The sequence below is a fragment of the Engystomops pustulosus genome, chromosome 4 (genome assembly GCF_040894005.1).
Source record: "Engystomops pustulosus chromosome 4, aEngPut4.maternal, whole genome shotgun sequence".
In the NCBI taxonomy this organism is placed as follows: domain Eukaryota; kingdom Metazoa; phylum Chordata; class Amphibia; order Anura; family Leptodactylidae; genus Engystomops; species Engystomops pustulosus.
The window spans coordinates 155,685,872-155,744,499 of record NC_092414.1 but is presented as its reverse complement, the minus strand read 5'-3'; the positions used below and the strand labels follow the sequence as shown (position 1 = coordinate 155,744,499).

General features: G+C 40.7%; 2 protein-coding genes across 4 annotated transcripts; both read left to right on the top strand.

Annotated features, from left to right (window-relative positions):
• The first annotated feature begins 3,653 nt into the window (after positions 1 to 3,653).
• LOC140127469 (tropomodulin-3-like) lies at positions 3,654 to 31,350 on the top strand. Of its 3 annotated transcripts, none has more exons than XM_072148214.1 (10): positions 3,654 to 3,806; positions 10,234 to 10,432; positions 13,498 to 13,654; positions 22,996 to 23,118; positions 24,458 to 24,526; positions 26,205 to 26,335; positions 26,481 to 26,588; positions 27,181 to 27,324; positions 28,029 to 28,173; positions 29,568 to 31,350. In XM_072148214.1, the coding sequence occupies exons 2-10, from the start codon at positions 10,307 to 10,309 to the stop codon at positions 29,597 to 29,599; spliced, it is 1,035 nt and encodes a 344-aa protein (XP_072004315.1). In that variant the 5' UTR covers positions 3,654 to 3,806; positions 10,234 to 10,306; the 3' UTR covers positions 29,600 to 31,350. The 3 variants fall into 3 exon arrangements, with proteins under 3 accessions (XP_072004315.1, XP_072004317.1, XP_072004316.1); XM_072148216.1 differs by lacking the exon at positions 29,568 to 31,350 and adding an exon at positions 28,652 to 29,513; XM_072148215.1 differs by lacking the exon at positions 3,654 to 3,806 and adding an exon at positions 8,906 to 9,059.
• A 4,076-nt stretch (positions 31,351 to 35,426) lies between these two features.
• LEO1 (LEO1 homolog, Paf1/RNA polymerase II complex component) lies at positions 35,427 to 45,066 on the top strand. The gene is made up of 12 exons (XM_072148213.1): positions 35,427 to 35,630; positions 36,838 to 37,941; positions 38,027 to 38,134; positions 38,337 to 38,434; positions 39,263 to 39,411; positions 40,537 to 40,621; positions 41,006 to 41,100; positions 41,182 to 41,316; positions 41,780 to 41,915; positions 42,052 to 42,235; positions 42,558 to 42,658; positions 44,222 to 45,066. Exons 1-12 carry the CDS (start codon positions 35,567 to 35,569, stop codon positions 44,327 to 44,329), a joined length of 2,367 nt encoding a protein of 788 aa, XP_072004314.1. The 5' UTR covers positions 35,427 to 35,566; the 3' UTR covers positions 44,330 to 45,066.
• The last annotated feature ends 13,562 nt before the right edge of the window (positions 45,067 to 58,628 follow it).

Below are 58,628 nucleotides of genomic sequence, written 5' to 3'. Positions count from 1 at the left end.
GCCTACCTCCCATAGCCAAGAGTCACAGTGCTTGCCCTCAGTAGCCAAGAGACACAGGAGGGGAATCTATCATACGCTGTATGAAAGACGATAGAGGCCACACACCCCCTGTTACATGATACTTGATGTATCCGGCAGGCCACTTGGCAAAACTACACCATATTTTTAAAAAGTACAAAGCTACTGTAACGTCCGTGCCTGAACGTCGCTCTATCCGCAATTGGCGGAAAAGAGGCGTTTATTTGTGTATGAACTGTGGCTTAATTCTTGTGTTTGGATTAACTGAGCCACACCCTGCTCCTTGCATTTCTGTCCTGCCGAGCAAGGGTTACTAGCCTGATGGACAGTTCCTCCAGTGTGCTACTGGGGGCGTGTCCGGGATCGGCTTTATATACCTGCCCATTCCCATCTTACCGGGCTGGTTATTTTTTAGTCTGACCTGTGTTTATACCAGTTTGTTCTTGACCTGTTTCTGCTTGTCTGCCTGTATCTGTACCTGACCTGTATATTACCTGCTTGATCTTGACCTGACCTGTGTATATCCCGCCTTTACCTGTAACTGGATCTGACCTGTGATTATCTGCCTGAAGACCTGTATATATCTGTCCCTGCCTCAGTCCTGTGTTTGTATTCTGTGTACCAGTGTGAACACTGGTCTATACCTGTATTCCGGTTACCTGTTCAGTCCTGTGTTGGTTTCTGTGCGCCAGTGTGAACACTGGTCTATACCTGTATTCCGGTTACCTGTCCGCTCCACCATCCAGCAGCTGCCAGACGAAGTAAGTGTCCCCTGTCATCTTGTAGGGTCACTCAGGGACTGTCAGTTAGGTTCCTGATAGCGGGTTCGCCCTTATCAGGGTGGTTTATCTGCTTTAAGCAGGGCCTTAGCCCGCAGGGACGTTGCAGGGTGAGTTCGCCACCGCTTACCTAGTCTGACAGCTAGCGCCAAGCCTGGTTGTGGTTGCGCGTTTGCTGGACGGGTGCTGACAGCTACATTGCAGAAACGCTCTGTGCCTCCCAATCCGCTGGCCCACATGACATGCAGAAGGGGGTAGGAGTATTCCCATCTGGGCATTTACATTTACTTTAATTCATTTGCCTTATGTAAACATTTCTTCAATTGGATGTTATTAACAAAAATGTTCCTGTGTGAAGATAATTTCACATAAATGTAGCCATGTTGTCTCTTGGAAATGAGATGGCTTCCTCGGATACGACCACCTCACATTTTGGCAGCAGTGGCCAGACATGTGCTATTGAGTCCTGCCTGACCTCCTGGATTCAGCGATCATTACAACAGGAAGGCTGTGTAATCCCTCCAGCAGAAGTGGCCGTATCCAAGGAATCAATCTTGTTTCTAAATGACTTCATTTATGAGAAATGATCTGCACACAGGTAAAAAAATTTTAATAACATATAATTGAATAAATGTTTTATATACAGCAGATTAATGAAACAGAATGTGAATACCCCTTTAATAATTGCTTATTCTTGAAGTGCGCAAGAATTTTGAATTATTTCACTGCTTCTACGCCAGAAAAATTGCATAGAAGCAGTGATAATTCCCCCCCACAGTGCCGGTCCCCAATAGTCTCCCCCTACGTTTCTGGAAGCTGCTGTTGGAATTCATCATGACTCGTTTGGCAGTGGCTTCCACTCCAGTATGGTGCCTGCTTCCCCCTAGCAACAAGGAGCATTGCTGTTCCCTGGGAACTGTGCGTGGCCATAGAAAATGCGCAGTTCACGGAGTCACCAGCATAGAAGGGTCGGCTCCCACCCGCATCTTATATGCACTGCGTTCACAGACAAATAAACAGATACTTATTAACATAGCAGCCCCATGGATACATAATTTCTCAATATAATCAAGTACATTAAGGCACATTTAAAATTATTTAAAATGTATGTATTGTAAGGAAAAAAAAATTGGTGACACATTCTCTTTAACCTCGTGTAGTGCTTGCTTTTTCCCTGCCAGATTAGTAGCCCTTTACAATGAGCACTCTCCAGACACAAATCCTACCAGGACAATGCTAATGGTCATTGTGGAAAAAGGAATTTCAGTAAGTTAATATTTATCTCCCTTCCCCCTCAGAGGTGCACATTTAGAATGTAGGCAGTGTTGTGGCATCTTGTACAATGGAGTAATATGCCCCCCCGGCAGTCAGGAGACCATGATAATGGAGACATAGAAACAAAATCCAAACAAAATATTTAGCATTTTTCCAACATAAAAGTGAAGAGTTGAGCAAAGAGCTACTGAAACACAAGTGGCTTATACAATTGCACAGCTATTTTAGCCATACGTTGTAAGGATACGACAGAAGGATTGCGATGTGGCCTTAAAACGTGTTGCACAGACGTATCCCACTGTATGCCTATGCAGTGGGATACATTGCCGCCCCCCCCCCCCCTCTCCGTCCAGGGATCCTCTCCCCGCAATGCGTGAGTGTACATCGGCAGCATCCAATTGCTGAACGGGCATAGTGTATACACCGGGTCTTTCCCCAATATATATGTGTAGTGTATCCAAAAAATGTGCCGTGAACCCAGCCTTATATAGCACAATAATAATACTTTATATGCTTTGGACTGTATGGAGACACCCTCATTGATTTGGTCAAAGTGTATAGTTACACCGTGCTCCAAATATAAAGTGATGTTTGAAAGACAATGGAGAGGAATGGTGTTCCCCAGTGAAATAGAGTCCTTAGAGGTACAAATAATAACATAGGGTCTAGAAATACCACAATACCTTCGGCTACTTAATGACATATAGAAAGTGGGTAGTAACAAGCATATACATATGTATACAATTAGACATTTCACATATATATTGTCAAGGTACAACGAGTTTCGGGGATGTACTACCCCCTTCGTCAGGTCCAATAAATAGTTCAGTCTAATTTCTTAACAATGGGCTACTGCGCATTACTCTTATTAGGGATCGCTCATGCATCTGGTTTGTGAGCAATCTGCAGAGTCATCTGGCAGCAGTACGGATTTGATGCAGTGTCAGTAGCCACTCCTGCTACAGCAGTTGCAGGCTGTAGTGAACCCATGCACTGCCGATGTGACGTTCCTGCCAGCCTCTTTATACAAACGGAACGGTGGTAATGGGGCGCCACGACATCCAAATAAGAACTTCGAGAGAATGTAGTGTGTGCTGTTTCTTATTATCATATCTCTAAGGGCGTACATCAAAAGTTTTCTGAACAACAGCGTTAAAGCTAACTTTATTAACTTACCTATGGTGGAGTTAAATTAAATCTACCATCACAATTAAGTATGATAAACCAGGGGCACTTATTCATAGATCTAGGCACTGTGACTGTTGGAATCTTATTATATTTGTTACCCATAGCCATTTTCCTTCTTAAATCAACTGTTAAAATTATGCTAATGAGTCAGACTGGTTCCTAGAGGTGTTACCGGAGCCCTTCTTGTATATGAACAGAGGCAGTCCTAGCGCATGTTGCTCGGTGTATACTGAAGCACTGACATATGAGTGACACAATTCCTGTGTATACACCTAATGGCCAGGCAGCTTGTCATCACATGCAGAGCCCAGGTCCTGCCTTCACCTTTGTTATGACTACATCACACACCTACAGTCCCGATCTACATCTGTGCCAGCATTCCAGAGCGCTGACTCCACACTACAACTCCCAGGCTCCCTTGCGCCCTGGTTTCAGGGAGTGTCTGCGCCTGCGCTGTGGCGGCTGCAGAAGCAGCTTCAGTGAGTGTGTGTCGGTGTGTGGGTGCTGGCGGCTTCCTGGCAGCGGTGCTGGGCACGGAGCACTGGGGTAAGGTGATGCTTGTGCTGCTCTACATATGGCGGCTGTTATGTACTGCAGGTACCGCATTGCACAGGGCGGCGCACTGCACCGGGGGAGACAGAGGAAACTTGTAACCAACTCATGGAGTTATCAGGAAGTCTGCGGAGGAGACACTGCCCTGCTTTTACCTGCACTGCACAGGGCTCCGGGGCTGCTGTCATCCTATAGGAGTGTGCGGGGGGGACACATGTCAGGCCACAGGTGCACTATGTGTCCATGGAGGTCAGGTAGGTACATGCTATAGGATTGGGCTGCGGTGATTTATAGTATTGCTCTATGCATCTCACAAGCATGATATAGTGCAGTGATGGCTAACCTATGGCACTGGTGCCAGAGGTGGCACTCAGAGCCCTTTCTCTGGGCACTCAGGCCATCTCCAGAGATGACTCCAGGTATCTTCCTGCAGTCCCAGACAGCCCAGGACTTGCTGTGCACAGAGCTATTTTAAAGTGACAGCTGTACCTGGGACTATTTCCTGCTTTATTTGTGTCCTCAGGGGCTGGTATCAATGAAAACTGTGACAGAGAAGGGAGTAAATTACAAATTAAATTCCTGTGTTGGCACTTTGCGATAAATAAGCGGGCTTTTGTTGTAGTTTGGGCACTCGGTCTCTAATAGGTTCGCCATCACTGATATAGTGTAATCACCACCCGCAGCCAGGGGACATGTGCCACCCGTCACTCCTCCATAGGTGACATGTGCCACCCGTCACTCCTCCATAGGTGACATGTGCCACCCGTCACTCCTCCATAGGTGACATGTGCCACCCGTCACTCCTCCATAGGTGACATGTGCCACCCGTCACTCCTCCATAGGTGACATGTGCCACCCTTCACTCCTCCATAGGTGACATGTGCCACCCGTCACTCCTCCATAGGTGACATGTGCCACCCGTCACTCCTCCGAGTTTTACCTTCACTTCTAAAATTCTCCTGTAGCCAGTGAGCAAATTCTAGACTATTGCCCTAACCACCCGGCCACCGCAGAAAGTAGTAGGTTATTGCAGGTCATTGTAAGCAGTGATGGTCCCATAGTAACCAGGCAGAAATGTGCCGCCATCTATCTTGAAGCATTGTACAGGGTAATAGCTAAAGTTAACATCACTTTGTGTACTTTTTATGGGCGTTGAGTTTATTAGATGGCTCTTAAGAAGTGCACAATAAAATGAAGTCGTTTTGCTAAAATTAAAATGCATTGGGGATGTGGTGATGGGTGTTGATTATATGTTGCATTTGTGCTTACTAGCCATGGGTTACACGTATACACGAGATAAGACGTGAGACTAATAACATGATTAGAAACAACAGCTTACATTCTACTGGACTGCAGTGATGGCCACAATGAAACCTTAGAAGGACAGGGTGGGAACCGGACGGCTTTTTCATCTTAGTTTTAGTTTCCACAAAATTGTATTGAAGGAGAGCAGAATGGTGCCTTACAATAGATCACAGCAAAACGCATACCCCTCGCAGGGGGAATTCAGAGTTTGGTATGATACTTAGCCAGCTACTGTATCAATCAAAAGAAGAGAGAAAGCAGAAGGGGGGGGGGGTAGGAAACCTGGAAATGGGATTTGTACAAGATAAGCATAGGGCTGTCTGACCCGGCATAGCCAATCCCAGGAATTGTGGCCCCTAGCAACCACCCAGGGGGACTCGTTGTCCGGGTTAGGCAGCCGAACCTGACCATCGGGTCCGCTCATATTTGTAGTATACTTGCCCTTTGAAATGGACATATAAGGCTCCCCCTTTCCTTATGTACCCTGCCTCATATACATCTATAGGACTGCATATTGCTTGGTTGGTTATCAGAATGTTTATAGCTGTGGACTACAGAAATCCCCTTTACTACCAGGTGTATATATGAGAGGCTGATCTTGTGTATGTTGATAATGCATATACATTTTATGGTCGGTGTAAATTGTGAGACGCCAACCTAGTTGTAGTAAAAAAATGCATCTTGGTTCAGCTTTTATCCCATGATTTAATGACTGTTTATGGTTAATGACACAAGACATGAAGGGATGACTAATCCTTGTAATTCCTCATTTTGTCTTATAATCTGGCTTGTGGAGGAGTGTAGAATAGAATATGCACCGGTAGGACCAGGCAGGAATGATCCGATGGCTGGATGTATTTGTTACTATAGTGTGGATGTGTGTATAGTAGCAATGTGCCGGTCTGCAGTGTACTGATATGCGAGTCACTGAGGAATTTCTCTGCATTTATTCCTTTCAGATCTTAATTAACAAGTGACCTCACCCGACTGTTTTGGAATTTTTCAGTCTCTTTGATAAAAGATTTTCTCAGTGCTGTTTGTTGATATTGGTCTGTGCCGTTGGTTGGGGTATGCAGCTGCAGACGCACCCTCAGATTCATCTCCTGGTTCTTCTATATCGGGGTATAATCCTTTATATTGGGGGGAGACACAAATCCAAGGAGGCAAATAAATCTAAATGTAGACATTTATAAATATATGGGAAAATGCATAGTCTCACTGACCTTCATGAATTCCTTCCGACTTCCTGGAGAAACCGGTTTACCTTGTATTCACCATGTGTAGGGATACATTTGTATACAATGTCTTCTCAGTTGTTGTCATTGTATGGTAGTCTTATTTTACACAAGTGTATTGTTAGCTTATGACATAAAATAATATGTGGCCTAGAAAGACTATAAAAATGGAAAGGTCTTTGTTTGAGGTAAACTGGAAATGCAAGAAAGTAAATTCTTAGATCCTGCATTTATCGTGAACCTTGTTATTGAGTGGATTTTGGGCTTTCTTGACTTCTAATAAAGGGCATTTGTCTTTTAAATTAATCTGGGCAGTATCCATTAATTAATGAATGTTGTATATATCTTTGTATGTCCATCATGAATCCAGTAATAACACCAGTCTACATATGCTTATAGGTATTGTGCAGTATACTGTATGAACTCATTACTCCTAAGAATCAGTCTGATCTCCAACAACTTCTACAGGAGATTTCATCAGTCTGAGTCATAATCTGCCTCTGTATGTATAGCATATGATGGTCAGCAGATGTGTCGGCCTCATATTTTTCATCCTGAGGTCATAGGGCTCCAGTGCTTGTTCCTGGAATGAATTGAAAACACTTTCCATTGAACAGCTGGAAATATTTCTGAACAGACAGAGGAAGACTGGAATGTGATTAATATCAGTTTGTGGACTCCCCTTCTGTTTCCATCTTCTATCACACTGGTAATTTACAGGGCTAGAAGCAGACTGCATTATAGGGGATACACACTACTGGAGAGTCCTGATACATATTTAGCTTCTCATTTACTTTTATAAACTCTTTTAGATTTGTGCATTAGAGGGACAAAATTTCATGTAAATATCTGTAAAAGAGTGTTTTCTAACTCCTCACCCCCTGTATGTATACCATATGGAGCGTTATAGATGATTTAGAGGTTTAAGGACTTGACTTTCAAGCTTTGCATTGTGGTGAACATATTGGCCCACATTTATCAAAACTAGTGCAGTTTGCCTGTGGAGTGTGCAGGGGTGCTCAAGGTCTCCATTAATCTTTTCTTGAGCATTTTTGTTAATGCTACAGAATGGGGGGGGGGGGGGGGGGGCTCGTCAGTAATAAACGTGGTGCAAACTGTGACTAAGCAGTAACACCCTCCTATAGGTGAACATTCTGTCTTGTTGGACACAAAACTGGTGCAAACACTTTACATGTACAAGCAGTTTGCACGTTCTTTTCAGAGCAAATTTAGACGGTAAAATGGCGCAAACACTTTCTAATAAATGCGGGCCAGTGTGTACGATGCGTCAATATTCACTATATCAGTACGTGACAGAATTGCAAAGTGGTTCAGCTATTTTGTACCCAAAGGGAATTTCTGTACATTCAAGCCTGGCATATAGCCTCGGGATACTATAGTGAATTAAGCCTTTCAAAGTGCAGTGAGGGATTTGAAAGGGGAGAAAAAGTTGCAATTTCCTTGCTGTGCTAGGAATTTAGACTTTTTAATGCCTTGTAGCCAATAAATACTGGCTATGGGATGTCAGTAGGTTGTAAAGCAGAGGCTACTTGAAACAATGCTCTGGCTTCACTGCATGCGCAGCACCTACTAGGAACGAGGCGAGTATAAAAGGGTTTTTACTGTTAAATATGACAGCTTCAAAGGTTCTCTTTAAAGAAAATTTAATTCCTTAGAAATGAGGGATGGTACGTTAACTTTTTATTTTCTCATTCTACTCCCAGTTTTGGCATCAAATATTGCATACAAAAGTTTGACTTTGTACAGCTAACATAGAAGTGTACTCGAGCTTCTCATAACCACAGTGGGACAAGTGTATGGAGCAAGATTTTATTTATTCTTTTTGTTAGCACTGTACATGCCACACCTGTTACTCTTAGAATCAATGACTTGGATCCACAATAACATTACACCCAGATAACGCTATGAACAGCTTTACAAGTGCAGACAAGCAGACCCCTGTCCCATTTCAATACATATATTGACTATTTCGCCATTTATTTATTTTTTTTCCAGTGAAGATGAACTGGGACACAATGCGAGTTAGCAAACCGCCTTTCCCATTTCATGTCTGAATGGCACAGATTGCATTACAACTATAAGCTTTGAAAAACAAGAATTTAGCTTAGTCTAAGTTTAAAGTCTTTGAAGTAATACATCAGTATTACTGAATAGATACCTGTTGGCATATGTCTGTATCCAAAATAGGAAACAAAGGTAAATTCCTTTTCAATATAATGTCCTATATAAGTTCTGGCCTCTCTGAGGCATTTTGTATACATTGATATGCCACCGCTATGCGCTCCCCAGCACAATTCCAGCCTTTGGCTCTAGTACTTGTTGTTGTAGCTGCAGGAAGGGCTTTTCTTACTTGATATTGTGCTGATGCTATGTAATGTTCAGGCTTTCAGTGGGCAGGAAACGCTCCCTCACCCTCCTGGCTTCAGTTATTTATCAGACCTCATAACCTTGACTTATTTTAATACTGAACAGTGTTGTTAAGTCTGTAGAAAGAAACTTGGCAGTGATCAGGGTCCATATTTGCAGCCTCCTCCTGCCGAAGACTTGGTATATCTTGTGGTCTTGCAATACAGCGGTTTCATGGAAACGATACAACTATGGATCTGCACGTAGTGTGCAAATTACTGTACAGTATTGTAGTCTGGGTAATGCCGGGAGTCTACACATGAGGTTGGCACTTCCTGGGGTAAGTGCTAGACATACAATCATCACCTCAAAGTTCTCTAAATCTTGTAGATTTGTATATTTTTGTAATTTTTTTTTTGTTACTTTTCATGTAATGTTCTCATTTATGTAGTTAAAGGACATATACCTCCAGGATGATAGATTGTAAACCAGGCACACTTTATTTTATGCAAATGAGCCAAAGGGGTGTTGGGCTTCATTGGTGTTAATGGGCCCTTGAGCTCCTCAGGCTCATTTGCATACATTTTGAAGCCTCATTTTTTGATAAAACTAGAGTATAAAAAGCTTGAAGGATAGTGGATCCTTCCAAATGGGGCACACACCAGAATGTCAATGTGCTTGGTTTACAATCCTTCATCCTATTGGTAAATGTCCTTTAATTGTATCTAATTTCCATATTGCATAAAACTACATCCTGTTATATTCAAAGTACAAGGTAAATTCCTCAGCAGAAAGTAGAATGTACTGTAAGAGTCTAATCAAGCTGCCATTAGGCTTTGTTTCTTCCTGTCTACTTCCTACAGATAAGCAGAACAAGTTTCTTATATTGATAAACAATCTTCCGTCATTGTATGACATCCGTAGATAAATAATAAGAAATGTCTTTAACGTTTTACGTTTCATAGACCCAAGGGTTGAACTTCCATTGCTGAACTTTACCTGGTAAATGTGGTTTACTGCATTAAAGTTTGGTTGATTCTCTTGAAAAAGAAAAGTGACAATATAAATATTTAAAGTACAGGCAGTCCCTGGGTTACGTACAAGTTAGGTTCTGTAGGTTTGTTTTTAAGTGGGAACTGTATACTTTATAATTGTAGCTCTAGGCAAAATTTTTGGGGTCTGTATGACTATTGGATTTTAAAAATGTTGGGTTGTCAGAAGAACTAGGATTAACATTACACCTTAATTACAGACACCTGTGATTACTGTTACAGCTGATTATTGTAGCCTAGGGCTAAGGTACAGTAAATTACCAAAATACTGAGGTCCGTTTGTAACTAGGGGTTGTCTGTAAATGGGTTGTTCTTAAGTAGGGGGCCGTCTGTATTCTTGCTAATATATGATGCTTAGACCTCAAGATAAAGCGGATGTGATGGGCTGCTTTCCCTATACACTTAGAGCACCTCTGTGCAAGTTAAAACAATGAACTCATATTTAATTTTTGTATTTTCTAGAGTTACAGCAATAATTGTACAAGAAGTACGATAGCGGTCGGGTGTTGTAGACACCCAACAAATAGCTGAAACAATGACTACTGCATTTCGGAAAGACTTTGACAAGTACAGGGATATGGATGATGATGAACTCCTTGGAAACCTCTCGGAAGCTGATCTTAAACAACTGGAGAATGTCCTGGAAGAGCTTGATCCAGAGGTAAGTGGATGACCTATGCACAGATCTGCATTTAGCATGTATACCATATCACATTCAGAAACCAAGGCACATGCGGGAGAAGGATTGTGTCTGTAATAAAGGGTTGTATGTGTGTGGACCTAGTCCAAGCAGAGGACATCCGTCTTTTCTTCTGAATTACCATTATTCATTTCTCTTGTATCCACAAAATAACAAGGAATAAAACTTTTCTTATTCTTTCTGCTCATAATAGGTGAGCACATTCTCCAGCCTCCGCAAGCACAGTTGTGAAAATATTTTCCTCACCTCTCCCTTTTGTCCAGGCTTCATATTTATGTAGAGGTTGAGGCTTGTTACATTTACAGGCCGCTCATAAAGTTATACATAGCATGTGTTAATATTCAGTTTTGGCTCTTGTACTTTTTCTCACAGTAGTTTACTAATATACAAGAATGTAGTATCCAGTTTAATAAATTCAGCCGTCCCCCTACAAGGACACACAAGGTTGGGTCTATCTTGTCCGTTTCTTTGAGATGTTTGGTTCTGTCTCGAACGCTCCTGCATGTGAAACAGCATCAGTTTGGCTTCTGTTCTGCATTTCCTGTAGAACATTGTAATCTTTCCCAAGGGCTTGTTCTTAAATCTTTTCTGCCAAAGTGGTGGAGAGTCAAGCACCAAATTGACATGAAGAATATTTTAATAAGGGAAGCTCCACTATGGGGGTTATTCATTGTACTAGTTTTGCATTTATAAACTTTGCTTTGCATATACTATACATATGTGTGTGATGTATAGTCCTATGGAATATCCAGTATATGTCACATAATGATATGAATCACTTATTTTAAAGGGGGTTCTAGTTTTATTGTTGATTACAATCTGATAGCTGGGGATCTGACGTTGGGGGCCCTATCAATTGGGGGCCCTGTTTCCATAAATCGATAGAGGCATGCTCGGCATTCATCCTGGCACTCCATATAATACCAAGATGGCATTGAAAAATGTTGAACACTGTCATTCAGAGTCTATGCAAGAGCCTGCAGATAGCAAAGCATTGTGCTCAGAAATTTGTGACGCCCCAACATCAACAGGACATATGCTTGTTCTGCCGCTCTATTGATTAGTGAGAATGGGACCCCCTTTCTCTCAATTGGTGTATGTCCTAACACTCAGGCCCTCCCCAATCAGATTGTTATCCCTTAGTGTATGAGAGAATAATAAGCAACCTTCAAAGAAAATCTACTATTTGTTTTTATGCATTATGAACCAAACATACCTTGAGAATGCTGTAGCTACACTGATGCAGAAACATATCTTGTTTAATCCCTGAGTGGTTTTGCTGAAAAACAATGAAACAATTATGATAATGAGGCTCTGTCGCTCCTGTGGCCGCTCTGTTGCTTATTCTCACTGCTCCAGTCTTGTCCTGACCAGTCTAAGCCGAGAATACGTCATCACTGTGTTGTCCCTGACAGGCAGAAGTAATCAGTCTCTGCACCCTCCCCCAGCTACTGTGTATGAGTCCTCCAGCTCAGGTTGATTAGTCTTGCCTGGACAGTTCAGGCAGCTCCAGTGTATGTGGAAGTAATGTGTTTATTGTTCTGTTCTGAGTCGTTGAGGTTTCTGAATCTCTCCAGGCTTGTAGTCCCTTTATCGTCGCCTCTGCCTCTTTCGGATCTTCAAAAGTACGAGTGGACACATCCGGTTGTGTAACTTTTACACTGGTAGCGACGGATATATGAGCTGAAATCTCCATTTACATTTGAACAGTTCCGTGCATAGTCCACTAAATGCTCGCCTTTTTCTGGTCAATTCCGCTGAGTAATCAGTAAATAATAATATCTTGCTCCCCTCTATTCTGCTGCTCTTTTCTTCTCCTGTACACCCTCAGGATCTGTTCCTTTTCCGCATAGCTTAGATACTTCGCAATAGCCTGTCTGGGGCGCTCACCAACCCCTGATGACTGCGTAGATGGGGAGCGCACTGGTCTCGGTGGTGTCCATCTATGTCCAGCAGCCTTGGCAATGTGTCAGAGAACACCTTATGCAGCTCCAGTCCCATTATGGTCTCGGGCAGCCCCACTAGTCACAAGTTACTGCGTCTTGACCTATTTTCCAGGTCATCTAGTTTTTCAGGGATTTTTCTATTATCCACTGCTAGCAATTCTACTCTGGCCGTGTTATCCACCATAGAGGATATATGCTGCTCCGCTTCCTCTATTCTGTTTGCATTGGTTTTGATATCATTTTGCAAGGTTCTCAGGGACTCTGCTATGGACGATGATACCGCCTCTTGCAGTGTGTGGCCCATTCTGCACACCACTTCTTTAGCCAGACGCTTCTAATTAATATGTGGCTGCTGGCTGGAAGTAGTGCTGGCGTCCAACTCTTCTCCGTCCTCCTCTGTTTGATCTCCCCGCGGCTCTGCTGCTCGGCGTAGCGGTGCCATCTTGGCCATGCGGATCTTCCCTGCTTCTCTGGTCCCGCTTTGTTTGTGGCGTTGCTATGCACCAGCCGCCTGTTATATATCATCGAGCTGCGCACCAGACATAGTAAGCCCAATTTTCCTGCCATTTTATGGCGTGGGGGCGGCGGGGTGGCGGCTCATGGGCTCTGTGCTCCGGAGCTCGCTGTCCCCTGACTTCACATGCAGGAGCCGGACCTGGAAGTCCCATAATGTGTTTATGTATGGCACCCAGCTATGCCAAGGTCCTGAATTTTATAATTGTTTTTTGAGCAAAACCACTTGGTTCAGGGATTAAGCAAGATGTTTTTCTGCATCAGTGTAGCTACAGCATTCTCAAGGTATGTTTGGTTAACAATGCATGAAAACAAATGGTAGGTTTCCTTTAAAGCACAGGAGGTCCAAAGATTGGTAATGGAAAGTTCTTAGTTTGAAGCTGATTTTTAAAGAATTGGAAGTTCTTATCCAATATGCTGTGACAAAATACCATTATTCTTTATTATGAGGTATGCTAACAGAAATACCACTCGCCATCCTGCAGCTGTCCCCGTGTTTGTCATCTCTGCATTGTTTATTGCCTGTAAATAGACTCTGGCATTACTCTTTGTATTTCCATATCACAGAATGCTCTGCTGCCGGCCGGATTCCGTCAGAAGGATCAAACAGTAAAGAAAGCCACAGGAGCTTTTGACAGGGAGAGTCTGCTCGAGTTCTTGGAAAAGGAAGCTCTGGCACAAAAAGACAGGGAAGACTATGTACCATTTACTGGAGAGAAAAAAGGTAAACCTGGGAGAGTTTTTATAGTCTAGTTTGCATCAAATTTAACAAATATAACATGATTACAAAATTTTACCAACTTTGTAATTTGTTTTTTCAATATACAAATATACATTGTAAATAATTTTATTGCTGTCAGGCGTTGTGTACAAAATATCACTAAATATATACAGTCACCTCTTCGCTCTCATTGCTTTTGTGGTGTGATTGGGAATTTCCACTCCTAAAAAAAAACTTACTTCATATTATGTCCACCTAAATCCTTCAAGTATTTGTCCTTTTCTGTCCAAACTCTTAGTGCATTACTGTTTATAGGCTGTTTATATTCTTCACTCTCTGGTTACTGTCTATATTTATTCATTTTATAGGACCTAATGCACACCACAGTTAATTTTTTTTCATATTGGACAATAGAGGCATGATAAACCAGGAACACTTACCGATGGGTCCAGACACTATGACTGTGGTAATCTTCTTATATTTGTTATCCATGGCCTCCTTCCTTCTCAAAACAACTTTAAAATTATGCTTATTGTGGGGTTGTTTTCAAGGCTCCTCGGTGCTGTAGCTTCACAAGCTGTTACAAGGAGCAGAGGAGGTCTCCACTTCCCTGCACTTCCTGGTGCTGCTAGATTATACAGGCAGAGGTAGAGAGTAGGGGGCTGTATGAGACATATTCTGCTGAATGTAACAGCCTGTGAATCTGTATCCTCCCAGAGCCTTTATTAGCATAATTTTACAAAATAGATTTTTGAAGGAAGGAGGCCGTGGATAGCAGATATAAGAAGATTGCCACAGTCATAGTGACCTATCAGTAAGTGACCCTGGTTTATCATGGTTCATTTTGATGGTAGATTTTCTTTAATATAGACCCATGTTTTATTTGTGAGGAAACCATCATTCCCTTCTAGGCAAATATTCAGTATTTAACCCACATATTATGCTACAGCTGTTAGTGTGCTCATAATACCTGATGCCATATCTGTTTCCTATTGTACACAAAGCAGATATCAGAAGCTATAACTAGGCCAGTCTGTTTCTGTAACTGATTAACTGTGGATGGCATGAGTCAGACTTGCGAATATCAGAGGTACCATAAACCTTTCCTTTACAGCTCCTTACATGGAATCCTTCAGAAGGGATGCCCTTACCTGTACAGATTACCTTTCCTGATACGTCACTGCAGCCAGCTATACAAGGGCAGAAAGTGACGTGATGGCTGGTGTCGCAGATCTGTAAAACATTAACTTCTAGTGTGGAAGATAAGAGACATGGGTCATGTATGTGATGCCATGTATGGCCTACTGGATCACAGAGGTCATCAGGCTTTTTTTTTTATTGCAGACTCCGATTATTGTCAACAATAGAATCTAAAAGAATTTTCTGCCTATGCCCTATAGTACAACATATTTTACGTTAATTCACCTACCTACATCATAATCCATGAGATAAACCAATACAAAGTGATGTTGCAGTCTTCCTAGCCAAGATTCCAGGTTTAGTTGCATAGTTGGACATGTCAGTGGAGATGTCTAGGAAACTTGGATAGTAATCTAGCTGCATACTCTCATAGAAATCTGCTCTAGTGTTATATTGTGCACTCTTTATCCAGAGTTCCCTTTTATGCAAAGCATAATGTAAAGTTTTACAAGGTAGAGATGAGTGTTTTATTAGAGTATTTATTGTGTAGATGTAACCTTTGCTCAGCGTTCTTCCCCACTGTTTTGTTATGTATGGAGAGAAAAGCTTTCTGTGTTACGTTTGTTAAAGGTAATGTGTCGCAATCTTCATTTTGACTCTATAACCCCTGATAACAGAATATATCCCTTTTCTGATCCCTTACTTTTTGTTGGTAGATTGTCTTCTATTTCCTTTCCATGGAGACTGCCATCTTGCCTGAGCTCCAGGAAAGCATTTAGTGATTTATCGGTTATATTTATGGTTATAAATAGGCCATTTTCTTGTGTCATTTAACATCTCGGATCTACCTATTAAGGTAGATCCGGTGGCTGGTGCAACTAATGAATGGCGTTTGAGCACTTTTTAGGGCTAATGTTTCAGTGGCAGATAAGTTTGTAAATGTTTAATTGCCCTAATATGCAAATTAGTGAAAGAGGCTACTGGGGCGTGGAGAATCCGGAGCTGAAGCTAACCAGAGCGGCTGCTCCACGCCCCAGTAGCCTGTTTCGATCATCCTACTATGACATCTTCAGCATACAGCTACCAGGAGCCAAAGCTGGAGTTCTGCACATGCTCAGTAGCTCCGGCTCTGGGCCGAGTATGCGCAGCCACCATAAATAGTCTATGCAGAGCACAGACAAGTGCACGAAGCTACCAGGAGCTGCGCTCTGAAGATGTCATAGTAGGAGCGCTTTTTAGAACTAATCAATAATGAGTGCCCTCTAGAAATCTTTTATCATCCTAATATGTAAATATGTGAAGGAGGCTACTGGGGCGTGGAGTAGCCGCGCCGTGTAGCTTCAACGCTGGCTAATCCACGCTCCAGTAGCCTCTTTCACATATTTGCATATTAGGGTTATAAAAGATTTCTAGAGGGCACTCATGGATTAGCCCTAAAAATGGCTCCAATGCCGTTCATTAATTGAACCTGCCATCGGATCTACCTAAATGGGTAGATCCGATATGGTAAGTTTCCTTTAAGGACATTGGTTCATGGATAAAATACTCTCTTATTCAATTAAATGTCTCCAGTATAGCTGTTTATATAAAAATATGATTGTCCTGTTCATTTAATTTTGAGCCATGGTGATTCATGTCTGAGATCTTCCCCCGTGTGCTGTCTGATCTTGTCTTTACCTGTAGAAATAATAGATGCTGATAAATAGATAGACTAGTTGTTCTTGCTTGTTAGATTCCTGCTAATACATGAAGAGAGTATTGTGTATGTAATATCACATTTATTCTGTGTTTCTTCTCCAGTGTCTCTGCTTTGCGTTCTTTTAACATGTATAACCCCAGAGGAACTAAACCAGTGGCCTCTTGTCCAGCACTGATCTTCTCGGATCCTTCTACCTCCATGGCCCCTTCAGACTACTGCCATACGGTTTTCTTGTTGGCCCACTTGCCTGAAATTGTCAGGCGTGTATCTACTTATGTGGCTGTTATACTATACGAGATGTATTGTGCATTGGCTCAGCCTGTTTAGCTGCGGGCAGCAGTGTAGTAGTGTATAATACAGCTGTTCACTACAGATCTGCTCATTCTAGCAAGACTACACAAACCGCAGAGCCAAGTGTTCCCTGCCAGAAATGCATACCCCCTTCATGATTCGGAGCTTGGTGCTTTCGTGCACTTTGATGTGGTTAGAAATACAATGCTTCCCAACAGGTCTATTCTGCTGCTGGAACTGCATTCAACCACACAATGAATGGAATATTTTTCCTGATGTTTTATGGACAAATTGCGTGGCAGAATAATGAAATGTAATCTTTTCATATTACTGCAGATGGGAGACAGTGGTTGTAAAGATGTAGGGTGCATTCACATATGGCATCGCACATGTTTTCATGTTACTGTGCGTTTGGCTGGTACAAAGCAGCCAAACGCATTGTAACATGAAGACTCGTGCGTCAGAACGCCACGTGTGGATGCAACCTGTGGAACTAAAACGCCACAAAAATATTTACTGGGGCGGTCCACTTTCAAGAAATAATTTAATATTGTTTGTGTAATAAAAAGTTGCACAATTTTCCAATATGCTTACTGTATCAATTCCTCAGTTTTCTAGATCTCTGCTTGCTGTCATTCTATAGGAGGCTTCATTGTTTACTTTCAGTGGTCATGTGATGTCACACAGGTGCACAGCTTGTTATAACTGGCAGCTCTGATTACTCTGTGATATAACGAGCCGTGCATCTGCGTGTCCATTGCATGACCAACGACTAATGTTTATCCTGATTTGCTGAAAGTGGACAAATTATGTGTAAGGTTCAGCAACAGCTGAAAAGAGATTTCTGTAATGAAATAGCTGTTAACATTTTGTGTTTACAAAACGCAAACTATTAACGTATGTAATAACACATATGTTAGCACCATGGTAACAAATGCATATGTTAATAAAATGTTACATTAAGACCTTAAGAAATCTAATTCATATGAAGGATATGGTGCTGTTTTTACTTTAAAAATTTCAGTCAAATTTTAATATAAAATATTCCCATAAGTGACACAGGGGGCAGTATAGTGAAATAACTATTGTTTACTGCTCCCCTGTATTGTTTCTCCTGCTCTCTTCTTATGTGTCACCTGGTTCGTCACGCCATTGTCATCTTCCATTAATTCTGATGGTGTTAGGAGAAACGATTATAAGATGTGCAGGGCACATCTGTAGTTCCAGACTGCTTTCAATCACCCCAGTTATATATGTATATAGGGTAGATGGAGGATAATTATAGACACTGTTATACAAGAATGTGGGTTCACTGAAACACCATCCATACTATTATTGGATATGAAGATGGCAATAGTAGTCTGTGTTTGGAGTGGAGTAGAAGGGTACACACACTGTTCCCTATGTGAGTGATGCAAGACACAATCTGAGGGCAAAGCCGTGCTCCATGCAGGCACTGTATGAGGGATCTGTACTCTGATGTAATGTTTGATGAGTAATATGAGGTTTGTGGGAGTGTATGTATGATTGTGTACATCCTGATAATACGGGTTGGTTTCTTCCTGAATGATATCATCCTAGCTACTGCAGTAATACATTGTTTGGCTTGGTGGAATACAATAACATGCAGGTCTGTGTCTGTCCTGCAGATTCTTGGAAGGTGGCCAACCACTTATTTCTACCAAGCCCAGTAGTGTATGTGGAAGGTATTTCAAGGGAAATTTCAAAGACCTCCGTGAGAGAAGGGTACCCGATCATGCTGGGAGATTGCTATACAGATTGAGCTATGTTTATGTGTTAACAGGAATGTCTTATGTATACAATGTTAGTTGACAAAAATCTGACATTATTTGTGTAAAAAAAATGTTCGAATAAGTGTTGTAGTCATTTTTTAAAACTGTGGTTGATCTGTGATTTTGGTTTTAACAGAGCAACCACACCATTGGTGCAGGGATCCCTTACATTCGTTTTACAGAACAAGTCGTTGATATCAGATGACATCTCGCACTTCCACCTTTTAGTTGGTATCAGAAGCTGCAGCGCAGGAACTGCTTTGTGTGTAATCTGCTGCTCTAGTAATCTACATTGTCTTTTAGGCCACTTTTACACTTGGCATTTGAATTGTGTTTTGAAACACAATTTAAACGCATAGGGGATGGGGGCTTGGCTCAAATGCATATGCGTTTCATGGGCCAAGCACCACCCCTTGTGTTTGAGTTGCATTTCAAAGCGCAGTTCAAAGGCCACATGTGATTGTGTCCTAAAAGACAAAAGTAGATTACCAACCAGCAGAGAATCCATGTTTAGACCAATTAATAATAATCTTTATTCATAGTAATAATCTTTATAAAGCGCCATCATATTCCGTAGCACTTTACAACATTGGTACAACATACAAGCATCGCCTTGGTACATTTGTGGTGGTGCTTAGCTAAAATATTCCAAAGTCTGGGATTGCACAGCTACCCTAACTTGACTAAAAGATAATCAAGAAATATTATTCCATAATGAATTATATAAATTTTCCTCCTTAAATAGACTTGAGAGTTGAGATTAAAGCACCTGTTAATATGTTGCCATCAAATACTGTCCTGACGTGGCAAATATCACACATGCTTGTAAATGCCATTCTGGACATTCTGTATTTCATTATCACCTAGATCTGTAAACCAAAGCAATAAATCTTTTTTTTTTTTTTTCCGGCCATTTGGCTGGGGCTTAATGTAAATGAGGAGTATGGAGGAAGGTGGATGCCAATCTTCCCTCTTGCATCTAGTACCAGATTTAAATTGGGGGGGAAAAGGGCAGAAGGCAGCAAATGTTCTGCCTTTAGGAAGCCTAGTGATTTAAAACCTATTACAAATCTTAGGAAGTAATCCGCTTTGTATTATGTGTTGGAGGATGAAACTATAGATGGCAGTAGAAGATACAATGATTGTTGGACAGTTCCCCATTGTTCTGCCTTCCATTCCGCTTTCCTTGGTTGTTACTATTAGATTGTCCTCTTAGTAATTGGCCATAGACTTGTCGGGCAAGTAGCTCCTTTACATTGTACTGTGGACAGAAGTGAACAAACCTGTTTACACCTGCTAGGAAACATTTAAACCATTGTTCAATTGGAGTCCTTCCCCGAGTCATATCTCGGATAGACACCTATTCTATATTTTTCCCAAGCCTTTCACAGGGCAATACAGGCAGGATTTGGGGTTATGCATTGTTCTTCAGATTCTTTGTCTCTCTTGCCCCTTTATGAGCCCTCTATACACTTGCAGATTTGATATTTGCATTCCTAGAACTTGGTCTGACTAATGATAACTGGCAGGAGCTCCGTGCTTTGTGTACCAACAATGAACCCTCATGGTGGGGGTAAAGCTTCAACTGGGAATATTTTATTTGCCCGTTACAATGATGTCTGTCTTATTATGTGACCTTGGAGTAGATGGCCTTGTTTTTGTCCAACCTGTTTTTTTCTGCTTGTTAAATCATTTTCAGTAAAGTTCATTTTTTAAGGGTGGGAAAGAATAGGGCTAGAGTCTATGGCAGAAGGTCCAGAGAAGAGATGGTCCCAGAAATGTTGAAGATAAAAGTGGATTGAGAGGATGTAAGTGTGGAGCCAGTAATCAGCAGCTTATGGACAGGACATGCACTTAGTAATAATGGCCGTAGATCTGCATTTGATCAATGTTTGCTTCCTGTGTGCTCAGACATGGTCTCTGCAGAGCTGCTTATATCACACTATTGTTCAGCTTCCTTTCGAATTTGCGTATCACTAACCACGGACATTTGGGGTTTTCATGTGTAAACTTGGAAAAGATTTCCATTCTTTTAAATGTACTAACAGAGAAGGTTGGTTAGGGTGGGTGTTGCAGGCCTTTTATACATGAGACAAGTGCTATATAAATACCACTTCACTCACCACACTATGGTGGTGTAGGTGTATGTGTCACAGTAACAACTGACCTAATAAACCACTACCAGTAAGTTGTCAAGAAGAGTAACACCTAATTGACAGTCCTGCATCCAGGGACATCACTTACCTGCTCTCCATAAGGTGCGGAGAGCTTGAATTCCGTTCTAAAATCTCCGCCTCCTTGACTTTATAAACCCATTTTGTCAGGATTCAGGAGCAGCGGACCCACTGAACCACCGCGGATGATGAAGTAAGGTGACACCTGGGAGCCTAAGTGGCAAGCGCCCTAAAGCGAGCTGGACTTGCTGCGGTGTGGTACCACCAGGTCACTCCACAGGCAGGACTTTGTCTGTGGTGGTGGCCAAGGCAAGTTGCCGAATCGTGAGGCAGAGACTGAGTCGGGGACAGGCAGGTCAGGACAGGCAGCACGGGATCGGAGTTGGGGACGTAGCGGAAGGTCAGGACAGGCAGCACAGGAGCGAAGTCGGGTACGGAATCGAGGTCACAAGGGGAAATTAGTCTAAACGCAGAGGGAAAGGAACACAGCTTTCTCAGTGGCATGCCGGCACAAAGATCTGGCGGGTCATAAGAGAAGAGGCTGGTTATTTATTAGATTTCCAGGTGGCCAGTGCCTATTAGCGGCGAGATGGCCTTTTAAATCTCTAGAAGCCGTCACGCAACCTAGGAGGCGGGGGGACACACAGGCCTGATTGTGGGCAGGTGAGAGAGCCTGCCACAACGCTGAGGTGGCACGGGCAGGAACACAGGTGTGCCTGCGAACCGAGAGGAGGGTCACAGGAGCACCCGTGACACATTTTACATCTCACTTCAAAGCCAATTTTCTGGATGATGCCACCACAGTGGGCCATGAAAGAAACTTGATTTGGAAGTTGTTAGGCAGCTTTGATAAAACTCTGGTAGCGGATTATCAGGTTAATTTTGTACTGACAGGTTTCCTTTAAAGGGGTATTCCCATGAAGACAAGAGTCTTAAATATACTCAGGATAACAAAACACATTCTCTAATTCACTGTTGTTAACAAAAATACAGCATTTCACAAACCTAATTCCAACCTACCTGAGTCCTGGTGTATACACTTTTGGTTGCAGGGGAAGCTGGCATATAGCAAAGCTTATAGTGTATTTTATAGGTGTGTCATTGTGTGTTATATCCATCTCATGGATCTCTTCATCTCTAATCTGTCTCATCTGTCTTTTTCTGTAATACTAGTACAAGTTCTTAAGGTTCAGAAGGTAAATGAAAGTGTATATAAACCTGTACCCTGATAATCTAACCACATTGTCAGCACACAGCATCTCACAACACTAGATGGACCAGGAAGTGTCTGAGTTATAGGAGCTAAAACATCAATAAAATTTGTGAAATTGTAAATACGGGGTGTAAACATTACTAGGGGTTATCATTTGAGAAGGTTCATTCATTGGAAAACCCCTTTTAATGACACAATAGGTCAGATAGAACCACAATTAGGGTGTCCTCCTGCACAGCATGTTGTATAAAACTCAGTATTCCACCTTCGGAGCTGCTTTCACAGCAGTAAACAAGGCTTCAAACAGGGCTTAAATGCCTACCTAGAGCATAAAAACCATTGATTCTTATGTCATTGTATAGCATTCTGTTCTTTCACATCCCTTTTTGTTTTTTAGTCAAATTTGTTATAGGTGTTAAATTGGAATGGCTAGTGTGGAAGATGCGACTCTTGTGACTCTAAAATTTTTGTGACAAGGCTCAGTTCACACCTGTATCTGAGCTTTATGTTACACTCTCCATTTTAGTAAAATGGAAAGTTTTTTTTTTTTATGGACCTTTTATGGACTTGTTAAATTTTGTTTGTTGAAGAAATTTTAAATTATTTAATATATGGCCCCAAAAGAATATAACATACCAAGAGACTCCTCCAGTGAAGATATAAGGTTACCGCCTCCTTGACTACTATGAGCAGCTGGACTGTCAGGGACACATGAGTGATGTCAGTGTTTTGCACTTGGTGACAAGTTCTCTTTAAGTCTTAAGGCAGCAGGAAGCTATGTTCTGTTCTGGAAGATAGATGTGAATAAACAGAATATATGTTTTATGAGACGTTCTCGTTGCTAAAAATACTGATTGAAATCATATGTTCTGCAAATCTGCAATGGTCCCACAATAATCAATTATTAAAGCAGACAACTGAACACACAACACTCCCAGTGGTGATTGCGCCACCTACTGGTCACAGCTAATATGAAATTGTCATTGAGGATTTGTATTGGCTTTCACTGAAATGTTGTTTTGGTTTTTTTACAGGGAAAGTCTTTGTCCCCAAGCAAAAGCCCAAAGATTTATGTGCAGAGGAGAAGCTAACTCTTGATCCAGAACTGGAAGAGGCTTTGACCAGTGCCTCCGACATTGAGTTGAGTGACCTTGCAGGTTAGTATTCAGAGAAAATGACGCGTGAAACATACTGCAATTGCTTGAATGTTTGTTTATTTTATGAGTAATAAAAACCTCCACCTCCCTTAAGATGGTCATAAGTGTAATGTTAATCATTAAGTATCTTCCAAAACCATCCCAACTGTGCAATTTCAGTATCAGTTCATTGTGGGGAGCTGGTTTGCCTAGGTGAGAGGCTGTATATGTAGGTCAGGAAGGAATTAATTTTCCTTATGGAGGTTACCGTTTGGAAAAGACTGGTGTGGCTATAATCCCTGGTAATGTCACTAGGCTTCTTAAAGGCCAGACATTGGTGTAAAGGGAGCTGCCTTATTTAACTCCTTAACGTACATGAACAGCACAGAGGTGCGGAGGTTTCATACAGAGGTGGGTGGCCTTATACCAACACCCACTGCTAATACCCGTCATTGGTGCTAGCAGCTAGCTAGTCTTAAAGGATATGTACCATTTCAAAAAGGTCATTCTGACCCAAACATGACTTTTCACAGAGGTAGGTAAGCTGATGCTGGAGGTGGTCTTGATAAGGCACAGAAATCCGCAGTTTCATCAAAAAATTGATTTATACACTAGGCAAATGTCCCCTGACACAGGGTGCTTGGTCACTAGCATAAGTATGCACGTGCATTGCGTGCTTGAAACCTCTCCACCCTCCCTTCTGAGAGTTGGGGATGTCACCAAGCTCTCGGCTGGTTATATACAGGTGGGCGGGCAGGCAGCTGGCTGGCTATATACAGGTGGGCGGGCAGGCGGCTGGCTATATACAGGGGGGACAGGCAGCTGGCGATAAAGGGGGGGTGGCAGGCGGCTGACTATATACAGGTGGATGGGCAGGCGGCTGGCTATATACACAGGGGGGACAGGCGACTGGGTATATACAGGGGTGGCAGGCGGCTGGCTATAAAGGGGGGTGGCAGGCGGCTGGCTACATACGGAGGGGGGCATAGGCGGCTGGCTACATACTGAGGGGGCATGTGACCAATGCATTTCCCACTCTCGGCTTATACTCAAGTTAATAGATTTCCCCAGTTATTTGTGTGGTAAAATTAGGTGCCTTGGCTTATACTCGGGTCAACTTATACTCAAGTATATACGGTATATATTATAATAATTTATTCCTTTATTAATGTATTCTTTTTAAATATTACCATATTTAGTCTCATATTTTCCAATACTTTGAAAAATAGACTGGTGTTGATGATGTTTTTGACTATTGCCCTTCATCAGAGAAGTAATAATTTATTTTTTTATTTTTTTACCCACAGAGATTATGTAAGGGCATGAAAGTCATACCTAACCATTTTTCTTTTCCTTTCAGCGATCCTTGGAATGCCCAGTATTTTTCCACACGGCACTAGCAATGGGTATGATGGTCAAGGGTTTCCTAGTAAGTATCTAAAGGGATCTGTTGTTAAGTTTTTGGCCTTAATTCATTAAACAGCTGTTTTAGGTGAGGAAATGTAAACTATGTCTTACGGGGATTCACTCACTAATAAAATGTATCCACAGGATACAATGAGCCCCTTCCTGTGCCCCATTGACTTCTATGGAAGTTACAGATTGGTATACAGTGCAGCTGAAATTCTGAAATCCTGAGCAGAATTGCGATTCCCCTTTCTTCTGATTGTGTGCGGTACAGCAGCTAAGACCCCAGCAATCATATATTTTTCCCATGTCCTATTGAAATTGGTTAAATATTATTAAAGAGTCAACTGCTTTAACTCTGTCCTGCCCAATTGCCCAATCAGGGGTAGGTGGGTCTGTTATGTTACTATTTCATAATAGGGGTAACCTCTTTGTAACATTGGTAAAGTTTATACATCGTTCTGATGACTGGAATACAAAGCACAACATCCTTTAGCTATCCATAAGTCTTGTCACCCACCGCCATATTCTCCTAACTCCAACATGAGTTCTTGGTATCGTTAAAGGGAACTTGTCCCCAGGAAGGTAATTTTTACTTTGACAGGTTCCAATAGCCTCTGGCATGTTGATTTAAATAGCACTAGAATTATGCAGATGCATGACAAACATTTCTTTACAATTACCTGGCTCCCTGCCAGCAGTGTATGGTGAGTCTTGGGGAGCAGTTCAATTGAGAATTGCTTGTGGCAGTGAGCTGATGTAAGTGGGGGCAGGGAGCAGGGGAGAGGGAGGAGGAGGGTAATAAGTGAGGATGATGGGAAGGAGAAATTGAAGAGAAGACCACGTTTCACCACCGTATAATAATAATTATAATAATATTAAAGAAACAAGTAAAAAGTGCTGGAAATATTCGGATGCAAAAATTCAGTAAGCAAATCCTGCCTGTTAAGGGATCATTTAAAACATACACTTTTATTTAGATACTATTAAAATTATTACGCTTAACTCTAGCTCCGAGCCCTATAGATGGTTTATCCCTAAAACAGGCTTAGACAAGAGGTGACCCCCAAATGTGTGCAGCTGGTCAAATTGACAACTACCAAGGCTGAAACCTGCATCAGCTAGTATGGCATCACAAAAGGTACAGCCACACGAACAATATTCAGTTGCACCACAAAGGCATATTTGAAATGAACATACCAGAGGCTATTGGAGCCTGTCATCATGTAAAAATAGCCTTCCTGATGACGGGTTCCCCTTAAGCATGTATTTATTCTCAATGGGTAGACAAGTCAGTCCCTGTTACACCCCGCTGGCTTATCTTACTGAAGAACCAAGGCTTAGGAATTAAGAAACAAAAGGGGTAAAGGCTACTGGTATTTATGAGCTACACCATATCATATTTGTCGTGTTTGTTGTGTCAAAGTAAAAACTAACTTAAAAAAAAAATGCATGTTCAAAATGTCATACAGTATGGAAAAAGTTTTTCACAAGCCACAAGCCACAAGTAAAATTTGTAGAACAGCTTCTGCATGTAAAGTGATGGAGAGGAATGTCTTTGGCAATAAGTTCCAGTAATTGACATATTCCTTTGGTAATTAAATACCTTCCTTTTGGTGTTTTATTATATACAGTGTGTACATACTATAATATGTTCTTTTCATTATTTCATCTAATTTTCTGTTTACTTTTTATTTTAGATGTGGTAAAGGCAGAGCCGGTCAGACCTGTGTTTGATGAGCCCCCAAACCCCACCAATGTGGAGGAGAGTTTGAAGAGAATACAGAACAATGATCCTCGCTTGGTTGAAGTTAATCTTAATAATATAAAGGTAGAAATTACATTTTTTCCATCATCTAATAGCAAGATTCTCCATAGTAGCTGATCAGAGCTCAGATTTCATTTCTTAAGTTATTCTTGAAAAAAGAAAGCAGAGTTCTGATGTCCTGTACTCTAACATATCTGGTTTCTCTTAGAATATCCCAATTCCCACTTTGAAAGAATTTGCTAAAGCTTTGGAATCGAATACACACGTGGAAACATTCAGCATTGCTGCAACACGAAGCAATGATCCTGTAGCAGTGGTAAGTATCAGATGAAGCGTGCGTTTTTTACTGAATAGTATATTCCCATTAAGGGCCTGTTTGGCATATTCACCATCATATTCACCATGTCTTTGCTTTATTCCATTAGTTAATTTAAGCTGATAAAACATACTAGATCTAGGGATTTTCATTAATAATGAACCCTAAACTCTGTCTTATGTCTGCCATGAGTGAAAAATGTGCCTGTTCTTCTATAATTCTTTCTCATTACTGAGAACAGCCAGGTTAGGAGTCCAGCAAAAAAATACTCTACATACTTTAGTGTAAGGCGAGGCACCTAATTTTACCACCAAAAACTGGAAAAACCTATTGACTCTGAGTATAAGCCTCCAATCTCTGCAGTGGCAGAAAGGTGCCACTTGACACATTTTCTTGTTGTATGAAAACTCTTTTTGTTTCAGTGGTATATTGCTTTCCAGGACAAGCTTTTGGTGGATTAGGGCAAAGGTTTATGTTGCTTACAATATGCCGGTGTTAAAGCTGCCTTGTTCATATAGATCAAAGGAAGATTGTTGATATGGAATTTAAAAAAAAATGCATTTTTAATCATTTCCCCTTTCTTTTCCCATAGGCATTTGCAGACATGCTGAAAGTTAACCAAACTTTAAGGAGTTTAAATATCGAGTCCAATTTTGTCACTGGAGCTGGTATTTTGGCTTTGGTTGAAGCCCTTAAAGAGAACGAAACCTTACGAGAAATCAAGATCGACAACCAGGTAAACATTTTATCAATGTATCTGCTGTATTATTTTCATGTTACAATTTTAATTTTGTTCTTGGACTACTGCTACTAGTTTGGATTACTGTCAACAGCATTTATATAGGGATAAGAAGAGTCAGGCTGTGACATCTATTTGCTAAAGTGTTAAGAAAATGTCCCACAGAATTAGCGGCTACACATGCAGTATTCATTTAACAAACATTTATTATATTATTAAACTATAAAATAGTAATAATTATAGTCCTCCAAACCTATGCATAACTAAAAAGGCGGAAGTCTGGTTATTAAAGGACATCTATCACTAGATCAAGGATTGTAAACCAAGCACACTGACATACTAGTGTGTGCCCCCTCTGGCCGGATCTACTTTTCTTTTAGCTTCTTATGCTCTTGTTTTTAAGAAAAAAAGGCTGTAGAAATTATGAAAATGGGCCTGAGGGGCTCCAGACTCCATTAACTATGGAATCTGGAGCCCCTCAGACTCATTTGCATAATTGTAGAAGCATTTTTTTGGTAAAAACCAGGGCATAAGAAGCTAAAAGAAGATCAGATCCTTCCAGAGGGGGCGCACACCAGTATGTCACTGTGCTTGGTATATAATCAGTGATCTGGTGATAATGTCCTTTAAAGGGTCATTAAGTGGTTGAATAGATTTTTCTGTTTTCATGATTACATTTTTTTATTTCATTGTCAAAACAGAGACAACAACTGGGAACCGGGGTTGAAATGGAGATCGCTGGACTCCTGGAAGAAAACCACTCAATTCTTAAATTTGGATACCACTTTACACAGCAAGGACCACGGGCAAGGGCGGCTGCTGCTATAACTAAGAATAATGATCTTGGTAAGCACGGATTTAGTGTACACTACTATTAACCATTTGGTGTGAGATTATACACAAACACCTGCTCAGCCTACCGCTTCACCTATTAGAAGAACAGGACCCCCATTTTCCGTATTCCTGGGGTCCATTCTCATGTGTGACCTCACAGATCAGTTATCAGTTGTTAGCCCTTATCCTGTGGAGCTTGGTACAACCCCTTTAACTTTAAATTGCAAACAATTTCAGAGAAATCTAAAAGTTAACAATGTTTGCTGATCATTGGGGAGTTTCTTCTTGTTCAGAAGACTATAAAAATGCACAATTGTTGGGAGCTTACATTTGCGCAGGTAGCATTGTGCCCACTTGTACATTACCGTTGTGTTACATTTTGTGACTTTATTCCACCCTTTTCACATTTTAAATAAAGCTCCCGGCACGTGCAGAACATCCGCCTGCATTTCTTCTGACTTCTTTTCTCTCCACTATGTTAATTTCTCAGTGTGGTGGTTACGGGTACTTATCACTTGACTTCTACTGGCATCTCTTCAATCCTGACTGCAGGAATACACAGGTTACATAGTATTGGGACTCATTCCCTGGTTGTATTTGGTCTGAATTCTCCATTGCATGTTAAAAATGTTTTACTTTTTGCATGCTGGTGTGACGAGGGAGACTTTATACACCTAATCCTTGATATGTAGGTGTCATTGATGTAATGGCATGATAGAGGAATGCAACTAACTTGTGCCATGTTCTACTAATACAAATGACTAAAATGCTGAAAGACATTCAGCTTGTACCTGCCATAGAAATATGCTAGTAGAGTCCGGTATTGCATGTTGTCTGGTGTCCTAATAGTGATATTCCTTTCTTTCCTTGGCTGGATGGTAGTTTTTATGGGTACATTTTATACATCCAAATCAATGTCCGTATCCACATTGAATTATAACCACTGTGTGATTATGAATGGGTATGTTTGCTACCAATATTTGTCACCCTGATAAATGTTGTATCACTCTTAGTGCTGGAGCCCCAGCGATCATGGATACTATGAATAGAAGATAAACGACTGCCTTTATTCACCTTTCATTTCCATCTCACCAAGGCTCTGGACCAGATGCATTCTATGCTTATATTCTTAATGAAGTTCTGTAGCACAATTGAAGGAAGCCCTGTAAAATGGAAAGTTTCATGTTGAGAAAATGATTTACTGTTAATGTTAAAAAAGTGACTTTCTGGGTTCTTTCACTAGTTGTCCTCCTGTTTATGGGGCGTTATATTTTACTGATAATTTTGAGACTTTAGTTACAACTAGTAGCAATGACTTTTTCCATTTGGTAAGAGAGAAGAGATACAAACACTGCTTGAAACCATGACATTGAGCTGATCAAGATTTTCCTGTGTTCTTATTTCAGTTCGCAAGAGAAGAGTGGAAGGAGACCAGTAAACATTTTTTTTTTTTTACCATGAGAACGTTACTTGGAGGTTTCAACATCACTGGTGAATATTGAGCTTCATTCAGGTGTTATAGTCTAGGACTTCATCTGGCTGGGAAGAAGGGAAGATACTGGAAAACCACAAACCATAATCTGATTGTTCTTTTCTCTGTCCTTTGATATGCCTTGCTTATTTTACCCTATCAGACCTAAAACTGTTAAGACTCATGGATATTTGAGAGCTGAAAATGGTAGCCTGGAGGAGATGAATTTTGGCGCTTATCCAACAGATGACTTTACAGCATCACTGCTCAGAGATGTCACAAAGATGCTGGATAGGAAGTCCTCTTCAATATAGTCTTAAATATTAGCGTTTACAAGGGAAAGCCTAAATTATGGGAATTATCAGCTCTGATGAATGAGAGGGAAGTGGGAAAGCTCAGCAATATAGAATATAATTGTACATATTGACAGCAATTATTCTACTTTTCTTTAGTATAAATTGGATAGATTTGCAATTCAGTATCTCTTAATCCCAAACTCTATAGTTGACTTTATATTGGTTCGGTATGGTGATGTTTCCTATGTTTTAGGAAACATGACCTCACCAAAATGTTTTGCCAACAAATGACTGGATGTATGCCATTATGGCTGTCTAGTAGTTGTGGATATGTGCTGTACAGAACCAGTACTTTATACTATCTGGATTGGGCTTTAGATTTCTGAAATGATTTACATGCTGTAAAGATATTGAATGATGAGATTCTTAAAATCTCATCTCGGCAATATCAAGCACTCCTACTCATTGTTTTCATTTTCCGGTTAGGTTTTCTTGAACTATATAGAAGTTAAATTCTTGATGGAGGGGTATGAATTGTCTTGGCTTCATAATTTGCTGAAAATAAGTGATTTTAAAAAGCATTCTTATTGCACTTCTGCAATGTCTTTGTTTATCCAGGCTATACAACAGAGCTATTCAGACAGCTCTCTTATTTCAGGGAAATAATACACCAAATATATAGTCTCAGGAAATTCTAGACCTGGGAGTACTTAGTATTTCTTAGTACTTGTGTCTTAATATTATATGTATCCAAATATCCCATTTCAGGGAACAACAGACCTGGGAAAATATGTGTCTTAACCTTCTACAAGTCTGAGGAAAGTACAGGCCTGGAAATTGTCTTAACCACCTTTGTGTCCAGATGTCTCATTCTAGGGAAGTATGGACCTCAAAGTATTTACAATGTCTTAGTTTCCATGTCTTCAATTATCCCATACCAGGAAAATATAGACCTGGATATTCTTAGTATGGTAACATTTTATGTCTTCAGCTACCCTGTCCCAGGGTACTATAGACAAGGGAATGCCTCCAAATATTCCCATCCCAGGAAACTATAAGCCTGGGAGGAAATTGTAACTTTTTCGTCTACAACATGATTGTAGAATTTGTAATACAAAAGGATTAGAAATTAAACCTCTTGGGGGGGGAGAGCCATAATAATGTAGCCTTCTAGCCATGTAGATTTATTTAACAGAATTCTATGTTCAAGGCAACTTTTTACTTCCTTTACCATGCCTGAGTTAGATGCTGAAATTATGTACATTGGCTGTATTGTATTTTTTTGTGTACACATCATTCATTAAAGGGTGCCAAACACTGTATTCTGGCGGTATATATTTGTATGTAATATACGTATTTCTTGTAAAAGAAAGAAAGCCCTACAAATTTTCAGCATTTATAAATAAAGTTTGTTTTTTCAAATTGTGGTTGTACTGTATTGACTGCCAATGGTTTTGCCAATTAAAAATTTTTAAAAGCAACAAATAGAACATTACAAAATCTCAGATGTTGAAGATTTATGACCTGTGACAATTCAAAAAGTTGCCATTCCCCTCTTGGCTTGGAAATACTGTACAAAGGGATCATTTATTGCAAAAATTTGCACACCATAACACTTCAAATGCCAGATTAAAAATAAATCTAACACCAGGATGCAGGATTGTAAATCAAACAGACTGATATACTGGTGTGTGCCCTTCTGGCAGGATCTGCTCTTCCTTTAGCTTTCTATGCCCTGGTTTTTACAAAAAAGCCTTTTAAAATGATGCAAAAGAGCCTCAGGGGCTCTGGGCTCCATAAGTATTAATGGCTCATTAGCATCATTTTTAAAGCCTTTTTTTTTCTTAAAAACCAGGGCATAAAAGATTTAAGAAGAGCAGGTCCTGTCAGAGGGGGCACATACCTGTATGTCAGTCTGCTTGGTTTACAGTCCTTCATCCTGGTGGTAAATGTCCTTTAAGAGGCATAGTAAGCCACTAAATAAATCTGATGTGCAGAAAAGCTCCGAAAAACGGCAGCACAAATCCCGCCTAATTATAAATTTGATTAATGATATTTACAGCTATGGCTACACTGCATAGCAGGAGCAACATATATCGGTGTCATGAAAGGCGTTCCATCCCTCGGCAGTGTGGTCAGTCCATGACACGGCACCCTTCATGTCCTGTGAACATGGCCAGTGTGAAACTGCCCCTAGAGGATATGGGGGCTGGCTATATAAGAAAAAAAAGAAACTGAATAAGACAAAAGCCAGGATAGCTTTTAGTCTCCAACATTGAAGAAACATAGTGGAACATTGGTCAGAATTATTAGAAAACATTGATTTTCAGGGGATGTTCTCAGGTCATAGCTAAACTTAAAAATATTCCTCCACTATCATACCGTTATTCTCTAGGAAATGCAATTACCTGCATAGATGCTACCAACATCACATTGGAACCTAACCTTGGAGAATTACAAAGTTAGTTGCATCCTTGCTGGATTTTGGATGTACACAATACTATATAATTAAGAGATCTTTTATTATGGAGGAGCTACAGATCAATGTGTTTGTTTATATATTCAATAGAATATACTCTAGTTATATATACAAGGCTCTGTTTCCTGTAGTCTTTCTCTGCTCAACATATTTATGAGTAGACAAGTTATCTAAAACATAGCTTTCACAATGAAGCCATTGAGCAATTCATTTTATGTTGCATCATGTTGTTGCCAGTCAAATAAATGTAATCCATGTAATATCTGGATGACTTGAGTCCAGTGAGAGCCACAGCTCATAGAGAGAATTGTTTTTTTATTTCATGGTGATCACCAAGCATCATTAATTATGTGTAAAATATTTAGCCTGGTAAATTTCTACAATTCCTTGTCATCATTTTAAGTCTTATTTAAAGGGGTTGTCTGATCCCATATACAGTTTTGATACATATGACCAATAAAGGGGAAGCTAAGCAACAGATCACTGGAGCCATTACTACACAGTGGACCTTATTTGGAAATAAAACCGCTGTTTGGTGCTGGATCCAGGGACTCTGATCTCATATTCAAGGGGTTGGCCACTTTTTTTTTCAATAAATCTCATCCATTAGACAGGTCTCTGAATGTATTTGTACCTGTGTCTTTGCCTTCTGTGAGAGTTTCAGCTTTTCCCTGCCATGCACATGCTGCACTCTGTATCTCTATACAACTTCTTCAGTCCGTAATGGCAGCCTCCATGTGTGTTGTGTTTTTTTTTCCTCTTGGTCCGTCTCGCTGATACACACAGGGAAAGGGAACAGCAGGATGAGTAATTATTTCCTGCTGCTGGTCCCTCCATTTTATCAGTGCTCAGACATGTAGGCAAACATCCTACATAGTGCACAGAGAGTCTGCACACAGCACTTAAGGAAGCAGGGATGATGAATCAATTGGTGAGCATTCAGGGATTATTATTAAGGCAGTAAAAGCACATGGGCAATTTTATGTAAAAGAGTGGCCAACCCCTTTAATGATGAAGCTTACTCAAGAATATTGGGACAAGATTTTGTTTGTTGCTCCAAAACTCTTTATCACAGGGACCTCTCCCTTCTGAATAGTTGCATAACTGACCATGGCGTGGAGTCGCCTTTTCCCAGATGAAGTAAGAGATGATGGATCATGGACATTATGCTTTGCTGTGCCTAACTGCATTGCTGCACCACTGCATATGTGTAGTGCTCCCACATAATGACTACACGGAGTAGAAAGCAAAACGAAATATTTGTGTACTACTGCCTCCCTGTTCCCCCGCTCCATCACTGGCACAGTGATGTAGGAAGCCCAAGGGGAGATGTGCTGTGCTGCGACAAAGATTACAATTAAAGACTGTTCATGTCTTTGTCAGTGGAAAAACGTAATTATTTGATCCCTGGCTGATTTTTTTAATTTCTTTAATTGTATATGGTTCCAAATTAAAAGGGCTCATTCACACAAACATAATGGGGACCAATATGCATCCAGACCATTTGCGGACGAGTATTGGTCCCCATTAAGGCTATGGCGCCTGGTCACTGTGCAATGAGCTCATGTTGTCTCACCGCACTGTGACCATGCAGGGCGAAAAATAGGACATGTCCGCTCACTTCTATATGGAGAGGGGAGGCACTCATCCCTCCTCTCCTACACCGCCAAGTACCTGGAGAAACAGACACTGGGGGAAATGTATCATGCCATGGCTGATACATCATGAAGCTTAGACCTCATAATTTACATGCCGGCACACTGTGCTTGCGGTCATACCTGGCGTAGTTTTGAAACCTGCAAATATTCAGTTGTGAATGTCTCGTCCGGTCCACCTCACCAGTGGCCATACCCCTTCACACCCGTTCCCACGTGGTGTGGAGGTGGCATGGTCGCTATAATAATCCACATTTTTTTTTTTTTTTTTAAACAGCTTTATTGTGAGTTTCTGGATACAGTACAAATCCAATATGCAGTAAGTATAAAGTTACAGCTTATTTTTGCCTCTCTACAATTTTTGCGCATTTCACTTGCCATTAAGCATTATTATCTCACCCACAAATACATTATTCCATTATTTATGTTCACTAGATTAACCTGTTGGGTGCCAAACCTGCACCCATTTAACTATTCATTTTAAACAAAACAGTAACCAAAAAACCTAGTGCATTCCTCCTGTTCATTATCCCAATTATGTTTAAAGTAGGTCCTTTATTTACTTGGGTACTATCCGCTTGGCGTTTTCTATTGTTGTGTGACTCTGAGCGTTCCCTGTGTGCCCTTTAAATCTTTCGTTAAGTACCATGAAGTATGTTGAAAATGTGTCGCACAAGAATTTGTGATTATTTCAGTACTTCTAGCACTGGGACCAGAAGTGGTCTCAAAGAGTGATCCATTTATTTCAGTACATAAAACATATTTAGATCAGTAAACTAGCAATATAGATACAACAACAGAACTGTGTCTCATTCTTCATAAGAAATCTCCACCTTTTACGCCTTTCATTGTGTAACAAAGTATAAGCTTCTCTGCACAGCACAGTGATAATGAATGTAATATTCTCCATAATGGAATGTGATGCAAGCCTAGCAGTATGTACTGACACCATCATTTAGTGGTGAATTCCCTGGAGCAGCCTCCCCTCTGTGTGACAGGAGCGTGATATCATTGTCCCATTCCCGTTTCACCCTTTATAAAAGACAATTGCTTATTAAAAGCAGTAAATTGTGTGTGCCCCCTGTGCTTCCAGTTATGTGGCAGATGTTTTTGTGTTGATTTAACCAGTTTTCACCTAATTGCAGACCAGCGACAAATTTTTATTATTGATTTTATCTAAATTAATTATGGGAAAAACAATCGTTCGTGCGAACAAGTCATCTTCATGTCACAGCAGTCGGTGCTGTAAAGTGCTTTGATGCCATTCCAGGCGTACCTTCCGAACTACATTTCCCGGCATGCACTTGGTCGTATGAGGGTAAAAGTCGCACAATAGTAAAAGGGCCGCTACAGTGACTGTGGAGATTACAGTTCCACATGGAGAGCTCTGTGTAACGGCTCCCGCTCTGCAGACTCTCTCCTCTCTATGGTCTCCGGTGTAATGACTTCCTCCCTGTAGTGACTTCCGCTCCTGCGCACTTCCTCTGAGCGGTGCGGCCCGGACATGGACGCGTTGGAGGGTCTGTTCGGCAGTGATGCAGAGTCCGATAATGAGCGGAAACGTGAGGGTGAGTGCGGCGGGAACCTGGGCACTCCGGATCCTAGATGTAGAGGCGCTATGTCTGCATGGGGTGGCTTCACCACTATGGCTGAGAGCTCCTGGGTGGGCAGTACCACTGGGGCAGCGCTGCATCAGTTTTTAGTTGGTTTGGTCCTAATAACTAACCATGATGGGACTAGTCACCCTGGACCCACAGCAGGTCCTATAGGGCTGATGGTTTATTCTCTCCTAGTGCTCTGAATGAGCCCCACAGTATGGAAGACATAGAGGCACATTTACTTACAGGGTCACCGGAGTTCACAGAACTCACTTAATGCACCGTGCCGCGATTCACTAAGATTGTGCGCACAATATCCTGTATGTGTCGCTTCCCCACTCAGGTCCACCGGAGTTCTTCTTTTTTGTTGCGCATACAAGTGCTTGGGATTGCGACACAATTTGAAAGTTAAATCCCGTGCTCAGTCCGTATCAGTCGATACATTCTGACAGCACGGCGTGGAAGCCAGCGCAGCTGTGCCTCAAAAAGGATCGCATGCTCCACAAATCCAGTGCACACACTTCCATTTAGACCCGAAAATGGTGCAGTCCGACAACCGTGCGTGCGACCCTTAATAAATGAGCTGCTGTAATCAAGGTTCGGAAGCTCAAGGCTTAACTACTGCTCAGCTTTGCGACTTCTGTAGAGCACAGTCCTGGCATCGGGCATCCTGCCTGGATAATTCCTATGGCAGATCTGGAAGTGCTGGCAGGGATGCAGTAAAGTGTAAATTATGGTGATGCTTGCCTCTTTCTTCCTCTACGTTTTGGCATGTGGCTCAGGTCATTGCTGGTCTTTGCAAATAGAGACTGCAGCAGTGATATCACATTGATTGCTGTAGCCGAACACTGGATTCAGCCTTCCTGAGATGGCTTAGAGGCTGTTCTGGAGGTAAACATTGCAGATTCTGTCATACTTGCCTTACATGGCACAACATTTTTCTGGTCAATTTATCATACACCAACACATGACCAAGTCCCTCTCCCCTTGGCAGGAGGACTGTGCATTGTATATTTCTACAGCAGAAGTAGAATTGTGCGATAAATTAGTGACCGTTCAGCATAGAAGATTGTAGCGAGTGCCTGGTCGAGGGACTAACATGCCCTGCAGCAAAGTCTTCTGTGCCATCATCCTCTTATTGTTGTATCAGAATTTGACCTATTATTTCTATCTTTAGAAGACTCAGACTCCGGATCTGGCTCTGACTCGGAACCAAGAAACGCTGGCTCTGTGAGTAACGCTTCTGCGAGTGACAGTGAACGGGATGATGACGATGATGGACATTCTGCCTCAAAACCCAGCAACAGAGAACTATTTGGAGATGACAGTGATGATGAAGCTGGGTCCCAACGTAGTGGGAGTTACAACCGATCAGAGCGGTCTGATAATCAATCTGAGGGTAATGTCCACTCTGATCAAGAGGAAAATGATCAGTCAGATGCTGAACAGCACAGTGGCTCCGAAAACTTTCAGGATGAAGATGACGATGGAGGACGCCGATCTGATCACAGCAGCCACCACTCTGAAGCCGAGGGATCAGATAAAGATGCCCATTCTGAAGATGAAAAATGGGGCAGAGAGGATAAAAGTGACCAGTCTGATGATGAGGAAAAAATGCAGAACTCAGATGATGAAGCACAGCATTCGGATGATGACAGAACTATGAGATCAGATGAAGAGATGCACAGGCAGTCTGATGGAGATGACCATGAAAACCATCAATCTGATGAGGAGGATCGGCAGCATCATTCAGATGACGATGAACAGAGACCTTCTGATGATGAGAGACAGCATTCTGATGTAGAAGAACACGAGCATCAGGGATCGGATGATGATGAGCCAAAGCTTCAGAACTCTGATGATGAGCTGGAACGACAGCGGTCAGATGATGAGCAGCAACATTCCGATGATGAAGACCAAGAGCGACAGCATTCAGATGATGATCGTAGACGCCATTCAGATGATGATCGTAGACGCCATTCAGATGATGATCGTAGACGCCATTCAGATGATGATCGTAGACGCCATTCAGATGATGATCGTAGACGCCATTCAGATGATGATCGTAGACGCCATTCAGATGATGATCGTAGACGCCATTCAGATGATGATCGTAGACGCCATTCAGATGATGATCGTAGACGCCATTCAGATGATGATCGTAGACGCCATTCAGATGATGATCGTAGACGCCATTCAGATGATGACGATGAACTTGATGGCCACCGCTCTGACGACGAGCAGCAACATTCAGATGTAGAAGAGCAAGAACACAAATCAGGTCCGTTACATTTCTACTACTGACACAACATATTGTTCTTATATATATAAATAGTGTACAACATATTTTCTGCTGTCTTTCATAGTCTCAGGGAGAGGAAGCGACAGTGAAGAAGAGATTGTGCGTCAGAGGCCTAAGAAAAAGAAGAGGCAGTCAGACTCCGAATTAGATAGTGATGGGGATGCGCCTAAAGGTATGGTGTCCCTGGTGTACGTTTCTGTTAGCATTGATGTAATGTGTGCACTAGAAGCATGATCTTTTTTACTTTGTGCATGTGATTTAAAATGAGTGACAGTCGTGTAATAATGTCCAAACGTCTGTGTTTCTTGTTTATAGAAACTTTGTCATGCATGAAATTTCATGTCTAAATAATTACATTTTTTTTTTTTAAATAGAGGGAAATAAAGGTGCTGCTGATTTGTTTGGCGATGCTGATGATATCTCTTCAGACAGTGGTGGTGAAGAGAAGCCTCCAACACCAGGCCAACCAATGGTAGGAACCCATGGACATTGGCTGTCAAGGCACCTCATTCAGCACTCTTTCTAAGGCCCATTTCACACCTGTGACTTCCTTTTTTTTTTCTTGCCTAAATAAGTGTTAAAATGTCCTTTGATTTCAGTGGACTTTTAATGGCTTTTGTTAGTACTTCTATTATTTGGGCAGAAAGTTAGACAAAAGCTGCAGCACTATTTTCTTTCTCTATTAACATAAGAGTTGCAAATGGACACCAACTGTAAGTCCACTAATGGACATTTTAATTGATTTGTTAGACCTACGTTATCATCGTTTTCTGCTTCAAGATAATACCAGGGATCCAAACACAGCCTTGAACTAAGCCTTACAGACATACAAATAGGTCTGTAAACCGTTGTCTTCTGGCAAACTGAGTTTACTAAATTCAGTAGTAATTGCCTCAGCAATTACCCTACTATTTCTGTCCCAAAGCTTATATGATCCCTGGTGGTCTGTCTTGACACAGAGGAAATGTCTGCTCACCCTATCATATTTTCCTTCTTTATGTTATCATGCACTCAACTGAGTGACCATCTCCCCTCAAATCTCTGTGAATGTTATAGCTACATAAAGTGAGATCTAAGAATTTTTAATTTGCAACAAGTTGCTCCCTTATTATATAATCAGCAATGAGAAGCAACTGCAGGATTTTTGGAGATTATCTTAGCTGCATCTGCCTGACTATTTTGTCATTCACTGAAAGTTCAAATGGCAAGAAATATAAAACTTGTATTGGGCTATAGGCCTGGGCATTTAAATAATATGTTGCATTTCTCAGATTTGATGATCTTTTTTATGATGCTTCAGGATGAAGATGGAATGGATCAAGATCAACGGGAGGAGGAGGAACCAATTCCCGAGACCAGAATAGAAGTAGAGATTCCTAAAGTAAACACAGACCTTGGAAATGACTTGTACTTTGTGAAGCTTCCCAACTTTCTCAGTGTTGAGCCTAGGTAAAGTATATTCAGTGCAAACGTAACGGGTTACTCTTTGATGATCTAAATGTCTTGTATTCAGATTGTAAAGTGAAGGTCAAAGTTCTCTGACAGACACGCATACATTTTCTAGCCTCTGTCAAAATACTGTTCTTGTCTGTTCTATAGAGTGTGAGAATAAGATGGGTACCACTAATTCATGATGTATCCATTGGAAAGGTGATATTCATTCTTTAGCTACTTTTTATAAATGGGTTGTGTGATCAAAAAGGACATTCATGCAATGTGATGCCTCCGTGATGTTCATTAAACCCCTTTCCACTTGCTCCCTATAAAGAGCAGCACTAGCTGTGATATGCTCCCTTCATGGGGGCAACTATCCCTTCAACAATATGCTTTTAAAATCCTTAATATCATTTACATGTGGAGAATGAGAGTAATATGATTTTTAAATGGGAACTTCATGATATATTTAAAGAAAATCTACCACCAAAATCAAGCAGGATAAACCAGGGACACTTACTGTGACTGTGGTAATCTTATATTTATCCATGGCCTCCTTCCTTCTTAAATCAACTTTAGAATTGTGCTAATGAGCCTGAAGGACTCGGCTGCACTACCAGAACCCCTCTGTGATGCGAATTCACAGGCTGTTAAAATGAGCAGAACGTGTCTCACTCAACCCCCTGATATTTCCCCTCTCCCTCTGTTTGTGTTATAGCAGTAGCAGGAAGTGCAGGGGAGACTTACTCTGCTCATTGTAAAAGCCTGTGAAGCTACAGCACTGAGGAATTATGGAACCCACTGCCCCAGAGTCCTTCAGGCTCATTAGAGAAAAAAATTAAAAAGTTGATTATAGAGGGAAGGAGGCTATGGATAACAAATATAAGATCACCACAGTCACAGTGCCTGGATCTATGAATAAGTGTACCTGGTTTATTATGCTTGATTTTGATGGTAGATTTCCTTTTAAAGGGGCTTTCCCACCAAGCAAGTTAGGCCCTATCCACAGGATTTTGACCATTCAAAAAAAAAAATGGGGCTGAGCCTTAAGCTGTAAAATGGCTGCGTCCTTAAGGAGTTAACAAATGTACCGGTGTTACATTGTTTTTAACTCTGCTTACTAATGTACTTTTTGTTTAGACCCTTTGATCCACAATATTATGAAGATGAGTTTGAAGATGAAGAAATGTTGGATGAAGAAGGAAGAACTAGGTTAAAATTAAAGGTATTAGTTCTTTTGATTGCATTATTTTATCTACTTCATCTATATATCAACCTCAAGCACTAGTAAATTAATAAAATTGATCAGGAATGAATTTGGATATCACATCTGGCACGGTGCAAAGTTCCACAATGCGGACCAAATCATGCTTTTTGGATCTTTTCAAGTACAATATAAATATACATCTATCTACCCGTCTAACCTTACTTGGGCCTCGGGATGCAAGAGCTGAGACTTGGAATATATACGAGTTGCATAACTGCTGCTGAGGATCTCCTTTATATTCTAAACCCTCTTATTTTATAGCTTTGTCCATGTAATTCTTATTAATGATAGTTTGTCTGTGACATGAAGTATTCATTGTTTTGATTTTTGCTCTTCAAATAGGTAGAAAATACCATCAGGTGGAGAACCCGCAGGGACGAGGAAGGACACGATGTTAGGGAAAGTAATGCTCGTATTGTCAAGTGGTCTGATGGCAGGTGAGTGTCAGGGTTGTTGTACTTATCATCTTTCACATTGTGACTTGTCTTTTTACATCATGTTTGTCCTTTTTCTTCCAGCATGTCTTTACACTTGGGTAATGAAGTGTTTGATGTGTACAAAGCTCCATTACAAGGAGACCACAACCATCTTTTTATCAGACAAGGAACAGGTTTGCAGGGTCAGGCTGTATTCAAGACCAAGTTGACCTTCAGGTAGGCCTTTTCTTTCATTTCTAGCTATTTTAGATTTTGGCAGTGTTGACAGCAGAACTTTTGCTTCTTTTTTCTGGATTTTTTTATGACTGGTCTCAAATCATGTGGAAAACATACATTTTGGGTCTGTCGTTATTTTAATGGTTTCTGAACTATGAAGTATAATAAACACCTATGCGAATGCAAGTTAAAATGATTGATTTTCATTGTATTCATGTAATGTGTCAGAACATTATTTGCTGCCGTATGAAGACTTCCTCACAGCTTTCTTCAGCATTTTTCAGCATAATACAGGGCTGGATAGATTTCAAGAGTCAAGCAGCCACCTAGAAATTTGGTGTTGGAAATTTTTGGGGGTTTTGTATTGAAGGCCCTTATTTAATTGTCTTTTAGTAACTATTAATGGACCTTTTACATCAGATGTTTTACAGCATGTCGTATATTCTTTTTTTTTTGTATTCAGGCCTCACTCCACAGACAGCGCAACTCATAGGAAGATGACGTTGTCCCTGGCAGATAGATGTTCGAAGACTCAGAAGATCAGGATTCTTCCCATGGCAGGTCGTGATCCAGAGTCTCAGAGGACAGAAATGATAAAGGTAATATATTTGACTTGTTATGTGTTGTAGGGCATAAAGGATCATCATTATTTTTAATTGAACTATATACACAGTCTATCTGAAAAATATATACATTGGTGTGTAGTTTTAGTTAATCCTTTGTTTTTCCATGCAGAAAGAAGAAGAGAGACTGAGAGCTTCAATCCGTAGAGAGTCACAGCAGCGCAGAATCAAGGAGAGGCAACACCAGCGAGGTCTGAGTGCAAATTACCTGGAGCCTGATCGTTATGATGATGATGACGAGGGAGAGGAGTCAATAAGCCTGGCTGCTATCAAGAACAGATATAAAGGAGGCAGAGGTAAATAAAAGAAGCTTGGCAAAGGCCTTATCACAGTTTTCATTTTACTCATGTCCACCAGGGGGCATGGTTTCTGATGGCTAAGATCAAATCACTTGCTCTTTTATTGTCTCATATCCCTTCATTCCAAGTTCCATTTAAAAATTCAGTCTGGTGCTGTTTTTTTTTTTTTTTTTGCCTTAAGTTTTTTTTAGTCGTGGTAAAGGTATAAGTTCTGCTTTTGAACACTTATTTAAACATTCTATAAACATTTTCTCTCTAAAGTATTTGAATGATTATATGAACGTGGTTCATAGTAACTCTTGACATGATCATTTTGTAGAGGAAAGAGCCCGAATCTACTCATCGGACAGTGATGAAGGTTCAGATGAAGACAAAGCTCAGAGACTGCTCAAAGCAAAGAAACTGAACAGTGATGAGGAGGTGAGTCTAGTACTACTAAGGCCTCATTCACACTGCCGTTGTGGTAACATATATTTGTGAGAATGTAGCCTTGCACAGTAAGCATATTTCCACATGGTCCAATGATGGGTATTTTACATCTTCAATACTAGGCCACATTTATTTATTTATTGCACAGTGAGAGAAATACACATTTGTAGAAGAAAAGGTGAGTGGCACCCCTGGTCAGCAAAACAAAGATTTTCTCACTATCCGGATCCTTTTAGTTAAACCGATGGATTCCGTGGGTTGTATAATGCAGTGGGGTGTTCAGTTCTCATGAAACACCGTTCTAAGTAAAAACACAAGACAACACTCACTTCCTCTCGGTACTTTTCTTATTACTTACTTACTCACAGTGTTCTGGTAGAATGATATGAAAATATTCGGAGGGAGGAGAATCGGGTTAGCTTCCTTTATAGCTTCTTGTGCAGGGGGGATAATGTCATTTTGGGGTATATTTTGTGTTCTACCGCAGTTCTTTCTTGGTAACACTGAACGCTGGCAAGGATGTCCCATCTTCAGTCTTTCAAACATATACTATTTGGGCTTTGGGCAGCTACTCTTGCATGCACCAAATAGAGTCTCTGTAACCTCCATTGTCCTATATGAATGTGTTATAAGATTTTTACATAAAAAAAAATACCTAGCTGTTCCTGCCAGGAAGCTGTTGGCCCTGTTAGTTGAGCAGTGCAAATTTTGTTATCTTTGACAGGCAAGGACACCTAAATAAACAGACATTTATATAGGATATGCGGACAGTGCACACTAGGGTTGCACTATGCATCGAAACATTGATCCTTGTGCAATACTTTCAAAGACCGAACGGTTAATTACTGTTTCTGTCACTTGCAGTACTGAATGACTTTTACTGTTGTACAGACCCCTAGTACAGTATCTGTCTGTAGGGCCGGAAATCCGGGTTAGCGGCAGAGCAGGGACCCCGTCATCAGGGAGATATCGCCATCTGTCCATATATGGTGTCTCTACATCTCTCAGGGTTTCCCCAGACGCAAGGTCTTTATATTATTCAATTAAATAGTTTTTTTCCCAGCCTGGGGTTTTAACTCGCAATCTACACTCCACCTGCCATAGAGATACAGAGCCTCTATCCATTAGACTACATACTTGCTGGTAGTCAATGGGAGGATTTTTATGTAACTAAGACCATTAATTATCCAAAGTGTTACAATGGAAATGCTTATGCGATTCTAAACGCCCCATGTGACCGTACGCTAAACATTCAGATAATACAATATTCTTTTCTTCAAAGTATTGTATCAAGTATCATTATATTTTTCGGGGTAATATATTGCACTAAAAATTCTGTTATCTGTGCAACCCTAGTGCTCACTATTCAAATTGAAAACAATATTTTCAACAAGATGGTTTCTGTTTTATTAGTAGAGAAAAATGTTTCTTTATAAATTGTTTACAAAATTCCCCTCACACAGTATGAAAAGTAACTAAAATGACAGATGCTCTTCCAAAGAAAATTATCTGTATTTATAGTTTACATTTGTTTCACCTTGTCTCCCTACCTAGGAGGGAGAACCATCCAAGAAGAGGAAATTGGATGATGAAGACAAAGCCAACAAAAAGCACAAGAAATATGTTATAAGTGATGAGGAAGATGAAGATGAGGATTTGTAACATGCATATAAATATTTTTGATGTTGTACATAGGTTGGATTCTGTTAATTGAATACATTTAAAATAAATGGTGATTGTGTGATGCTTCTTTTGTTGCAACTTAAAATCTAGCCCATTTTGCCTATTAAAAAAATCTCCTTCAAAGTTGTGAAAATTAACAGAAAACAGAGAATTTTCCCTTTCAAACTGCACCAGGCCTGTGGTTCTGTGAGATACAGGCAACTCCAAGAACCACAATCCTGATACAGCTTAAAAATAAATTATCTTCTGTAATTTGGCAACAGAAGAAGAACAGAAGATTCTAGATGCAGATTCTAGATCCAGTCTCTTGACTTTCTAGGAGATTTTTTTTTTATAATTAAATGGGTATTATTTCACTTAAAAAGGGAATTTTAAGTGAAATATCAATTGAAGAGGCTATATTCCTCTTCACCATTGTTTTGGAGCTGAATTTTAATGAGTAAAGATCGAATTCTAGAAAGGACATTTCATGCCCTACTTTAGGGTATGGGGTAAAATATGGTGATCCTAAAGGATAGGTCATCAATATTTTTTGCCTATAAAAATACTGAAAGGATTGGAAGGCTACCACTGCATGGAAATGCTGCATTATTTTTCCTTAAACTCAATGTGTCACCACTGTTGAACATATTTTTTTGTTTAGGAATTTTTATATTTTGTAAAAAGTACTATTTCCTGTAATTCTTTGCCTAATAAAATACAGGCTCTTGATAATTTTCTAGGGTTTTTCTGTACAGCAGTCACCTCATTGACATCATAAACATGATATTACAACAGAAGCAAACCTCTCTATAGAAATGCCATTGTTGCATCCACAGTCAATAGATGACAGTTGATACACCCTTATCTGCAGAGAGTATTCCTGCAAAACTACATAAAGACCTCAATGTGTTGGCTCTAGACTATCTCTGTCTATGGTTATTAGGCAAGTGTAAAGCATGTCTCTAAATGGTGTTACAAGAGCCCAGATGGCAGCCCCTATAGTCATGCACAGAATATAGAAGAAAGTATCTACAGTAAGATAATTCAAATAAATTACAAAAACAAAGTTAGGTAATATGAGAAGTAAAACACACCAATTTCGGAGGAGCTCTTTATGTCAGTTTTGAGTGAGTTAGAGCAAAGTCTGTAGATCTGGGAGTCTATATTGTACTAGAGATGATAATTTGAAATCTGAAAATGCTATTTTTAGTCTGTGTTATGGCCTTGGGCGAAAATAATATTATTGGGTCTGAGTGCATAAATGAGTGTTTCCTTTAAGAATTAATCAACTTATCTTGAGAATTCTGTAGACACACTGATACAGGATCATATCTTGGTTAATCCCTAAGCTGAGGGATTTTGCTGATAAAATAGATATAACATTCTGATAATGAAGCTCTGCCACTTCTCTGGCTGGTTCAGCGCTTGCTTCCACGTTTCTCCTAGCATGTGAGTCTTTCTCTTCAGGAGAATATGATGCAATCACTGTCCTCCCTGCCAGACAGAATAATCAATCGCTGCACCATCCCCCAGCTGCTGTGTATGAGTGAGCCAGCTCAGGTTGATAAGTCATGCTTGACTAACCTCCATTTGTAACTACAAGCTCAGTGTCTAATATGGTGATCTAGGTAGCCTGCCTGACCCAGCTTTCCCAAGGTCCTGAATGGTATAATGTTTTTTTTCAGCAAAACCACTCATCTCAGGGATTAATCAAGGTATGATCTTGCATCAGTGTAGATACAGCATTCTCAAGGTATATTTGCTTCATAATGCATCAAATCAAATGGTAGGCTTCCTTTAAATTACAAAAAATACTGTAATCTATTTTAAACCAATTTTCTAGATTTGGCAGAAAAAAGTGGAAAAGAAGTTATTAAGGTGGTGTTCCCTCTGAAGACGATATTTTTCAGTGTTTTTGCACTAGAGTTATAGTTCTCTATCTATGTGTAAATCTCATGCCTCCCTTTATATAGCAAGTGATAAAACTGTCTCCCTGACATTACCACCAGGGGGAGCTGAGTGCACAGAAATTAGTGGAACTACCATTGAAGTCTTGCTCCCTGTAACATTTCCCTTTACAGCGTTACAGTAGCTATATGCTTTATGCACAGACGTTGCTAGGGTTGTAAAAAAAAAACATCTGGAGCATAGGCCCCAATATACATTTACAGAATTTTCAGTAATGCCCATTTGTGTACATAACCTCCTCACACTATTCTTATCTGATCTGAGTCTCCATAGACTTATCTGGGGAATTTTTCACAAGTGGCTTGTTACATTTTTATTCTGTGCTTTAGAATATATACAGTTTATAAAATAAGCTAAAAATACAAATTGTTAATATATATTCACATAGGACTGCACAATGACCTTAACATTTAGGAAATGTGTTGTTCTCTGATTCTGATCGGCAGTGTGGGTGTATGGCAGTGGCGTGACGAGACCCCAATCAGCCCTGGTGCAATATACTCAAATATAGGTCCACATAAATTTATATCCCCACACCAGTACCCACATATCTGTACAATACTAATTATATTGAAGTAATGAATACACCACATACATAAATATATACCAGCTGGGAATATACTGCACATTACATTATATACTGCCAAAAAATCACTTGCTGTATAAATCAGCTGCAACCTTCTACCTCTGATCTGTCCTGGCCTTCATCTTGGTGGACTCCTCGCAGATAATAATTCTTCTCTGTAAGGGACATGTATCACTCTTATTGCTTTCTTTTTGAGCAACTTTTCACAGTTTGAAATTTTTAAGGTGCAGAATCATGCAGCGTACCAAAGTTAGCTGCCTCCAGGATTTAATGCAGAGAGTTTTGTGCTCTGAAATTGTACCATTCTTGTGCCTAATATGTTTGGGAGCTACTATTGGGGACTAAAAAGTTGCACACAACAAAAAGTCGCAAAACTCATCACATGCATCACAAATGGGAAACATTCAAGATGCATTGCATTGATTAAGTAGGCCAACTTAAGGCAACTTGAAAAAGTGGCAGCTGAAAAACTGTGATACATGTGCATGACTGACGTATTGCCACAGAATTCATACATGTCTTAAGCAGCATTTCGCGAAAGGAGCTCACCTAATAATATACTGTCCAGGAGGTCCCCCACCTAATAATATATTGTCCCGGAGCCCTCTCACAAAATAATATACTGACCAGGACCCCCCACCTAATAATATACTGCCAGGAGACCCCCACATAATTATATACTGTCCAGGAAGCCCCCCACTTAATAATATACTATCTAGAAGCCCCCCCCACCTAATTATGTACTGTCCAGGAAGCCCCCTCACCTAATAATATAATGTCCAGGAGGCCCCCCACCTAATAATATACTGTCCAGGAGGCCCCCCCAACTTATAATATGCTGTCCATGAAGCCCCCCCCCCCCCTAATAATATACTGACCAGGAGGTTCTCCACCAAATAATATACTGTCTAGGAGGTTCCCCACCTAATAATATACCGTCCAGCAAGCCCCCCTATTAATATACTCTGCAGGAGCCCCTTCGACCCCGCCTTTTAATATACTGTCTGCCAGCACACACTGTATGACGTGGTGGTGGTGTGATGATGAGGGGGCCCCTCCAGACCTGGGCCCCGTACAATGCTGATTACTATGCCCATGGTGTAAGGTAACAGCAGACAGCACATTCCACATCTCTACTGATGATATGGAGACCAAGACAATGCAAGCTACCTTTCTTATAACATGTTATACTGCTTTACATCCACAGTGGGGCAGTCTTGCTTCTTCAAATTTAATGTATGAATTAACTTTGTGGGAGGGAGAAGGTTACTCATGCTATATGATATATGTTACGTGATATATGATATACAGTTCTATATGATATGTTAAAACTAGGAGGGTACCCATCCTTCAGGAGAATCTCTTATTGGTTGTCTATTAAAGTTAAGTGAATTTGCAGACAGCCACTTTCTCCTTCCAGGTAGAGAGGTCGGAGCCTTTTCCCATGTAATTATTTTAGCATTGCATGTATCCTACAGTTCAGGAATTCCCAACTTATCACCTCCTAAAGAGTTTAGTCACTCCCCTATAGAAGCAGATGTAGTAAGAGGGGTTACTTTTTCTGAAGGGGAGCAGGTTTCCCCTTCAAAATCAAATTCACTCGTTCAGTTCATGTCTCTCACCTGTTAAATTGACAAAACTGCACCTAAAACCACCTCAAAGCTGATTGCGATGCAGTTTTAACTGCAACGTGTGACCGAACCCTGAAGTCCTGAGGTGAATGAATATCTTTCAGGTGTCACCAATGGAAGGTCAACTTCTCCAACCCAGGGGAAACATTGAATAATAAAAGATGAGTAACAACAGCAATGGGCAAGACTAGAGCTTGGAATTGTTTCCTACAACTCAAATACCTAATCTTTTTGGAATAATAATCCTTAATAATCATTAGAAGGACTGAACCCTATACAGTACAGTGTCCATCCAGATATTGGTCCTTATATATTGAGTTCTGACCCTAGATAGGTAAATGAGATTTAACCTTTATTTTTTCAGAACAACACATCGCTGCTGGGGGTTTTTCTCCCCAAACTTTGGGAATGGTTTGGTGCTAAACTTTAGACTGGACATTGTGGAAGAAGTATTAGTTGTGTCAAAAAAATTTAGGATTAGGCAGAATGGAAAAATGTGGCATATATTTGGGGAAACTTTTTAGGCACCCCAAGACAATAATTTAAAACACTTTTTCTTGCCATTTTTCAAAAATAACCAAAGAGGGTATAAAATGCATTACAAAAAAGAAAACAAAACTCGGACACAACTAATTTATGAAAGAATAGATAGCAGCACACCTTATGTAGACTTTTACAGAGGACATAGTATCATAGTACATAAGGCTGGAAAAAGACGCAAATCCATCAAGTCCAACCTTTAAGAATTAAATAAATGTTTTATACCCATAACCCGTGATATTTTTTCTCTCCAGAAAGGCATCCAGGCCTCTCTTGAACATGTACATAGAGTCGGCCATAACAACCTCCTGCGGCAGAGAGTTCCATAGTCTCACTGCTCTTACAGTAAAGAACCTTTGTCTATGTTGATGGTAGAATCGCCTCTCCTCTAGGCGTAGAGGATGTCCCCTTGTCCTGGTCACAGGCCGAGGTATAAAAAGATCTTTGGAGAGATCCTTGTACTGTCCGTTCAGGTATTTGTACATTGTAATGAGGTCATGATGTGTTCAGAGATAAAGTCCAGTATTAAAAAGCCTTAAAATATGTAAGAAAAATGCACAATTTCCAATTCCAAAAATGAAATTTATTCAAATACCATAAACATGCTAAAAAAATAAATCATTTAAATTTATATGTAAAATATAAATGTATGTGCAAACAAAATACTTCATATATAGAGTAAATATAATAAAATACAGATAATAAAACAACTCAATAAATGGATAAATAATATACAAAAATACCCTAAAATTAATGAATAGAATTACCAGATGTCCACAGAATCATGAACATATCTTTAAAACTGCTGCAGGGTCCTTGCAATACAAGACCTATTGCCCACAATCGTGCAACTCGCATCAAACTCACATTGTGTGCTGGCTTGAACGTCTGACCCAAAACGCTCATAAACCGAACTGAACCATGAACTGAACTCAATGGGGCTCATTTACTAAGGCTCCGCAGACCATGATTCTGTCGGGTTTCCTGAATATTTCCTTTTTGCGGGTGTTTGGTGCACGCGATCGGATTGTGGCTCATCGGCGCCGTCTTGCATGCGACAGAAATCGGGGGCGTGCCGTCGGACAACCCGACGGATTCGGACAAACTGCAGAATTTAAAAACAAAATTGGGTCGCAAGATCAAGCACCAGGAAGAAGAAAGTGAACTCCGGTGGATCTCAGTGGAGAAGCAACACATAAAGGAAATTGGACGCACGACCTTAGTGAATGGCGGCAGACCCGAATCCTCATCGGACAATGCACCGCAGGGATCGCGACAGGACCGGGTAAGTAAATCTGCCCCAGTATGTCCATTAAGTTCCGGTTTATAAGTGTTTGGGCTGACATTGCAGTCAGCACACAATGTGAGGTTGATGTGCAACACCCCTGCCAATGCATAGGTATGCTGGTTGTTGCGAATAGCGCCCTCTCCATGTTAGGAGCTGTTATGGAGACTGATCACCTCTCTAGGAGGCCTCTGAATACTAAAGAACTTTGTAATTGCAGCTGTAGCCACTGCCTGGTAAGGCAAGAGTTAATAATGTGAATCTCTATACCAGTGATGGCGAACCTTTTGGAGACAGAGTGCCCAACCTACAACTAAAACTTACTTTTGTGTCGCAACCTATTGATCCCAGCTGTATCACAGGTTTCAACCATATTGGTGACCTGAGGACACAAATACAATAGAAAGAAGATGGAGAAATTTGGAATATAGCTTCCTTCCAGGGTCCCCTGAAGAGGAAGAATCAGGGGACCCAGAGCAGGAGCTCCAGTTATAATCCGTCTGTCTCCACACCTTCTAGCTTCTTGTGTAGTCCTGGCAGCCAAGGAGATGTCGGTTTAAAATAGCACTGAGAGTAGCACTCAAGCACTCAAGCCACGGGTCTTGGATTGCAGGAGGAAGGCTTGAGTCACATCTAGCAAATTCTGTGCTGGGGTGAAGGCCTGGGTGCCCACAGAAATGGCTCCGAGTGCCACCTCTGGCACCCGTGCCATAGGTTCGTCACCACTGCTCTATACTATTAAAGTAAGCTGGAAGCTGGTGGGAGGGTGCTACCACCTGACAAAGCAAGCATAAAAACCCCTGTTCAGCGGGAGCACATGGTCTTGGATTTTAGTCAGTAGAGAGAGAAGCAGGTGCAGTGTGAAGCTCCTGCAGAGCTGCCATCCAGACCCACTACAAGGAAGCAGAGGTGCTTCAGGCCACTGCCTAGCACATTAGGGCAAGTCAAGAGACTTAAGCCCCAGAGCTCCATCTTTACCAGCCCAGCCTGAAATTATCACCAGGCTGTGAGCAACCTTCCTGCCGACTAGCTATCTCCATCAGCCTTCCAGCTTGCCGAATCTTCTGTCACTGTTTGGCCGTTGCCTGCTGTTCAAAGTTGAATAAAGAACTGTGGGTTGATTTGCTCAATGTGCCTTTTTGTAATCCTTTGAATAGGCTGTATCACCACCACGTGGGTGCCCAACCTCCATCATCCAGGAATTCCAATATACACCTCAGGAATTTCCCCAGGGAGAAACTTATTGCATCAGCCTCTCCCTCCTTATTTCTTGCACACACCACCTGCTGGAGACCTGCCAGGCTGTAGCACAGCCTTCTGGTCCCCATACCAAGCACCGTGACCACAGCATGCCCTAGGCTTCGAAGAAAGGCCAGGCCTCGGTGGGGGATGTTGCAGATACAAGTTGCATGCATGAAAACTCCCTTGTAGGCAATAGGCCTTAAACAGCCAATTTTATAGCACCAGGACTATAAATGTCTTATAATGAGGTCAACCATAGGGTTCCTTTGCCCCAGGCATTCCGTAACTGCTATAGAGATATAGACAAGTAGCGTAGGTACAGGCAGGTGTCCCAAAGTGTAGCAATTGGAATGGAGTAATTAAGTTGGGATTCTCTTCAAAATGATTGGCCAATTAGATGTGTTATAAAGGTTTTTTTGTTAGTTGGCTTTTTAATGGGTGTCAGGCTTCAGGGGTAGTTGACCCACAGGACAACCACAGACGAAGACGTAAGCCGACACCTGGGACCAGAGTCTAAGTGGCACCCGGTCTTCATCAGAGCCCGCTGCAAAGCGGGTTGGATTTGCTGCGGCGTGGTGCCACCAGGTCATTTCACAGGTGTGACTTTGTCCGTGGTGGTGGCCAAGGCAAGGTACAGAGTCAGCAGGCAAGTTTGTGGTCGGGGACAGCCAGGAGGTCAAGACGGGTGGCAAAGGTTCAGGGTCAGAGCAGGGCTGGCAGCGGAGGAGCGCTAACGGGAACAGGTCCGGGGTCACAACGGGAGATCAATACACAGGAATACAGCAAGGGAATATAGCATGATAGGCATACAGCACGAAGATTCGGCGAGAATGCTGGGAGAACCAGGCTTTTATCTAAATCCGGGAAATGGGCGGCGCCAATCAGCACTGGCTGGCCCTTTAAATTTACAAGTGCTGGCATGCGCGTGCCCTAGGAGATGAGATGCGCGTGCTGGGAAGCTAGGACTCGTGGAGGGGTAAGTTCGGGGGCGCCGCGCCACACAAGGAGGCACGGGTGTGCCCGCTATCTGCGACAAGGAGCGGGCGCCAAGGAGAGGGGCACGGGTGCGCCTCTGATCCAGGATGTGGGTCGCAGGAGCACCCATGACAATGGGTATAGGTAGTTAGTAACTGTTGGTAAATTTTCTGCAATGCCAAACAACTATTTTGTGTTGAATTGTTCAACGCATCAGACACGTTTTATGCTATGATTTTGCAGCAGCAAGGGACAGAGCACAACCTTATCCCTGCATTGCATAAATTCCATAAAAAACACTACTATATTACACTGCAGATTTACCCCACCAAAATTCTGTACTGCAAAATTTCAGGTAATATGAAAGTATGTGGGCACACTTTTATTTATGATTTAATCTGGATTTTCCTACAAATAAACTTGACATATTAAACTTTCTAAATAGTGTGAATAAACTTAACCTCTTCCTCATGGCAATAACTTATATCTATATTTCATTATCATATTTTGGGGAAATTGATAATGTTAATAGATTAGAGACATAAAATTCTGTTTGAAAAGATCTTATTTTCTTATTTATATGTTGGGTTTGTTCTATGCTGCTGCTGCAGCTGAATGTTAACTTGAAATGTGAAAGATTTAGTACTAAATGATCCTCTTCATGTGCTGAGTTATGACCTGATAATCCTCTTAGCTGTATGACCCCCAGAACTGATACTTTGTGTTACACCAAGAGGTTAATGCAGCCCTCTCAGGCCCCTTTCTTCCATAAAAAACAGCTGAGAAGAAGAAAGTAGTGAAATAGATATCTGCATTTATCTGTAGTTAGTGAGATGGTATGTTTGTATTATCAACTTCTTATACTATATTATATATTATTATACTTATTGTACAAACAGTCATTGTATTAAGCTTCTCCATAAGCCCCAGTTATTAACACGTGTTCATAATTAAGGGTTTGGCTGTAAAATATTTTCATATGCAAAAATAATAATCATGACCTCAGCTTTTCCCTGGGACTGTAACAGCATAACTAAGTTTTAGGTTGAATTTATCCATTCTGTATTTTTCCTGCACTAAATCTATATTAACATTTCCAACAAAACCCTTAATGAATTGTTTTCTTTCTTGGTTTGGTACAGATTTAGGAGTGGATTTCACTTTACTTCAGGAATTTCTGGAACCTGTAGGAATGTTGGAATAAACTGATTTCTGGGGGTTCTAATAATGATGATGATCCATACTATGGATAGGTCACTGATCAGTGGTCAATTTAGAATCTGTTCTTTTTGTGTTTACTGACAACATTGGATCAGAGAAAAAAAAGTGTGAAAAAGCCCATTGAAAAGAAAGGTTCAGTAAAGCATCGGTGACAATACACTGCAACCAGGAAGAGAAAACTGTCTGTATGTGTCCATAAGCCTAAATGGGTTCAGTGAAAAATCCCTGATGTGAAAAAAGCACCCTAACTCTTGAAACTCTAAATTTTATGCAGAATTTCTTGTGACTCCACTTCTATTAGAATCATTGGCCCCAATTTCTCATGTTTAACAATTTCCTGCAATGACCCCTTCTTGTCTTGGTAGCTGCTAGTAGAGCATTTTCAATGCAACATCTCAGATTTTTATGATATGAATTCTTCACCCATGTCACAGACTCTTGTAGTATCTAAATGATCTCCTAATACAAATGTATGGCGTAGGGGAAGTTGTAGCTATTACTGGCGATAGGTCTTATTTTCTGCGGAGGGCTTATATTTCGAACTTGAAAAAAATGGTACTAAGTCTTATATTCGGGGGAAACAGGATAATCATGTAAAAAGACAAAACAAGTATATACTGACCCGCTGGGCTGTTGTTCTTGGCAAATAAACGCCGTATTCGCCTGGAATAAGAAGCTTGATCCGGTCCCAAGTAAGATAATGAGCAGAGAAGAGTTAAAAAATGTTGCAAATGCTTTTATTCAAAAATCCATAAAATTGCTTATAGACAGGAAAACACACATAAAATGTTTGCACAGACAAATGGGTATTTATGCAGTTATGTAGTAGTTATGTGTATGTCTAGTTAGTCTATGTCTTCCTCATATAGATACATTTAACATGTAACCACTATCCCAGGCTCAGGAACTCATTATCAATCACGGATACATCATTCTTGGATACATATATGGTAATAAAAGACCCATTCATTCAGACATTTGAGAGTAAGTAGCACACTATTACATGTTACATATCGAACAGGTCACTTCTGAGACCCTTGTGAAAGTGCGCAGTACCAATATCTGTTGTTTTTCTACAGATCCTGACAATTGTATACTAAAATGGTACCACAGGAATCCTAACAGTATTTTGGGTTGAATAAGAAAGATGTGTTTGTGGAGAGCATGTGGACCCCAATTTTTAATTAGGAAGTAAAAACCATAGGTCTCCTCATCGTGCTCGCTTGTTATTGTAATTATCACACATCCTCCATAACAAGGTCCATTGTAACACTGACGTTAATCATGCTGTTACAAAACCTTCTGTCATCCCCGGGGAAAAGTTCATGTTTACCCCGGGGGCGTCTGAATCAGGTGCTGTGAGGCCTAGGGACATGGTACAGAGTATAACAATCTGCCATAGAGGTTTCCGCAGTGCTCACAACTAAGGATGTCTCATTATTCACCTCATGACTTCAGTTTTTAGGTTCTTTAGTGTCAACTTTAGTGAAATATTTATTTGGTATAATCAAGTAGAAATATCTTAAGGCTGTATCTTTCCTTTTCAGCACTTTCAAAGTCCTTATCATCCTAAAAAAAACACCCTAACGCTACCCTATTATTAGCAGTGTTAAACAGCTAGCTTTATTGGAACCTTTCCTTTTTAAAGCTCATCTCATCCTTTAATCAGAAACACTGCTCCTGGTTATTATGTGATAACTATGGGGAGATTTATCATCAAGTTTCTGAGGTAAAACTGTTCTAGTTGCCCATGGAAACCAATCAGATCTTAGCTTTAATTTTATAAACAACTGTAGGAAAATGAAAACTGAGCTCTGATTGGTTGCCATGAGCAAATAGAACAGCTCTGCTCTAAGAGACATGATAAATCTCCCCCATCATTTTTATTTTCCATTTTGCAATTTCCCTCACAGATTCTGCATTCCCTCTGCATGGGGCTTCAATGGAATTTGATACTTTAAAGAGCTTCTCTCTGTCTTGCTAAAAAAATGGAATTCAGCAGAGAATTTTTGCAAATACGGTAAGATCACGGGAGGATGAATTGAGCCAAAATAAATGGAGAAAATATGCTCTTTGCTCTGATATGATTTATTACAAGATGCTTATGCTCATTTGTAATACTGTTTTATGAGCCATTGAGAGACTGTTAACTGTTATTTGGTCAGCTAACAAGGATCCTTGTTATTGGGTTATGAAAAAGTTCTTGCTTTGTGGTTTGTTAGATCAATGAAAAAGTTGTCAGAACCCCAAAATTAGTTGCTAATAGTAATCTGTATTATTATATACTGCCGTCATATTCAGCAGGGCTTTACAGGTATACAAATAAAATCATACAGTACAGAGTGATAGCATCACCAGATGAAACACTAAGAATGTGGACCCTGCTCGCTGGGGCTTATGACTACATTAAGATCAATTTATTTCTAGAAAATTTGTGCGCAAGCTGAAGTTCTGGCTAAATGTCCTCCTTACATATGAGAAAGCTGATGGACCTCTTCTAATTGAAAACACTAAAACATTTGTGGTCTTCAATATGTGACATTTTGAATCAAAATGTCACACATGAAATAAAGACCTCAGAATGTTTGATTTTTTTTCGGGTTGGAGTTATGTTACTGTATTTGTCACATCCATCTCCTATTGCTGCACCAACTGACTATAGTGCATGACCTGAATATGAACAGCTCAGGTGTTGTCTCTTTCTATAGCAGGTCCCCAAGATGATACTACGCTGCATATTTTATATATGAATGGATTGCAATGTATAGAATGTATAGTGCAAATAACTCAGCATTTCTCCTGCCTCTGATGACCTGCTTCCTTGTCGTTCTTTCCTTTTTGTGCCTGTTGTGGCAATACCTATATTATACTGGATGAGTCAAATCCTTTGATCTTGTTTTAGAAGTGACTGAATTTACACATCCGGTATATTTCTCATCTCCCCTGTATCCACAAGATTTCTGAATGGAATGGATTGAAATGTACAGTACATTAGTGATGAGAGGTGTTCTCAGCACAGCCTTGCTTTCCTGCATGGTTCACATGATAATCTGCTTTCCCTGCAGCACAGAAGAGCATTCAGGCATGAAAGAAATCCTGATACTGAGTATAATATAGATGACAGGCCTGGAGAATGGAGTGCACAGCTGAGCCTGCATATATGGATTCTGCCTTCTACACTGCTTGTTATTAGCACTAATTCATACACAATGAGCAATGATATAATCAGAAAAATATGTTTGACAGTCATGAAAAGAAAATAACCATACATATCTATATAACTGGTTATTCAGACATGAAAAATAGGCCAATGTTATACAAAGGGCCTGGATGAACTGGAAGGACACAAAAAAAACCCCTTCCTAAGTGGTAGATGACAACTGGTTGGAATTTCCTCCCTGCATCATAGTGCACATACAGAGACCAAGACAAGACAATACCAAAGAGTACTCAACAAAATAAGGGACAGACCCAAGAGGAAAAATGCAGTACAGAATCGATAGACAAAAGGTTAGTCAGCAGGCAAAGGATCAAAGATTTCAAATTAAGGAAATCAAGAAGAACACCAACTAACTAAAAACAAGACCTGTTCTCTGACATCCAGACAGGGCAGAAAGGGAACAAATGTGACTGGAAAAAGTTTTAGTCCTTCTCCGCTGAGTTAACTATGCAACCCATATCAAAATCCAGGTGAGATAGATGGGTGTGGTGGAGATCAATTAAAATATCTAGGAAAGGAATTAAGGTTTATTATAGACCGAACAGTGTCCAAGTGGACATTTTGGCCCCTGGTCCTTTGTATATATACAAGTTTTCTTTTCAGACCATAACTTCCGGTCCAGCACTGACACATACCTTTTTGGCCCATGAGTGGGCCACTGGGATACACACTAATGGCTCCTCCACCCACGGAATGTAACAGGTTAACTGCCGCAATCAGTGCCAGCACCAACCGTGGCAGTAACAGGCTCGTGTCAGGTGTATTATACAGTCGTCAGCCGCTGTGTACGGAGAGAGCTCATACCGTGAGCTCGCTCCATATACTCCTGTGCGCATAGGGGTTAAAATGGTAGCATTGAAAACATCATCAAAAGTCATAAAAAGTCAGCCCCGTACACCAAAATATGAAAAAGTTATAATTTTAAAAAGTTATTGATTGGGGAGGTGAGAAGTGAAAAATGGAAATGCAAAAATAAAAAAGGGCAAAAAAAGGGCAAAAATATGCAAAAATAAATAAGGGGTCAAAGGGGTTATATCATTAACCCCTTAAGGACGCAGGGTTTTTCCGCTCATTTCTCGCTCTCCAACTTCAAAAATCCATAACTTTTTCATTTTTACGTGTACAGACCTATGTGAGGGCTTATTTTGTGCGTAACAAATTTTACTTTCCCGTAATGTTATTTATTTTAACATGCCGTGTACTGCGAAGCTGAAAAAAAATTCCAAATGTGGAAAAATTTAAAAAAAAACGCATGTGCGTCACGTTCTTGTGGGCTCAGTTTTTACGACTTTCCCTCTTCGCTCCAAATAACATGCCTACTTTATTCTTTGGTTCGGTGCGATCGCGGTGATACTAAATTTATATAGGTTTTATTGTGTTTTAATACATTTTCAAAAATTAAACGAATGTGTACAAAAAAGAAAAAAAAAATGTTGTCATCTTCTGAAGCTAATAACTTTTTCATACTTTGGCGCACGGAGCTGTTTGAGGTGTCATTTTTTGTGAAATGAGCCGATGTTTGCATTGCTACCATTTTGAGGTCTGTGCGACATTTTGATAATTTTTTATTTCATTTTTTATGTGATGTAAAAAGGTGTAAAAATCGCATTTCGGACATTTGGGCGCCA

Bases quoted from the DNA above. Each gene is read 5' to 3' on its own strand.
- LOC140127469 (XM_072148214.1), top strand. From the start codon at position 10,307: ATGACTACTGCATTTCGGAAAGACTTTGACAAGTACAGGGATATGGAT. The intron at 10,433-13,497 runs GTAAGTGGATGA...TCCATATCACAG, and splicing joins TGGAAGAGCTTGATCCAGAG to AATGCTCTGCTGCCGGCCGG. The intron at 13,655-22,995 runs GTAAACCTGGGA...GTTTTTTTACAG, and splicing joins ATTTACTGGAGAGAAAAAAG to GGAAAGTCTTTGTCCCCAAG.
- LEO1 (XM_072148213.1), top strand. From the start codon at position 35,567: ATGGACGCGTTGGAGGGTCTGTTCGGCAGTGATGCAGAGTCCGATAAT. The intron at 38,435-39,262 runs GTAGGAACCCAT...ATGATGCTTCAG, and splicing joins CAACACCAGGCCAACCAATG to GATGAAGATGGAATGGATCA. The intron at 42,236-42,557 runs GTAAATAAAAGA...ATCATTTTGTAG, and splicing joins CAGATATAAAGGAGGCAGAG to AGGAAAGAGCCCGAATCTAC.